At 41.9% G+C, this 63273-nt stretch overlaps 2 protein-coding genes across 2 annotated transcripts; both read right to left on the reverse strand.

Annotated features, from left to right (window-relative positions):
• Window positions 1–450: 450 nt before the first annotated feature.
• chia.1 (chitinase, acidic.1) lies at window positions 451–5310 on the reverse strand. The gene is made up of 11 exons (XM_066670818.1): window positions 5189–5310; window positions 5021–5050; window positions 4644–4848; window positions 4126–4182; window positions 3118–3283; window positions 2904–3028; window positions 2391–2514; window positions 2121–2303; window positions 1802–1918; window positions 1576–1702; window positions 451–988 (listed from the first exon to the last, which is right to left on the reverse strand). Exons 1-11 carry the CDS (start codon window positions 5211–5213, stop codon window positions 780–782), a joined length of 1368 nt encoding a protein of 455 aa, XP_066526915.1. The 5' UTR covers window positions 5214–5310; the 3' UTR covers window positions 451–779.
• Window positions 5311–6757: 1447 nt separating this feature from the next.
• Window positions 6758–55890, reverse strand: cntn2 (contactin 2). The gene is made up of 23 exons (XM_066671559.1): window positions 55759–55890; window positions 34092–34194; window positions 27735–27876; window positions 26781–26956; window positions 26161–26256; window positions 25860–26072; window positions 25600–25702; window positions 24016–24197; window positions 22899–23035; window positions 22397–22526; window positions 20779–20929; window positions 20246–20373; window positions 18582–18757; window positions 17834–17954; window positions 17209–17367; window positions 16050–16199; window positions 15599–15669; window positions 15199–15433; window positions 14726–14841; window positions 13237–13423; window positions 12952–13064; window positions 12355–12523; window positions 6758–10301 (listed from the first exon to the last, which is right to left on the reverse strand). The coding sequence occupies exons 2-23, from the start codon at window positions 34147–34149 to the stop codon at window positions 10189–10191; spliced, it is 3126 nt and encodes a 1041-aa protein (XP_066527656.1). The 5' UTR covers window positions 34150–34194; window positions 55759–55890; the 3' UTR covers window positions 6758–10188.
• Window positions 55891–63273: the final 7383 nt, after the last annotated feature.

Consider the following 63273-nt stretch of genomic DNA (forward strand, 5'->3'; position numbering starts at 1 on the left):
GTCTTGGTGCCCTTTTTATTGTTGGTCTGTTACACACCTTTTTTCTATGTATAGGTTGCTCAGGTTTACCCCTCCATTACTGGTCAGTTTTGGCCACAAGACCCTGTTAGCTAATGTTTTTGGGCACTGCCAGATTACTGTCACTGTTGTGCTAATGTTGCTATGTGTTAAGTATCATAAAATGGCCAGTGAATTCAATTAGACTGGGTGGTTTAAATAAATTATGTCTGTTTTATGAAATTACTCTTTTGCAGCCCCCATTCCAAAAAAAAAAAAGAAACATCTCTTTATTCCCAATATTTATAGAGAAAATATCAATCAGTTATAAGCACGAGGTCCCAGTGTCATGCGCTGTTTTGAAGTTTTTTACATTGAACTTGTGATAGCTTGCGAAAGCAATGCAGAAGTAGCAAATAAAACACAAAACAGAGTGTACAGAAATGAGTTTAAATGTCTTTTAACGGCAGTAGGTAAAACAAGCACTTATTTAACAGCATAGTGAGTCTGAGGATGGCATGGAGAGCACTGTCAAACAACTCTATTCATAGAGAACAGACAAAGATTAAGCCTAGTTCTGGATTACATCCTTGTCTTCCTCCATCTATAGCTTATGTACTGCATCAAATTTCCTTTATACACTTGCATTTTTCTCATTTTATTACCTTTCAGTGCTCTGGTATTATTTATTTATTTATGAATATTGGACCATGATCAGAAATCAAACTTTTATTGATTGACAGGCACAGTTGCCTTTTTGGCTACAAGAACAAGGTCATATCTCAAGGCCAGTTGCAACATTTACAGCTGTCAACATACACCAGGCCTGGCTGGCACCGATGCAGGTATGTGTTTCCCCGGAAGCACTGGAAGTAGGTGGTCTTGTCAGCGAGGTTAGGATACAGTCCGTCTGGTTTCCCTGTGCAGAAGGAGGTGATGGGGTCTGGGGTAGTGGTGGGGGGACGGGTGGTGGTGGGCTTTGGTGGGAAACCTGTGAGAAAATATTAACATTGTCAAAACGACCAAATAACCAGTCGTAACAAAAGACGTTATAATGCTTTTGGGCTTCGATGGTTTTGGAGCAGTTTGGATGGGAAACATCCACCAACCACTGATGGAAACTTGTGATATATTTGGGCAAAGGAGGCGCTTTTTCTCCAAACTTTTGGCCCAAAATCCAAACCACTCTAATTTGGTACATTTTGAAACTTTGCCCACAATATATATAATATTATAATAATAATAATAATGTCTCCAGTGTGTGTCCATACATTTTTTGCATATTTTTTAAAACAACTTTATACCCCTAGCTACAGTCCCCATGGCATCCTATAATAATGTAGGGAATTTAATGAGGGCCACAGTATGTTTCTGCTATAATTCCAATGCTTAATCAGTGCATTTAAAGTAAGTGGAAACTACCACTGATGCAATCACACTCACATTTTCTTCAGGAAATGCACTTTCTAGTTTGCATAAGTGGCCCTCTGTGATATTATAATCCAATTAGGATTACAGACAATATATTTTGCAGCACTAGACCTAAGCAGATGTGTTGTGCTGGCACTGTGTGTTTACCCAGTGTGTTGCGCAGGTGGTTGACAAGAGGATAGTCTCCTTGGGAGCAGAAATGTCCTCCAAAGTCGTCCATGTCAAGAGTCCAGACTGATGCTCCACCCAAGTTCATGGAGTTGAGCCACTGAACCTGAGACACAACAAAGCGAAAAACATACGTTTAGGGGAATATATCTATAGCATTTTATATCTTTAAGCACCTTGAACACTTTCAGACAGGTTTCTTCACCTTGGCAGCAAAGCTCTCCTTGTTGTCATAGCCCACCCAGGACTTTCCTTGAACAGCGTAGGGAACGCTCTGCTCGTTAATCCATTCCACTTTGCCCGCTGCTGCGAAAGTGCAGGTCTATGGAACATACATATTTAATTAGCACTAGTTTTTCAGCAAATAAATAGAAATTGTGAACTGAAATTTTCAGGAAAATTCCGATTCTAAGGTTCCTTTAGGATTTTTCTAACTTGGAAAAAGGTAATTTGTCGAAACATCTCCATGTAGCTGTATGAAACGTATTTGGAGTGGAGTAATTGAGACCTCTCAGGTCAGTGACCTCATAATAGGCCCAAAAGCCAGCTTCGCGGGTGTAGGGTCCAGCAGTAGCAGGCCCATCAGCCGGGGCACCAAGGGCTGTAGCAGAGGTGGTGAGGAGGAAGGTGCGTCCGTATGTAGGGAAACCCAGCAGCAGCTTCTCAGCGGGAGCTCCGTTACTGATCCAGTACGACACAGAAGCATTCTGAACAAAGTGAGGGAGAATTCAAACCGAGAATTAAATTGACGTAGTTTCCCTTACTGATTAATGTACGTTTCGGTTCATACTTACGATGTTGTGGTAGACATGGTTTCCACTGTCGTGAGAACTCTGGAAGAGGGGGCTGTTGTGTCCTGTAAATTTCTCCCATGAGCCATGGTAGTCGTAGGTCATTATGCTGAGGAAGTCTGCTTCGCTGCAAGGAGAAGATTCAGGAAGGTCGCTAAGCTGGTCGACTCACTCATAATTCACACTGCTTTTAGTTACTCCACTATGTAACATTTGGGGATTTAGGGACATCTCTGACGCAAATGTGTAATTGCATGCAACAATTGCTTAAGAACATTGTAACAATCAACCTTATTATTGAAGTGTGTTAGGATAGTGTTCTAAACTGTGTCTAATCTTTTTCATCATATCTCCTGCAGTGTAACCCCTGAAATATTCATGTACGCTGCTGTTTGAGCTTGGACTTCTTTTGGGAAAGGTGATGATCAGTAAAATACAGACATTGTGATGACATCACTAGACATTGCAATCAGTATTTGGTGAACACTGAAATGGTCTCAGATATCTCAGAGGTACCTTGCAATTTCAGCTACTTCATAAGCAGCATATATGGTGGATTGTATAGCTGCCACTTTGATTGACAGCAGCAGCGGAGTCCTCTTGGTATCTTTAGCCTCCTGTTCGATTGCTCTCCTCAGCTCCTGCAAATTGAATTGGAATTAATAATACAACTCACATGAAATCATAAAGCAGCGCTGCTCATATGGAGACACTGCACATTCCTGCTCACCTGCACCAAAACGGTGAACCTCTGCTGGTCGTCTGCAGGACTGCCGTTGTGTCCAGGGAAATCCCAGGCCAGGTCCAGGCCGTCGAAATGATGCGTCCGGAGGAAGAGCAGCGCAGAGCGGATGAAGGTCTGACGGTTCGCCGGAGTGGACACCATCTGAATAAAGCTGGGGGAGATTAAATGGCAGGTGAGTTCTTGGTCCTGTTTTTCAGAACTCCGTCAGCTGTGAGTACTGCGCTAACACATGCCATGTTTCTACTGATTACTTCTTGTGGAAATTTTGGCCTTATGATGTCTCCTGATAAATATATTCAAATTTAGACGATAAACACAGGTGTCTGCACATTGTTTACCAGCGTAAATACATTCTGTCTTGTTTCAGGTAATATCAGTAAATCTTCCATGTTTCCTGTTTATTTTATTACACTTTTGAGCTCAGGCTGTAAGCAGCAGGACACTGAGTGATTATTACTTTATGTTTTTGGTCGGAGAGAATGTCTGGTTCTGACAATAACGCTGTATTACAGAAATACTTTGAAACAAAGGGAGAAAAAGTGGTATAAATGATTTTTACTGCCAATATTATCAGTTAAAACGTGGATATAAAATCCTCTGGTTGTACACTTTTGGAATAAATGAGTAGAGCAGAGTGGACAATTTCACATTAGTCTTATGTTAGGCTTGAAACATCTGTGGCTTAGACTCTGGGAGAGCAAAGTGGTAACTGTCTACTTGCTTTTCTTTAAAAGAAACAGAATATTGATATAAACTATGAGTTCCTATAAACTTAATAGACAAAGTAGACCATACAGCTGACCTCAAAAATCACGTTTCAGCATTTAAGCTTGATTTGAGTTTGAAGACAAGAGGTTCTTGTACGTTTATTAGAGACATTCATTTATTCATTTCCCTGGAGACTATTACTGAATTGTTTAGGAATCATTACTGTGTGGGCGATTGTTGCTTTAAACTTGTCAGTATACTGTAGTTTTAGGACGTGTTACTCACGGGCTCACACCATTGTATAAGCCTCCAACGGACAGCAATGTGTTCAGGTCAGGGTTTCTGCGAAGGAGAGACAAGAAGATCTGTTCACTGATCAGTCAGATGCTAAATTAACAACATATTCACTAACACTGATCAAACGTGACTTAATATACCCAATAAAACATGCAACAGAACTCCGTATTGTTCATTAGTACTAAAGTACACTGTGCACCAGGCAGGAACATACTTCCTCACACATTCATGCAATCACTCACTGAGTGGGCAGCTTTGCACAGTTAATCCACGTATGTAAACCCACACAGACACAGGGAAAACACACCAAACTCTGACCCAGGCAAAGATCAAATCCTGGACATGAAGAGACCCTGGAGTAGTCGGCGACAGTGGTGGACTCGGACAGGGGTGATAAAATAAAAAGGGCACCTAGAGCACGTCACGGGGCCTTTTTTCCACCACTTCAGCAATGTTTGTCTGCCAGTGGTCAGCGTAGTGCCCATATTTGAAGTTTTCTCACTTACACAGTCTTCAGTTTGTTCAGGTTCTGGTACATGATCTCATCGTTCCACTCGATGGTTTTAATGTGGTTGTCTTGGCCAATCGTTGCCAGTGTGTAGACGGCATGTGTGCAGAGGAAGGGGTCAATATTCTCTGGAGTGAAGCGTCCATTGCCGGGTCTGTACTGTGACCAGTTGCTGAAGTAGCAAACCAGCTTAGTCGAGGCAGCTATGACAAGAACATTTATTTAATTATTTATTTATTTAGTAAAAGCTCAGATCATAAGCTTAGAGCACAGTCATGAGGGAATTACTCATTTATCACTGTGTATTATTCACTGTTAACAGACTTTAAACTGAACCAATGACAGGAATATATGAATAAACTATTAATTAATTACCTATCTGGAGGGAAAACAGGAGTCCCAGCCCTGAGAGGAGACAGGCAATGGTTAATGGAGGGAAACACACACAAACGGAGCGTGTTACTCTTTATTAATGCCCCTGAATGAGTGCCGAGTGACCAGGGGCAGATGTACAATATTATTAGTCGTAAATATTTTACCCACCTGCTATGAGAGTTAGTTTGGACATTGTGGTGTCGAATAGGTTTCGGTTTGTTATAAATCCTCCTAGAGAGAGAGAGAGAGAACAGAGAGAGAGAGAGAGAGAGAACACACAGAGGGAGTGAGAACACACACACAGAGAGAGAGAGAGAACACAGAGAGAGAGAACAGAGAGAGGGAGAGAACACAGAGAGAGAGAGAGAAAACACATACAGAGAGAGAGAGCACACACAGAGAGAGAGAACACACACAGAGAGAGAACACACACAGAAAGAGAGAGAGAACAGAGAGAGAGAGAGAGAGAGAGAGAGAGAGAGAGAGAGAGAGGGAGAGAGAACACACAGAGAGAGAGAGAGAGAACACAGAGAGAGAGAGAACACACAGAGAGAGAGAGAACACAGAGACATATCACAGTATCTAAGCAATGTGTTAAATAATTAAATAAGAATGGTTTAAATATTTCCTGCAGTTTCAATATGTGGAAATCAATTATGACTGTAATTATCACAGCTGATATTAAGTTACATATACTACAAATTAAAAGTCCTCAAACTTATATCAATTGTACGTTTTTACCTTTTCTTTGACTAAAACTATGAAGAAAAGTTTTTTTACCTGTCTCATTCCCAGAGAGTCCTCTGAGGTACCTCCAACATGTTCAGGCTCATTTATACTATGCTAATATTAATGGGTAACAAAGTACAGGTGATAAGTGATGTTTGAGGTCTAATCGGGAAGTGGCAAATACACTGATAACTGATGAATTCAAAAGAAAGATTTATGGTGCGTATTATTATTATTATACAATTTTACGGTAAGCTTGCATAAATCATCCCGAATAAAGAGTACATATGCAGGCATCTTTAGACTCTAATACACTTATCTTTCTCTTATCATTGAGTGCAATGTTTGAGGAGCTGTGTTCTTTTATTCTGTTGAGAAATAAAGTATGAAATAACTGGGTTAATATCATCTCACGTGTCGTATATGAACTCCTCACAAGCACAAGACCCCATTTTAGTTCGGCTTTTTTCCTGACTCTGAAATATTAATCATGATAAGTTAAATAGAATAGAGGTGGAGATAACTATAGTGACATATTTTGGTTAATCAGGAGCATTGTTACTTTGATCTCCTACTTTAGAGTAGTCAAAAAAAAAAAAAAAAAGTAAATGAATTAGATTTGTAATTCTGACTCTGTTTTCATAAACTTAACTTGACGTTAATAAAAACCTTATGTTTAGAGTTGGATTATGTATCATCAGCATGTTCCCGCCTTGTACCCAGTGATTTCGCAGAGGCTCCGGACTCACTGCCGCCCTGAACTGGATTTCCTCTTGACCGCTCCAAATACTTCCAAATTACCATAGTATCTAAACGTCAAAAGATGGGAAACAATAATCTTTTAAGTTCAGTTTTGATTTTCTCCTAACACTGAAAAAAAGGGAGGGTCTGAGTGTAGTGTTGCTTAATGCCTGGAAATCTACAGGAATATCAATAAATCAAGGATCTAACTAGTGGCATAACGGGGAAAAGCACAGACATTTTCCTTAAATACAATTAAAAGCAGTTTATTGAAGAATATTTACATGTTCCATTTGGCTCATTCAGTTCACATTGGACAGGCTCAAACCGGACATTGACAGTAGTTCAAAGAGACAACCCAACCTCAGCTCGAGAAGGTGACACCATCCATTGAAGGAAAGGAAAAAAAAGTTTGAGGAAGCTGCTACTTTATACTGATCTTTGACCAGACAGGTTGCATAATGGCAAATATTACAAGCAGAATGAAGTTGGTTCTCATCAGTAATCAATGTTCAGCTTCTGTTCATTTATGATGATGATGATACAGGTTACAGTGAGTCGTCTTGTTCATTTTGATTGTGAGAATACATTTGAAAACCACAATGAACCACACAGGGCATGAGAGAGTTTCTCAAATGGCATTGTTGTCTGACAGATGTCTTGACTGTGTGACAGTAGTTGGTGTGTAAGCATAACATTGGAAAAGACAAGTGCAGTACATAGTCATTCGTCAGATTAAAAATAAAAAAGTTGAGGATGTCTAGCGACAAATGCCCATGGAATATTAGAATAAATTAATCATCATCTGATTAACATTAACATAAACATGACTCGAAGCACTTTCCTCGCGATACAGAGAAGTGCCTTTAGTGTGTGTTTCTATTTTACGACTAGATGAATAAATGAATACGTTCATGTGCTAAGTGCGGTGGGATTCTCTAACACTGCCGGCCTGCTACGTTTCTCTTACGTTCAACTAAAGCTTTCCTAAATTCTTTGTATTTAGTGATTCACAACATTTTTGGTAACGGTTTGAATAAATACCACAGGAACAAACTAGAAACTACAAAACAATGCTGTGCGTTTGTGTTTAGGGTCAGGTGCCGATCAAGAGAATGAAAATGTCCTGTTCCTTCAAGTTTTAATAAAAAAAAAACCCAAAAAACCCTGTGTTACACAAAGAAAAGTGACCCAAAGTCTTCAAATGTGTACATTTCACTGGTCGTATCATACACTATATGTTCAAACATCTGTGGACACTTTCATTCATTCATCGCTGACTTCGGTGTCTAGTTGTGCGCACACAGGTTGTGTATTCTTCACAAAACTGGTCTGATGACAGGACATGAGGTCACCATTCTGTCGGTTAATTGAGTATAAAGCCCTCTTCTATGGCTTTGGAGCAGTGGAAGTGCATTTTCAGGACTAATGTAGCTCTGTCAACTGTCAACTATTTTATATTTAACATCAATACTTGTTTTCGCCAATGCTCCTGTGGCTGAACACATTCAAATCCTCATAGCAGTATTCCATAAACAGTAAAGACTGTTCAGTTCAGTTCCCAGTTAAAACCCCATACTTAAGTGTCTACAAACCTCTGGACGTATAGTGTATTAAGAAGAGAGAAAGAAACACCTTGGGGAAATAGCTTCTCTACATTTGACTTACGCATTGCAGTGAACACACACACATTCTAGTGAGCAATTGTTCACACACACACAACCAGAAAAGGGGCCAGTGACCACCTCGGCGCTCGGGGGAAGTTTGGGGGTTAGGGGCCTTGCTCAAGGGCACTTCAGCCATGAATGAATTTTCTTTCTCCTTGTGACCCTCTGGCCTCAAGCTCGCTTCTGTAACCCCAAGACCACGGCTGCCCCCACTGTGGCACACATCTGAAATAAAGTTATTTATCTAACACTGATACCGGCTAAAGAAGTGTTTAATGCATTTAGGTGTTAAGAAAACCCTGCTTTTAAAGAATACTGCATGTGAGCTGCTCAGTTTCATCTCATTATTAAGTGTAATATTAGAAGATCTGAGGAATATCAAAGCTGTGAGATGATTGTTGTGTTATGTAAAAGACATCTGGGCACTGATAATACTCTAGTGGGTGAAGAAAAGAGGTTTTAAAAATGAAGGAACTCTAAAATCAACTCCAATTCCAAGTTAAAATCCAAAATAAAATGATTTGATGAGTCAGTTCCACAGAGTACGTTTCTTATTTCCTAAACGTACAAACTCATTAAGTGTGAAATCTTTTTTCTCCCTGTGTACCCTGGACATTTCCCACACAGTTAATGTGTAAACGGACAGCGATGCATTATTGGAAATACAGTGATATCCTCATTACGTTGTGCAACACTTCAGAGTCTTTCAAAATCAGTTCCTTGAGCTTATTCCACATGTCACATGTTTTTTTTTTCCCTACAAATATACAAACATATCAACTGTAATTTTGTAACAAATTTTAGACTTTCTTTTCTTTTCCACCAATTAAAATCCTGACAGTTTATTACTTATATTTAATTACTTTATTGATGTGCATTAAGGTGTATTTTTCTTCTGATGACTCTGTGGAATCGAGTCCAAATCTTTCAGTTTAGAATTGGAGAATTAAACTTTAATTAAATTACATTTTTATAACCCTGCTAACGATGGAAATGGTTCTGACACAAACCTAATACACGTTTTGCTCTAGTCTCACTGTGGTAGTCCACATGCTGATAAACAAACAACAAAGACATAGCCTTTGGTTGTGATTATTTCACCAAACCATAAATAACACCACTGCGGGAGGTTAAACAGAGCGCACTGAACTGCATCTCCCTCTTTGACCCCCTACAGAAAAAGTGTAATATATGATCAATGATCTACGTGATGCTTTTACATAACATGACAAAAAATGGCGATAATGGAAGGATAGCACACAAAGATAATCACAAACACAGAACCCTGATAAAGGCAGTTAACTCTGTAAGCCATACTTCCTTTACAACCTTGGAGGTCTTTTGTTTCTCCAGTGACCATGGCAACTGCAACTCCAAACAGCTCAACATGTACGTACACACACACACACACACACGCTCGCGCATTTGAAGCTGAAGGGTTTGAGCTTTACAACATTTCAGAAGTTAACACAGACACAAAACACTGTAAACAAATAACTATTTTAGCAAAATAATGAAAACAGTAAACCTTCATCCGATCCTCGACAACTTATAAAAAAAGAGGACTCTTTCCTTACAATGTTATTATTGTGGAACATGAATACCATTATTAACATATCCCAGCACTTTATGTACATTTATAAAACAGAGTACAGTGAGATGTTGACCATAGTGGACCTGTCTGCGAAATTATGACTAAATCTGAGTGAAAATTACCGAATCCTGAAAATCAATGCCCATTTCCAATTAACCAAGAAATGGGCTGATTTTCCTAAGGCCAGGTTAATGACACAATCACATAGTCAGCCCTCCTTGCATCCCACAATGACCAGTAGTCCTTGTTTAAAAAACGTTTTTTTTCTATACAAAGTAATAAAACAACTGTCATTCACATTTTTTTTAACAAAATCCAAGCTACTCAACCACCCCCAACCTCCCCAGTTAAAGACCCCGAAGTCCTGCCACTCCTGGAGTAATCATCGACCAATATCTGTGGCGTAGTAGTGGGAAAAAGACATTTTCATTGGCTGATCACAGTAACAAGCAGCCAACGAGATTAAGGACCACTCCAGCTGCCAGGAGGACTGATGGGCTGGATGATTTGGAAATGCCTGCATTGTTGTTCTGAACCATCATTCCAGTGCCTGTGGGATAAAAAAAAAAATCATTAACTACAATTATCACTATATTCTTCTCATTTAAAAAGAACCATTTAGAATTGTCACTATGATTCACAGTAAAATGCTCCTTTTTTTGACATAAAGCTGTGTAAACATGAGGCCTGAATGGATTTTTGAATGAGGCACGGTACCTGGGGGTGAGGGAGAAGAACGTATTCACATACATCGTTTACGATTGTAATCAAGAAACCCTTTTTATAAAATTTAGAAGTACTTTCATCACCATTTGCTTGCTCTCAGGTCTCTTTGCTCAAAACAGTGTGTACAGTAATCCCTCGCTACTTCACGGTTCATCTTTCGCGGATTCGCTACTTCGCGGTTTTTTCAAGGGGGCTTTTTTATTATTTACATGTATTAGACTGGGCCTGTAGGTGACACAATATATCATTTACAAGTGTTTCTTACGTACAGTACATGTGTTGTTCACTTCCACATCCGAGTGAAATTTACTGACGCTAAATCACAGTTTAGGAATGACTCTATTAAAGAAACTGGTAGGATATCACATGTAGTTCCAGCTGAAAAACATTATAGAACGACTGTTTAATGCAAAGGGTGGGTTGTTAACAGTAACAGGGAGGGTTTTAAAAGTCCAAATTCTCGTTAAATACATAAAAATATCTTTTCTCTACTTCGCGGAAATTCTTTTGATAGTGAAAAGGCATCTGGAAGTTTATAGACAGTGGAGAGACTCCAAATCTTAAAAAGCAAAAACCGAGATGCGGATATTGCTCTATTCCTGCTCCACAGGGGGGTAACACTGACTTATTTTTGCTGTTTTGCTGTAAGCCTCAAATTCAGGAGACAGCCAACTGCACGAAAGCAAATGTACTACAAAATGAAATGACTCTTACAAACTTACAAACGAGTTTCTGTGGAAGTTCAGAGAGTGAGCAGAACTTCAGCCACATACAAACAAGAGACGTTTTTTCCATAAACACACCGTTATACCCAGAGAGAACAAAACCAAACCTTAAACAAACCGTAGAGAACTGCAGTTCCCCACAATTGTAGACATTCCCTTTAAAGACTAAGCACCAGCGATATGAAAGTGTCAAACAAATTAATACAGTGGAATTTGAGTTCCTAACTTGTGTTTATTAATAGTCAGAAAACATGTTATTTCTTACTAATTCAAGGAACGGTGTTCGGAAACTCTAATAGGCGTCTTGCCTGTGACGTAGATGGTGGACAACAACTCTAGAAGTTGCACTTAATTTAATGTAAAATGACAAAAAGGTGTGTTGTTTTTGGCTGCAATCATTCAATGTACAGTGGGACATCTATTCACAAATGGCCCAAAGATCCCAAAATATCCAGAAAATGGACTAAATTTGTCAACTTTAAATGGGCACTTTGGAAAGGACTTGCTAGTCCCTTGCAAGCAAAGCTTGACTTGCTAAACTCGGTGGCTCAGATTATACTCGGCTACGTAGCTGCATTACGGAGGTTTATAGTGTCGGATGAATTCGAGTTCGACTTCGATCACATTTACAAGAATAACGGTTCCTCTAAATTTGAGTTTAGCTTATTGCTAGGCTATTGTCATGAATAATGTTGGTTATTTAGCTAGCTAGATACTGTCATAACAGTCAGTCATAACGGTGTTATACCGCGACGTTGTTCAGCTGTTGTCCACCAGTGACGTCACGGTCGCGTTCAAGAATTTCCGTAGCGAGCTCGGGTTTTTCCGTCGGTTTAATAAAATTGTCAGTTTTAAAGCAAATTAAGCTGCTATTTTCATTTTAATTCATACTTATATATGTCAGTAACTAAAATAATGTGAAATATTCATGGAGGTCCATTAAGTGTTGCTTAGCCTTTAAGGGATAATAAATAAAACACACTTTTATTACATTTTATAATATATTTTCTTGCTCCAGTAATCAAATTTACTCAGTTATTAATGAAAACACTGAACAAATGTTGGTCACAAATACTGCATCATTATGAAGTTTCTCAGCTTCACAGGGACTACTGAGCACATCCATCCTTGCGATCCTAATTACTTACATACCTGAATCTCGAGATACAATGATCTCATGTGCTGCTCCATCACCTCCTTCTCCCCAGGAGCGGATCTCCAGAACCACATAGCCATTGTCTTTGGGCAGAGGCAGATTGACTGATGTTTTTCCTTTGTCCAGGACTTTTAAAGCCGACTGGCCCTCATACTTGTATAAGACCTAGAGGCATAGCATTGGAGCAAAACGCTAATTATTCTTCAAATTATAGCAAAAAATCTAGAACGTGCTAAGCTACTTCTGAGCAGATATCCCAGATATGTGATGCTGCTTTCTCATTACTAAGCCTTGTCTGATTAGACTGCTTAATGTCCAATTCAGTGTGCTTCTTAAATCATTCACTATTAGGATTTAACGTGTGCTGGCAGGTATTCGACAGAAGATTAAAGATGACACTGAGCATAAAATAAGAAAGATGAGTAGTCATGATCCATCACAACTAACTGTGATTGATTTTTTATTTTTTATTTTTTAAAGAAGGAAGACATGAGAAACCGAAATGCTCTACATTGTTAAAGGACGTGTGTGGGAACACCAACCACATGTTTAAAATGTTGTGTCAAACATGACTTGACGGAAGAGTCACTTACTTTGTAGCCCTGCACTGTCGACTCATTGTCCATAGATTTTACATTATCCCACCTCACTGTAACCCAAGAACCATCTGTCTTCCATGAAATGTTCCCTGGAGGGCGATTAGGGGCTAAAACGGAATGAACATTAGCACAATATGTAAACACCATATGCCAAAATTTGTAGCCACCAGTGAACAGTAACATTTTTATTTAATAAAAGACTACGTTTTACCAGAGGAAACAATCATAGAACATTTCTAGCCAGATCTTACTGACAGCCTGAGCATGCACTGCACATACGGGGTTTCTTGGTGATGACGGTGGTCCTTGGTGAAGGTGGGCCTGTGCCTGCACTGTTATAAGCCAGAACAGTGACGTGATACAGGGTGTTGGGCCTTAACCCGGAAACCCTAGCTGTGTTCTCCAGCCCTGCCGTCCTCACGCGGTCCGCCGCTGCTTCCCTCTCGTGTTGCCGCCAGTACCGGATCTAGAAGTAAAAAACATGGCACAACATCCGATGTTTATTACTTCTTTTACTTGATGTTCCACAGGTGTTAAGTAATAGTGAACTGAAAACCTATTTCAGTGTGTTATAAATGTGGAAACGTTCACATTTGAATTAAGTAGATTCCTTTTTATTACATATTGTAATAAAATGTATATAAGTATAAGTTAATGTATATAAGTATTACATTAAAACCCAACAAAAATATTGATCATATACATTTGTTTGTAGATGCTGATTAAAAAGTGGTTTAAGGGTTAAAGGATTCCCTAGTGATTCTATCCAGATTTTGAACTTCACAAATGAAATGCACCGAAGTGTAGAGTACCACTCATTAAGCAGGAATTAGAATACACAGGAGGTCCTCGGGTTACGTCAGTCCCGAGTTACGATGTTTCGTGGTTACGACACATCCCCTATTTACTGTATAAAGCCTTGTTTTGACGTAAGTGGTTTTGCGTCGTAAACGTCGTAATGTGAACTTCGTGTTTGGTGTGCTCGGCGAATACACGGTTACGCAGCTCGGGACCGAGGAGGATAAGTGCTTACAGTATGTTATTTACGTACAGTATGTACGTATGTTTCGACTTACACCGAAAATCGGTTTACGACGCGACGTAGGAACAGATCAACGTCGAAAGTCGAGGACCCCCTGTATTAAGAATGCATTTTTATTGCAGGATAACAGCAAAACTATTTTTGTCTTGTTTTTAAAGAACCACATCTCCCTAATTTTCCAACAGAACATTAAATGTATTTAAGTTTCAAGCTTTGCATCTTGTATTATTTTTTAAAGAAAGTAAGGTGTAATTATTTGGGGGATTCACTATAAATTCTAATATAAACAACAGAATATTTCAATATCATTTTCTATATATTTGGATTCAGATTAGGAGTACAAACGACAGTTAATAAGATGTCATGAATAATATAATATTAGTTATTACAACATTCACTTTAGATTGTGTAGCAGCCATTGCTTCAGTTCTTTATCTGCTCTGTACAGATAACTATTTGCTGACTCTAAAGAAAGCAGCCACAGTAAATGAATAAACCCCTGCTTGTCCTCTACCTCTGCTGCCAAGTGAACAGGCTAATACCTGGCACTCTGGACTGTTATTAACACTAGCAATCTTACAGTAATCTCTCATATGATGACCACTGCATAAACTGCGGTCCCTTTAATTTCTTCTTGCCTTGTACATTTATCAGTAGAAGGTGGCGAGACTGTGATGTATAAATGACTGAATGTGTAAGTGTAAATGAGGAGGCGTCGGTTCGGACCTCATAGCCTCGTAGTACTCCATTGGTGCTTAAATGCTGGACTGGTTCCCAATACACCTGGATCTCAAAGGCTGTTACTGCTGTGGCATTGATCTTGCGGGGTGATACTGTGGGCTCTGAAGGGATAAGAATGAAAGACACTGTAAAAAAAAAATGCACTAGAAAATGAAGTAATGTATTATTTAACCACTAGTGGTAATGCAGAGAGTCTTGAGCCAATTTGAACCAGAAGCAGGAAGCAAACATTAATACACTGTCATTGACTAAAATCTTCTATCTCAGAGTGAATTTAAAAAAGTATTTTAATGTAACGTTTTTAATTACAGCAGGTTTATATTTTTAAATTAATCTCAAAGACACAGGGATTTGTTAAGACGGTTATGATGTTAATGCTTTACTTCAGGATCACACCAAGTAAAATAAGGCCATCTCTGACAGTTTCTTAGTCAAGGTCCTGAAGGTCCTCGTCTTACCCTCCTCTGCAGAGTGCACCACAGCTATCTGACTGAAAGGGCCTTCGCCTTTCCTGTTGTAGGCTTTGATTTTGACCTCAAAGGGGCAGTATGGTGAAAGACTCTGGTTGCTATAGACGTATCGAGATGACTCCACTTTTGGCACACGCACGACAGTCCATGTTGAAGCCTCTAGCTTCCGGAATGCCAGGATGTAGCCAAAACCATCTCCGTTCTGATATTCCCGTGCCATGGGCTACATGTCATTAAAAAGAAAAAAGAAAAACAGCAACATTAGTAACACAACACAGGAACAACACACAAGAAAACTTCGCAAATTCTTTTGAAAAAGATAATAATTTAGTTTCCTTTAAACATTACTCTCTTGTTTTTTTGTAAGTTTCCCTTCATGTTTGCTTACTGTCCATGTTATGATGAGCTCACTGCTGTCTCCTCCACCTCCTCCAAGGCCACTGGGTGCCACTGTAGGAGCTGAAACACCAACAGACACAAAACAACTCATAACGCACAACCAAATCTCTGCAAGGGTTAGGGTCATCTTTTAAAATGACATTATTATTTAATCAATTAATAGACTACACAGGGTTTTTTAAAAAAGTGAACAATACATATCAGACATAGCCTTTAATATACTCCAACATCTTAAAACTGTAAGTTGAAAGAAAATGCACATAAATTGATCTGAAACTGTTAAGAAAAGTAATCATATTTTCAGGTTTAATAATGTAATCATAAGAAATCTGATAACGGCGTCTGGAACTCAAACCTTGGGCACAATGACAGTCTGTTAAAGCAAGTAAGATCCTGAAAACAGATTATAAGCCTTTATAATAATAGCGAATTTCTCTGACCTGCCTGTTTGGTGCGAATGGGCTGTGAGGGCATGCTGGGTTCTCCACTGCCCAGAATATTGCTGGCAATGACCTGGAACTCGTAGTCCATCCAGGGCCTCAAGTCAATCACACGGGAAGATTCAGCGTTGCCCTCAATGTTAACAGGATCTTCATAGACCAGTGCATTAAAAAAAAGATGATATGGTTAATATTACATTTAAAGGACATGTGGTTCCCCAAAGCAAAATGTTGAAAATAACAGCAGGCGCTAAACGCGGACTGAAATCAACACTTCAAAATCCAGAACTGTGTCTCTGTACTCTGTACATCCACCAAAGGCTTAGCAACTATTCTGAGCCAAGGTTTGTGAGATAATTGCCAAAAAAGTACATTCTCAGTGCAAAACTGTGAAGAATGTAGGTCTCGCCAGCTACCATTCATAAAGCTGTGAAAGAGTCTGGAGAAATATCGGTCTGTTTTGGGCAAAGCCAGATTCCACTGTTGAATATGCGTTTTTACTGTTGTCAGTAAAATAAAGGTTCAAAAAAAGTTCATAAATCACAGGTTCCTTTTATTTTTTTTTGCATTTAAAAAAACTAGTAATGTTTTGTTTTGATTAGGGCACATCAGTGAAAACAATTATGTTTTTAAGAATATTTAATAATATATGTGTATTTTAACTGTAGTGGCTTGTGTTATTGTTTCGCATTCTTAATAACATCCTAAACACCTTAAAAGTAAGACAGAGAATGTATTAAAAGTTTTAATAGCTGTTTTTAGAACATGTCGTTGGGTCCGTGGGACATGCATTGAGTGTTGACTAAACAATGAGTAGTGACAAGTTTTCTTAGGTATCAGTTAAATATTTCGTAAGTATTTTGATAAATTGAGCATCGGTCCCACAGACACAAACACCACAAATGGGATTATAGAGAGTACGTCTGTACTGTTCATAGTACAGTTCTCCATCTGTTCAGTTTTCCATCTCCCTCTGCTTATTTTCAGCTCTATATATCAGAAAAATAGGTGTACGAGCAAATATATGAATACATGCTTACATGCATATGTCTCTGTGTGTCCAGAGCCTACACAGAATCACTGGGCACAGTCCAGTATTCAGCAGAGTTAAAATGATTATTTTGCTGATTAAAGGCATCTGTAAACCAGGACGTCTCACCTGTCCTCATCCTCTTCCAGTCATGTGAATGTTCAGAGCGGCCCATGATCACATATTTTCCAATGGGACTGTGATTGTCATAGCCACGACTCCAGCTAAGCTCCACCGCTGTCTCGTTTACATTTTTCACCACCAAACCTCCAGGGGGCCCTGGAGGTCCTTGGAGGGACACGGGAAAAAAAAAGAGCAATGTTAGGGTTATTTTACCATTACTTGACATTGTCCAAAACATGTACAACAGCTTTACTCCCGTCAGAGCCACTCACCACAGTAGCACTTCACCACAATGATGAAAGATTTTGAGTGGCAAGGTTACTTTCATCAGAGGGTTTTTTTTTGTTTTATTTTACAGCTTGAACAATTAGCATTTGCTGAATATAAAGGCTAATAAGTGTCCCGACATTTGCCCCTTTCACACCTGCGCGGTGATCCAGAAATGTTCCGGAGTTTTCACAGAGAAGCTGTGTGTGAGAACGTGGTCATGCAACATTCGTTCCAGACTTTATCCTCCTCGCGCCCTGGTAAAGACTCTTTGCCTGGGGCCTGCTAAACTCAGTTGTGTCCCAGAGAGCTGTAATGAGGTCTCTGTCTGAATTCTGCCCATACACACAAAGACACCACTTACCTCTCACCACAAGCCGGGCAGATGCCACTGCGCTGTCCACCACTGTCTGAGCTGAGCACATGTAGTAGCCTGCTTGACTCAGCTGAGCGTTCACAATGACCAGGTCACCGATGGTCTCCTTCTGCAGAGAACAATGAGGATAGACCACTCAGGCTGGTGCTGGGCAATATTTATAGGATTTCATTTCTTGTGATGAATTTGCATTTTTTTGTATTAATAAAGGAAGGACTTTTATTCTTTGATACTTTATGCTAAATATACATTTTTTAACACAATTCAGAATTCTCTTATGACACCAAAGGGAATCTTACAAAGCCTTTTCACATTTTTATCAATTATTGCTATCTATTGTTGAATTATTTAAATGTAACTGTTGCTATGACCCCAGTGTGTTTTTAAAAATGCACATATTTTCCAATTCAGTGTTATTTTTAAAAATGATTTTGGAGTATATTCTATTAGAAGGCAGTTGAGAAGCTAATTCAGAAGGAAAAGCTAATCCTGCTCCCGTCCTAATGAGCATCAACATAATCTCGCAACAACATGCTTCTTTTTAAATTCACAACAGTTTATCTCAACTACAGAAGCCACAGCTGCCTCATTAATGAACTAAGCCTTTTATCAAAGAATTAGAGCCAAACAACAAACGCTGCACCGAAAGAACAGAAACCACACTGATGTAATTATGTTTTTTTTTTTTTTTTTTTTTTTTTACTTTTTTTTAAGCACATTGTTGTAAAACACCCACCCCCTCCACGCGATGGTAGGGTCCATTTGGCTCCTCCAGGTCCAGAAGAACCCCATTGAGGGACCAGGTGAAAGTGAGGTCCATGGTTGGATCATGTGAGGCATGACACTGCAGAGTAACATTTTCCCCCTGGTTGATGTCAGCATTGGAGGGTGCTAGTGTAATCTTGGTGGCGTCTGTGCATTTCACATATTTGGAAACCATAAGAAAAGTGAGGAAAAACAACAGAGGACTAAGCCTGACATTGTGGCATTGGTGCATTTATAAACATATATACTGTGTATTTATAAATATATAGTTCATAACAATATATTTTCCTCTAATGTTTCCATGTTTTTTTATAATTCTATAGAAAATATTTACATATTGCAGTGTTAATTATTTGGCAGTAGTTCATTAAGAAGAAAATGACTCATTCTAAACTTCAGTCTGTATCCATAGATGTTATTTTATTACCTTTTTGTTTTATTGTGTCCCACTTTTACAGCACCCTTCTCTCACCCAACATTACATAATAACAAATAGTTAATCTGAATGCTGTTATCTTGCCTTAGGCTGAATTAATTCTAGTTTAAGTAATCATCCGTTTCTAGTGTAAAAGAATGTGACTTAAGTTTCATTTCATTGGATTTGAAAAGGGCAATTATTTCTATAAAAATAGTGCTGTCAAAATGGACATGTTAATGCATGTGGGAATTTACTGTTTTGTTAATTGTGATTTGAGATTGAGATTATATAATAAAATAATAAAGAATGCCTGCTCTAGTCAGTTTGTCATTTATACCACACTACACAAGATGATGATGAGATACAGTGGAACCTCTACCTACGAACTTGATCTGTTCCGTGACCCGGTTCGTAAGTGGAAAATTTCGTTTCTCGAGTCAGTTTTCCCCATTTAAAATAATGGAAAAGCAATTAATGCGTTCCAGCCCCCACCCCGAAAGTCACCCTTTCTGCACTGATATATGTTTACAACACTCTCAAATTAGTAAAAAATACATGTAGCGTTACTAAAAATAAAAGAGAAATACAGTGGAAACAGTAATAAAAAAGAAATAATAAACTTGTAAGTGGTTACACATCGCTACCTTGAAGACGTGACGACTGGCTGGAGGAGTAACACAGGCACTGGCTGTATGACGGGGGGTGGGGGGGGTGGGTGGAATAACGGAGAGTAGGCGGTGAATGTGGGGAGACGAAGCGTAGATACGGCTTAACTTTGCACGAATTTCGATGTCTGCTATTTACACTAATGCTAAATTGCTAAAGCTACAATTTGCTAATCTTAAAAGCTCACTCAAGTCTGGGCGCTGGGAGACTCGCCTATTGGGGTCAGTGGCCATTTCCAGCCGCCGGCTTGGGGGAGGCTCGGGTTCGTTTCTAGAGTCATGGTTCGTTGGTGGAAGCAAAAAATATTCAAATGCCCGGTTCATATCTTGGAAAGTTCGTTAGTAGAGGTTCCACTGTATATATATTTTTTACAGTCTTTTAACATAAAACAAATGGAAAGCTTAGATTTTCAGATACAGAATGTAAAGGCGATTATAATTTATTTAAAAAAGTTCCATTTCTTTTGTAAATATACAATTCTCTAAAATGCATTAAGACGGAACAGCGAAATAACAATAACACTACACGAAGAGTTAATTACGTTGGTGTACCTCTGACTGAAAGATGACCAGTGCTGTTAGCTTTGCCCAGGTAGTTCTCGGCAAAGCAGGTATACTTCCCTTCGTCCGCCCGGCTGATGTTATAGATCCACAAAACCCCATCTGGAGTGACTGTGACCCTGTGGGCAGTTTCATCAGCTGTTATTATGCTCTCAGCCTGTTGCTGATCTATCAAAAGAATCGAGTTGCTCCAATCATCGTTTCTTTGTTTCATCATTTCATTACATTCCACTGAACACGTAAAGCAAGGTCAGCCTGTTTAGGCCTTTCTGCAAAAAAAATAAAATGAATAAAACCCCAAACACTGGATGATGCCAAACATGATGAAATCAGCTGCAATTCTTTGATGTGAGTCGTCGTGAAGTTATTTCTTGAAAAAGATTTCTTGTCTACCACCCCCTTTCCTCTTTTCTTTTCTCTTTCATCACACCATGTCCTTGAAAAGTCCATAACTAGCATCAGGGAAAGCCAACACATCGTCTATTTAGTCCGACAACTTCAGAGAAAACTGGATTATGTATTACCTGCTGCTGTTGGTCAGGAGCTCAGTGCCGCGACTCCAGAAGAGCGTCGGTTTAGGAGCGGCTCGAGGTTTACACTCCATTTTCACCTGACCGCCACGGGCCGCAGGAACCAGCTTCCGCACTGGATTCAGCCTAAAATCTGGAGCCTGGACTGGGAGAGCACAATCCGTACAGAACAGGAGGAAGAGGAAGAGGAAGAGGAAGGGAAGAGTGCAAAGGAGGAGGAATCACACGGTATGAGTAAAGGAAGGAGAGTGCCAAGGAAATCTAAACCTTTAAAACAACTACAGTGAGGGTTTTGGTTTGATTGTATGGGTGAAAAAAAGGATGTGGACATCCCGGTAGATACAGTTGGAGAAAAGAGTAGAAAGAAGCAGATTAATATGTAACACATTCATTTACATTGTGAAATATAATGCTCATTTAACTCATTTAACACTGCCAAATATCCCACTCAACCAAATGAGAAACTTCAGCTCACAGCCAGGGTTGGAATGTAACTGAGGCAGAGTGCTGAGGCAGAATATTCAGAAATAAAGCATCAGCATTTAGTCCAAGCCACATTCTAAAAATGCACTCATCTGAATACATTTCGACTCGATGAAAAATACAGTCTCGGGGAATTCTCATTTATTTATTTTTAAAAACATTACTGTGCAAAGCAAACGAGCTTAGACCAACTCTACAGAGAAAACACTTTAGTTAAACTGTCGGTATACGTTATCGCTCACTAATCAATCCGTCTACATGGATAAATCAGTCTCAGGTTAATTTCTAACATCGTAATATTGATGATTTGAGTTCTGGAGGTTTTCAAATATTGTCAATTTTTGTATAGATATTAGCACCTAATTAATATTCGAATTATAACAGAGGCAACATTTAAAAATGGCAGACAATAGCTGGAATATTCATTAACACAAACTAGTCTAAGACATTAGTAAAAAACATCACTGTACAGTAATTTAGTGGACATAAGCTAACTGGGGTTAGCGATAGTGTGTGTACGTCTGTGTGATTTTTAAACTGTGTGTAAATTAGATCAGCTAACACTTGTCATTTAAATCTCTGATTTAAAGCTGATTTTCATTAAAATACTTATTTTCTTAGCTTTATGAATATGAACTAACAACATTCATCCAGTCAGATCTTGTATATTAAGTCAGCTTTACGTTTTCCCAAATCTATTTTGTCCAACTCTACACACATCTTAGTTGTACTCAGAATACAGTATGTATTTTTTTAAAATTTAATTCCAATTAAATTCATGTTGTGAGTGTATGAACAATAACATATTCATGAGCAAGGTGACATCATTGGGGTCATCTACAGCAATATTCAATTAAAAAAAAAAAGTTTACACTGTAGTCTGCTATGAAGCTTTCAATAATAATATATACATTCAGAAAACTGAGTTTGTGGGTGAGGCATGAATAGGGCCCACTGGTTAGTTCAGTGATGAGCAGAACGCTACTTAATATCAATAAAATTTCTTGGGCAAGACTCCCAACATTACGTCATTCTACAACTGTAGTGTAATTAAAACCGAGAGTCACTCTTGCTAAGATGTCTGCCAAACCCCACACATTAGATATTCACTCGAGTGAGTCCTGCTCACCTTGAACCCTGAGTTCAGCGTTCGAGTAGATGGTGCCATGCTTGTTCTCAGCCACACACTGATACATGCCAGAATCCTCCAAGGCCAGGTTACTGATTTTCAGAAGGCTGTTTGTGACCTCAACGCGGTCCTGTAAACAGACGAGATAAAAAAAAAACACTCATTTTTGACAAAACACTCAACAGGATTGACACACTTGCAGTTCTACACCAGCAATGTGTGTCAAATCTGTAAACGATTACTTAAATATACTCCTCGAATGTTATCAGAAGAAACAGCTCTATTCTTTACTGCAGTGCCCCAATTGTGAGTCTAGTGTGTGTGTGTGTGTGTGTGTGGACTTCATCCATTATAGCATTGAAATTGCCTGGTGGTGAATGGTAAACACTAGACTTGTGTTGCAGATTCCAGGGCTCCTGCTGAGGAGATTGTTTAGAGTTATAAATGAATATGCATTCAGTTACTCTTTACCACTATAGGTGTGTGTGTGTGTGTGGCTGACCTGTGTGCTGAGTGGTAATCCATTGCGTAGCCAGCGGATTATGGGTCTTGGTTTCCCTGCAGCTACACAGCTCCAATGCAGCTCTGAACTGATCTCCACTTCAGAATCACTCATCACCTGGAGCCACTCAGGTTGGGCTGAATACACACGCACACACACATATCATTATTCATCCACAATGTCCTTATTTCAATGTAGGCTGTGCCAAGAAAGCACTCTGTAGAACCAGCACTTAAACAAGTGTACTTATTCTAGCACATTCTGAATAGTAAAACATTCAAACCATAATTACAGATCAAGTGATTTGACCTGCTAACTCAACACTACAGAGGTCTTATTAGAGTCTTTAAAATAGAGGTTATTCGTCAGCATTGAGTGGATTAGGCAAGTCGTAACATATACATGATTTGGAATTCAAAGGCATACATCATACACCAATAATTATAGAGTTTTAGTGCATTAAGTTGCTTTTATATATATATATATATATATGTGAATGAGTTTTCCTCGCTACTAAATATTCCAATTGGGAACCACAGCAACTCAGCCACAAAGTGGTATGCCACATAAAATGACAAAGCAGAGTCAGTGGATGCTGAGGCACATAGTGCGCTGATGTCACAAACATTCTGCAGACCTCCAAACTTTGTGGCCTTCAGATTAGCTCAAGAATAGTGCGTATAGAACTTCATGGAATGCGTCTGATGGTGATTGATGGACACGCTTTAAAATTAAAACTTGTTCTTGTTTTCTCAGAGAACTTCATTGTTAAAAACTGCCACTTGATCATGTCTTCCGTGTTGTTCAGAGAGCGCTCCCAGTTGACTTCAGAACAAAAGGCTTGATATGGAGATTTTGTGTAAAGCTGTCATTTTTAAATGTTATTTTTTATACAAATTGTTTTTTATAGGATTACAATGGGTCCAGAGACTAGCTGGAATCACTGGGCGTAAGGTAGGGACACACCTTGGTCAGGGAGCCAAAATCTAATTCCATACAAGACAGAAAAATAAATGAGCATTGTAGAATTATCAATGCTATCTTCTACACTGAGGAAAATCTATTTATTTCTACCCTTCAAGCTATTAGCACACCATAGTAAGGTGTGTAAGTGTACCTTGGACAGAGATGCGCCCCTGGTGTACATCCTTTCCCTCTGAGCTGTAGGCCTCACATTCGTACATGCCCTCATCATCAAAACTCAGGTCAGGGATGATCAGAACTGGGGCATCTGCACTCACCCCAACCTTAGAGGGTAAAAGTCCATCCACTTTCCTCCAGCGGTATTTCGGTGTAGGACTGAGAGAGAAAAGAAACCAGATTTTCAGTAGATTGATGGAAAACTTGATACCAGGTAACAGTTAAAGGGGACCTCTACGATTGTGGGGAAACACCGTTCTCTCTGGTTTGCTTACGTTAGTTACAAATTACGTTTGTACATGGCTGAAGCAGCTGTTTCTGCTCTTCTCTCTCTTCACATTTTCATCAGCTCCATCCTGTAAACAACCGAATGATTTTTGCTGTTTTTTTTCTCTCCTGTATTGATGTTAAGCGACCTTGAGTGTGTGTAAATTAAATGTATTATTATTAGGCAACAAAGGTTAATGTTTTTGCATTCATAAGTTGCTCTGAGTGCACAAGTCCCTCTTGTTTTTCAGCTACTGAAAAGCCACTTTTATCACTTAAAGGCAATGTTCATTATTGTAATCAAAAACCCTGTGTATAAAGCTCTGAGTGTGTGTCCTCTCCATGTGCTGCTCTGCAGTCGGTTTGCTCTGGAAACCTCTCTAATGTGTTTACGAAGCCCCTGTGTCTGTAAAAGTGTAATAAAAACAAAGTGTCTGGGTCCGGTGCTAGGCTTTCTCTCTCTCTGTGCTCACGGCAGAGAAACGCCATCTGGAGGTGTGAAGAAACCTCCAAAAAGCATGAACCGAGATGAAGATATTGCTTTATTAGGAATGAATGCTCACTGCGTGAAAGTAAAGACACAAAGTGCAACTCGAGTAACAAAGGAGTTTCTGTGGTGATTCAAACAATGAATATAAAGAATTTAAACTTCAGCCGCAAACAAACAACACTTTTTCTTCAGATGCTGAGTTTCTGAATGTAAACAAACCAGAGAGAGCATCAGAATCCAAGACTCTACTTTTAAAGCTTGAACACTGGTGAAAAAAATTAGTTTAATCAGCTCTGAGACCTGAAACAGTGTGCTACACTACGGCATAATTTACAATATGTATAGTCAGCTCCAACCACTGTTAAGACTGTCTGTTGTTTGGTATTTGTTTTCCTGGTGAGACTTTTGTAACTCTTGAACAATGAATGAGTGAGTTTTTTTCTTTTTTGTTCCTATTCTCAAAACATGTTGTCAGCTTCACTGTTCCCAGATATATATTATAAATACGAGATATTGTCTGGCTCTCTAAGACTATGTCCGACCCTGGCATGAACACATGTTTAAAAACACAGAAATACTTGTGTTAACTGAGCAGCAACAGGGCTTTCACGTACGTGTACCTGCTAAAAATCACAAAAGAGTGTCGGTACAGGGCTGATGTAAGAAAGAAACTGAACACTCAGCATATAATGAGGTTCTGGATTCTGACTTCATATAAGAATTGTGTTACAGTATGTTGCAGATGGAGAGGTGCACCACTCGGAGCTCCACTGGGGATAGCATCTCTGGGCCAAGGGCACGTACTTGCCGTAGGCGAAACACTCCAGCTGCGCAGTGTGGCCTGCAAGTGCATATGTCTCTGAGGGGAAGCGCACGCGGATGCTTGGACCAGACTTTCGTAGGTTAGCTGAAGATTAACAGAAAACAAGACTGCAGTGAAGAAAACATGTTCAAGCATGACAACAGTCTTTTAAAATCTATAGAGAAAAAAATAATTAAAGGCACTATTTCTCAAACTTCAAGGGCTGACGATAAGAGGCGAGACGTTAGCGGTTAGCACTGACCATCAGGCTGCACTGTGAGCTGGATGGCTTTGCTGAAGGTGCTCTTGGTGCTGATATCCATGTTAATGGTGGTGAGACAGAAGTATTTGCCTGTGTCGTTAGCTCTGGCATTGGCGATGTACAGGTTGCCCGTTACCTGGGAAACAAACAACCTGCCTTCTTCTGGGTGGACAAAGCTAGGAAACTCATTGAGGATCCATCGGTAGGAGAGAGCTATAAAACATGGAGACGATAAGTTGCCTTTGCTCAGCTTTGTAGGTGCATAAAAATCAAGGATTGTTTTTTTTGGCTTTACGGGCACCTGGGTAGTGAGCTGGTGGTTGGCAGGCAAGGAAAGTTCCGACCCCTTCATATGCTGTTTGAGGATTCCTACCTTCTGAAGGGAAATCATGAAGGTCTAACAGAAAATAGAAAAAAATAAAATAAAGCACAGAAATTAAAAGTACAGGGAAACAGATGGACACTGTAGGGTCCATTTGATGAGCCCCACTGACCACACCGGAGTACTTTGTAGTTCTGGATCAGAAGTGGATCAGACACAGCAGTGCTGCTGGAGTTTTAAAAGCCCTCAGTGTAACTGTTGGACTAAGAATATTCCACCTCACAGAGTGGACAGAGAGTGGACACAGGGTTTAAAAACTCCAGCAGCACTGCTGTGTCTGATCCACTCTACACCAGCACAACACACAGTAACACACCACCACCACGTCAGTGTCACTGCAGCGCTGAGAATGATCCACCACCACATCACACCTGCTCTGTGGGGGTCCTGAGCGCTGAAGAACAGGTGAAATGGGATCAGAAAGTATGCAGAGAAACAGGACTACAATCTGTAATATTCCTGTATGGTCAGTGGAGCTGATCAAATGAACACTGACTGTAGATACAACGTAGGTTCGTGGAGGTCTGTAGCTTACTCACAGCCAAATTTGAGGTTGGCGGCACGGCTAACGATGGCGCCACAGCGGTTGAAAGCGAGGCACTGGTAGGAGCCAGAATCTGTGCCGTGTTGTGGGTTATTGATGACCAGGTTACCAGCTACAAGTGTGTAGCGAGTCTTTTCTCCTATCACCACTTCGGACCCATTCACACGCCACCTGTGAAGAGCGTGACAGATTAGCAACGAGAGTGAATCAGCTTCCTGTTCAGAAGCTTGTTTATTTTTTATAAATTTAGTTGTGTTTTTTGTAGATGTTGTTTTAAACATATCACCAGCGCAGACACAGCACACACAGAACAGTGGAAAACACATTACTCTCTTCTCAAAACCTCATGAGGCTGAAGTCAGCTTTTAATTTGCTAGTGTCCTGTTCCGCCTTAAATGGTGCAGCAGATGCCATAGACCTGCCGCCCCATTTAAGGTGGAATTGAAAGCTAACCTAATTGTGCCGTCTATGTGGAGTGAGTATTTCATTTTGCTCAGTTCTGTGGGTATCCACTGGTGATGGATTTTAAACCTAATGTTGCCTTAAGTGCTAAAAACAAGTTCTATGTTTCAGTATTTTTGTGAGCTTTCATTTGTGTCCTTGAGTTAAAGGAGGTCTGGAGAAGAAGACTGTTCTACTGCCTCGATAGCAGCTAATCCTACAGTTCAGTTAAATATCAGAACTGTGATGTATTTGTTTTTACATTTCTCTCATAATATCTCCTAAATGAACAGAGAACAGGCTTCCACCATGTTTTATTCGTCCTGTCCTCCATCTGGTCTGATCCATGTGACAGAAAACAACCTGTTTAAAAAATCGGAAAAGCTGCACATTCCATAAACTTGGTATTCATTTGTTCTGAACAGCATGAGGAGTGTGTGTTTACATTTTGATGCAGACTGTTGTTGAGTGGATTAGTTGCTGCTAAATGCTAAATGAAATGCGTTACCTGTAGGACGCTGCAGGGCTGGCCCTGGCCTGGCAATTCAGGGTCACTTTACCCTCAGGGAGCCCCTCTGGGTAAATCAGACTGGATGGCTGCTCTTCAAACACCGGCCCGCTGTCATGACCCGACACACACACATCTCCAACTAATATCCACACAAACACACACACACACACACATCAGGGATGACCCATTTCACACCAAGAAGACTTCTTATGTCTTCATTTACTGAGTATTTTTCTCTGTATTTAGAGATCAGGTGTCCAAAACCTGGCCATTTTATCAGAACCAGGCCAAAACCATTGATTGCTTGGTACAGTAGCTACACTAGGATCGGACAATAATTCAGTATTAATCTTTATCACAATATAAACTGTTTGAATAACATTGTTTTGATTTAAAAAAAAAACACTTTCATTATTTCAATACACATTATTTACAGTCACAGTTCGGCACTCAATTTAAAAATGAGTTTAAAAACATTAATATTTACAAAGCCAAGAAGTTTCCTGTGGCTTTTATGTTGTTAATATCGATACAGAGATGATATTATATCAACTGAAATTAAGAAATATATCGTGATATAAATTTTGGCCGTATTGTCCAGCCCAATCTCAAATAAACACCACAAGCATCAATGAATGCTGATAATTTAGCTTTGTTATAGGAGCAGGACTAATGCATCACAACTGGACATTAACAAGAGAAACCGGTCCGGCTACGTGCAACGACGCGGTTATTCAGAAACATATTTACAAATGAAATAATCTCCGTGCCTCCGTGCCACTGACTGGTCTGATGGAATCTAATTACTCTATTAAAGCATGTGGATGCCAAAAGGGACCCAAACAGAAGGGTCTGTCCTAAACGAAGACGCAGTGAATCTGCAGAAAGGATCCGGAGGATGGGAGAGTATTCCTCCTGGGCAAACTCAGCAGGGGATACATGCTGTCAGATATAATTGCATTCACTCAAGCACTGTGACAAGCAGAGGAGAACCAGAGGGATGTACACACACAGAGTAGATTCTCTAGGTAGCTGCAGATACTTCCGTAGCTTTGTGAATTGGGTCAGAGACTGGGATTATAGTGTAAAAGAGAATGAATGCGAGGGCAAAATGTGTTGTGCATTTTCAGTTTTAGCCACAGGGTATATACAGTGTTGTCAGTGTTCGTGTTCATGCTTTTTATATCTATATTTTTTATACAGTTTTCAACATGTACGACTGCACTCTATGAACCCATTTAATGAGATTATGCTGCAACTGTGATATGTTCCGCATTGTAACAAACATTCATGGACAAAATAATTCACATTTGTTCAGTTCCATTAGTTCAAATGCTATTGGTGTATGAATAATCAATTAACCAATGGCCAGAGATTACAGGAATGTTGTGGCTGCAGGTCGAAAGAGAGTGGGATGAGGCCTATGTGAAACTCTGCTGGATTTTACATCTGTGTCTGATTATTATTACTGTACCTCTTCTACAGTTTTACTAATTGCAACTAACAAGTCTATGTTCATTTAAATGTTTATTTAGTGTTAATCAAACACCAGACGTTCCCTTCCTGCAGAGATCTTAACACCATGAATCTTTGAAGCTTGTAGCAGACATCTAAGTGATCAATTCTTAAAGGGGGTGAAAAATATTGTAAAATACATGAGACTTAAATATACATAACATTAGGGTTGTGGATCAAAAAAAAAAACATAACTAATTAATTGCACAACTTGCTGGGATTAATCGTCTCAGTACTGAAGCTTTTAATTATAGTTGAAATATGTACACAGGGGTGGCAATGTGGTGCAGCAGGTAGTGTCTCTGTCACAGCTCCAGGGTCCTGGAGGTTGTGGGTTCGAGTCCCGCTCCGGGTGACTGTCTGTAAGGAGTGTGGTGTGTTCTCTCTGTGTCGACGTGGGTTTCCTCTGGGTGACTGTCTGTGAAGAGTGTGGTGTGTTCTCCCTGTGTCTGAGTGGGTTTCCTCCGGGTGACTGTCTGTGAGGAGTGTGGTGTGTTCTCCCTGTGTCTGCGTGGGTTTCCTCCGGGTGACTGTCTGTGAGGAGTGTGGTGTGTTCTCCCTGTGTCTGCGTGGGTTTCCTCTCCTTGTGTCTGCCTGGATTTCCTCCGGGTGACTGTCTGTGAGGAGTGTGGGGTGTTCTCTCTGTGTCTGCGTGGGTTTCCTCCGGGTGACTGTGAGAAGTGTGGTGTGTTCTTCCTGTGTCTGTGTGGGGTTCCTCCGGGTGACTGTCTGTGAGGAGTGTGGTGTGTTCTCCCTGTGTCTGTGTGGGTTTCCTCCGGGTGACTGTCTGTGAGGGGTGTGGTGTGTTCTCCCTGTGTCTGCGTGGGTTTCCTCCGGGTGACTGTCTGTGAGGAGTGTGGTGTGTTCTCCCTGTGTCTGCGTAGGTTTCCTCCGGGTGACTGTCTGTGAGGAGTGTGGTGTGTTCTCCCTGTGTCTGTGTGGGTTTCCTCTCCCTGTGTCTGCCTGGATTTCCTCCGGGTGACTGTCTGTGAGGAGTGTGGGGTGTTCTCTCTGTGTCTGCGTGGGTTTCCTCCGGGTGACTGTGAGAAGTGTGGTGTGTTCTTCCTGTGTCTGTGTGGGGTTCCTCCGGGTGACTGTCTGTGAGGGGTGTGGTGTGTTCTCCCTGTGTCTGCGTGGGTTTCCTCCGGGTGACTGACTGTGAGGAGTGTGGTGTGTTCTCCCTGTGTCTGCGTAGGTTTCCTCCGGGTGACTGTCTGTGAGGAGTGTGGTGTGTTCTCTCTGTGTCTGCGTGGGTTTCCTCCGGGTGACTGTGAGAAGTGTGGTGTGTTCTTCCTGTGTCTGTGTGGGGTTCCTCCGGGTGACTGTCTGTGAGGAATGTGGTGTGTTCTCCCTGTGTCTGTGGGTTTCCTCCAGGTGACTGTCTGTGAGGGGTGTGGTGTGTTCTCCCTGTGTCTGCGTAGGTTTCCTCCGGGTGACTGTCTGTGAGGAGTGTGGTGTGTTCTCCCTGTGTCTGTGTGGGTTTCCTCTCCCTGTGTCTGCCTGGATTTCCTCCGGGTGACTGTCTGTGAGGAGTGTTGTGTGTTCTCTCTGTGTCTGCGTGGGTTTCCTCCGGGTGACTGTGAGAAGTGTGGTGTGTTCTTCCTGTGTCTGTGTGGGGTTCCTCCGGGTGACTGTCTGTGAGGGGTGTGGTGTGTTCTCCCTGTGTCTGCGTGGGTTTCCTCCGGGTGACTGACTGTGAGGAGTGTGGTGTGTTCTCTCTGTGTCTGTGTGGGTTTCCTCCGGGTGACTGACTGTGAGGAGTGTGGTGTGTTCTCTCTGTGTCTGCGTGGGTTTCCTCCAGGTGACTGACTGTGAGGAGTGTGGTGTGTTCTCTCTGTGTCTGTGTGGGTTTCTTCCGGGTGACTGTCTGTGAGGGGTGTGGTGTGTTCTCCCTGTGTCTGCGTGAGTTTCCTTCACATCAATAAGTGGGATAATTTTCATGTCAATAACAGACATAGTAAAACACTGGGATTAGTTACAGGGCATATCTGCATGCAGTAAATATTAAAAAAATCTAATATACACTTATACTAATATATTGTGAAGCCCTGGTGCATGTGTATGGTGCAGTACATCTCCCCAGATTAGGAGAAGCATGATAGTTTTGTTTTATGAATTTGCAATTCAGAGTAAAGTGTGCCTTCATGCCTGAGCTAGTGACCATGTAAACGTACGTGTTTCAGTATGTGGTATGTGTTCAAGGGTGTTCAGTCTGCAGCTACTTACAAAGGGCCCTCTGGAATCTGGGACAGTGTGAGACATGGACTAGAAGCTAAGGGTGGAGTGAAGAGGAGGAGAAGGCAAGGGAGGGGAGTATTCCTAATCAGCCTGTTCCGTGCTGAGCTTTCTGCTCGGGGATAACACTTCGGCTCAGCACTGTGTTTACTGCTTCCTGTAATGGAATTCCAGCATGAAATCTTTTCACACACCTTCCACAGGAGATTCAGCCCCACTCCGTCTGCTCCCGACTGAGGAGGCATTAACTGTGCTCTGCGCTTAGACTCCACTAATGGGCCTTTCAGATAAAGTAGGGTGAGCGAGAGTGACTCATCATCAGTATTATTAGCTTTGATGCAGACATTTGTAACGTGTGTACGGCTACGTCTGATAATATCTAATATAAGCTTTAAAGCTTGGGATTATTGTTCTTCTTTTTCTCAGTATTATTATTATTAAAAATGACTATCAACAACTCCAAGACGTCTCCTAATAATCACTCTCTTCCACTGCCGCTGAAACTCTGATCCATGCCTTCATCCATCCACCCGGAATTGACTACAGTAACAGCATTCTCTATGGCACTCGGAATAAACTCCAGTACATTCAGAACTCGGCTGCACGCTCACTCGTTTCCTTGATCACATTATGTCTGTCCTCCAGAAACCTCACTGGCTTCCTGTTTCTCAACAGATTCAACACACAGGTTTCCTCTTCACTCACAAAGCCTCCCATAACTAGGCCCTCTCCATTTTCAATGACCTGCTTCACCATCGTTCTCCTTCCCAAGCTCCTCTGAAGCCAAACTCCTGTCTATAGCCCTCAAGTCCTAGGGAGACGTATAGTTTTCTGTGGCTGGAACTCTCTCACCAAATACATATGAGACTGCACTAACCTGTCCATATTCAGATCACATCTCAAAATGATACTCGCCTTGTTTACGAAGCCCCAGTGTCAGTAAATGTGTAAAAACACCAAACGCACACACTCTCTCTCTCTCTCTCTCTCTCTCTCTCAGCCAAGTACAAACAGCAGTTGTTTTTCCCCTCAAACGAGAGAGAGAGAAGGAATAGCACACACTCACAAACACTGAGGCTTCGTAAACACATTAGACTGGTTTCCAGCTCAAACCGACTGCACATGGCGAGGAAACATTTCATAGTGTTTTTCTGATTACAATCGTGAACTACACTTTTAAATGTATTTCTCATAGTTTCATGTAACTACACTGACCTTTAATGTGAAACATTGGAAATAAAAGGGTTATGTGTTGCCTACTTCACAATTAAACAAACCCCATTTCCAGAAAAAAGTCGGAACACTGAGCAAAATGTAAATAAAAACACAACAATTATGTGCACATCATTTGAAACACTTTCTCTAATTGAACATATTACGAAGTCATCCCTGAGAGATTGTATTTATTTATTTGAAAAATAAATGCCCATTCTGAATATGAAACCAGTAATAGGTTCCAAAAAGGTTGGAACAGGAAACAGAGGAGTGTTAATGCTGTGTAACCTTGGAAATAAAATTAATTGGCAACAATTCAGTGCCATGATTGGGTTTAAAAGAGTTTTTCAGAGCTAAAGACGGGGAGGGGTTTGCCACCTCATCATCTGCAGCACACAATTTACACATCATTTTAAAGATCTAGAGAATCTGGAGAAATCTCTTAATGCAAGGGAGAACTCCCCCCAAAACCAACATGAACTGGCTGTGATCTTTGGGCCCTCAGGTGGCACTGAGTTAAAACCAGACATGTTTCTGTAGTGGAAATCACTGTATGAGCTTATAACACTCACCAAAGCCGCTGTCTGTGATCCAGAAATGCCACTGCTCTCTTGGGCCTGAGCTCATTTAAAATGGACTGAGGTGTCATCATTGCATACTTTTTATTTAAATTATGCACGCATCCCGCATTTTTTGGAAATGGCGTTTGTACTTCAGCCTCCTGGTGGCTGTTGATATGACAACGAGTTATCATCATTATGATAAATCATAGCACAATACGTTTTTCTGAGTGCACATTTATTTCCACATGGGCCACTTTTAAATAGTCGGTGCTTGTCTGTGTTACTAAGTGTGGTTTTATTAAGGTTGCCATTGCATTTTCAACAGCTTTTAATGGCGTCTACATCATTCTGACCCAGAGTAAAGAACTCCCCTCAAGAAAATCAAATAACTTCAGCTCACTGACCTAAAATAGTATGATCAATAATTAATCTCTGTTGAGAAGCCCACTCCTAACATTGTGTATTCCAGACACATTCCATGTCTTCAATTTGATATCCTACATTTCGGAAATGTTTCCACTAGAGATGAGCACGACTTTAAGATGAATCAATTATTCAAAGAAGTTCTGAAACTCAATTTGTGAAATGGACCAATCAATTAATGTTATTCATTGATTCATTCTGTGACTATTATTCTGTGAAGATTAACTTCGGCCAAAATGCCCATCACTAGTTTCTACAAGGTGCTTAGAGAGGTGAACAAAATGAAAGTGTGTATTGGAAGGAAGAGGGAAAGATGGTGTGAAGGAATACACAGAGAACTCTAATGGGACGTCTGTGATGCTGAGCTGATAGAAGAGGAGAGGACAGGTCAGAATCTACTTACCCACTGTGTATCTTGAAGTCAGTGAGCTGACAGCTAGCAGCAACAATAGAATCCTCATCCTCCTTCCGTAACCACACCCAGTGAGATAAAGACACGTCAGCTCCTGAAGAGAGTAACAAGAAATAGAGGGTGATTATTTTACTAGGCTACAGGCAGCAGACGTAATGCAATCCACCATTAAGATCATCCAAAAAATTTAATTTACACAGTGTTCCCATTACTCCATATGTAACTGATCAGTCAAGACATGTTTGATGTCTGAAGTGGGGTTCCTTTGACTTTGATCCTGCTGATTTAGCAGGTGGCTAAATATCTCAAGATATTCATAGTGCTTTTCCACCAACGAGAAAATGGATCTGTTCATAAACCAAATTTAGAACCATTCAGTGAAATTCCACCAAGATAAATTGGTTCGCGAACCAGAAAAGTCCATTCCCAGCTGGAACCAAAGAAGCGACTGTGACATTGTCCATGGTTGTGGCGAGCTAAAGAAACTCCAGAAAGATCTCAGAGCCTTAAACAAAGTGTTAAGGTTCAGTGGAGCTGGACAGGAGTATTAACAGCGTGTCTTATAAATAACAAATTAAAACAGGAAAGTGCTCCGTCTGTGTGTGTTTCTGGGGTTGTATTTGGCGAGACATGGGGTGTGTTGGCTGCTATTCTCTGCTGTTCACAAGCTCCTCAGGACGGCTCTGACATTTGCACGTGTGTATAATATATATATATATATATATATATACCCGATGTAAACAAAGAATAAACAATGGCCCTGTCATGACTTTGTCGATTTATTTACAGCTTTGATGTTCGCACTGTATTCAGCCACAACGCTGGAACTGAGCAACTATGGAATCAGAAATCAGAATCAGAAACGGAACCGGTTCAAGAACCAAAGTTCCTTTCGAGGGAAAGTGCTATCAGTCGACATAAAGTAGGCAGTTTGCAAACCACAGCATCGCAAAGTTTGGACAGTGAATATGTCTTTGCTTATCCAAATATTTGGGGTAAAAAAAATCACGTGTATGTTTGTGTTTATTAAATATATATAATTTATTTTTAATTTTTTTGACAAACCATCACACTTAAAGAATATATACATGTCCTTAATTATAAGAGCCCTGCTTAAAACCTCCCAGAACCAATCAAAGAAGATACTAAATAAACTCGAAACTTGAAGCTTGGAGAATGAGCAAGTCCAGAAAATTTCATCCTCTCGTCTACTTTTTTGAAAAACGTGTCTGTGCATCACTAGCACACTGTCTCATTCTCAACGTTCACATCTTGACATATCCATTAAGACTGACACAACTGCGACGTCTCCTAACAGGCCTCTCCAGCAGTTTAAGCCTCAAGCCCGAATGAGCTCGGCTTGTGAAAAGAGCCTAACAGCACTGACACTGTATTCTTAAAATCAAGCCCATGGCATACTCTACCCTGACAGCTTCCCTGGTCCCTCGACCAAATCTGTCGCCCGCTGATGCTGATGTGTGCTTGCTAGTGGCATTTATTAAGAGTCCACGTCTGAGAGAAGATCCTTCAAAATAACATGAAGTGTAACTGGCCAAGCAGTGGCTGGTGTAAGAGTTATTACTGGTCTCAATGATGTCCTCCTATCTGTAGTGTCTGTGGAGTTTCTTCCCTCTTACAGTGCTGCATAACAGCCTCCTGGACCTATAAATTGGTACTTGCATGTCTTTGCAGGCCTGAAAATTGTGCCAGATACTGCTCCACCGTGGAGTCTGGTAAGTCAACTGAGACAGTGTAAATACATAACTCCGGCAGCAGATGAACTATTTGTGCTGTGCTCTTCACACGAGTGGTGCTCCAAGAGGCTCCCAGTAGTCATTTGCTGAGGCTCAAGTATAAAAGACTGAGGGTATTACCACACACATTCCTAAATTACGCCCAGACCAGGCACTCTGAGGGCTGATTGCCACCTCGCTGTGTCAAACCCCTCTCTAGAAACTTGTTCTCTTAGCAACCGGCCACAGAGACTGGCGTGTTTTCAGTCACCCCTCACTTAGCCATACAATGACAACAGGTTTTCACAGAACAAGTGTTGAGATGTTGCCCTCTGATGAAAGTGGATCAAGACGTTGGTAAAGTGGGGATATGTTGTAAGCCCTAGACTCAGGAAAGTGCAACATGAAGAGAGGTTTCCATGCCTTTATATCTTCTACTATTATCCATCGATTATCTGTAACTGCTTATCCAGTTCAGGGTCGCGGTGGGTCCAGAGCCTACCTGGAATCACTGGGCGCAATATGGGAATACACCGTGGAGGGGGCGCCAGTCCTTCACAGGGCAACACACACACACACATTCACTCACACCTACGGTCAGTTTTGAGTCTCCAATCCACCTACCAACGTGTGATTTTGGACTGTGGGAGAAAACCGGAGCACCCGGAGGAAACCCACGCAGACACAGGGAGAACACACCACACTCCTCACAGACAGTCACCCGGAGCGGGAATTGAACCCACAACCTACAGGTCCCTGGAGCTGTGTGACTGCGACACCTACCTGCTGCACCACCGTGCCGCCTTCTTCTACTATCACTTCTTGTGAATACGTGACATATTCACACTTTGTAGACAAACAAATATGAAGTTATTTTAGAACTAAATCACAGTTTTGACTCTGCAATGTGATTGGCTGAGAGATGTTCCAGGAGTGCCTATAGTGCACGATAATGGCACTCTGACCGAAGCTCTTCTGGTATTACTCTGCAATATACACGTAACCAGTTCTAATTTACCTTGTGGAATGTTGATAAACAAATCTTGTTTTTTTATGTTAAAACGTAACAATAAACTGCGATAACCGAACTGTGGTATAATCTCAATAATACACTCGAGGTTTGTGCTGTAATGTGAGATATTGGCACTGGTTTACTGATCTATGACTGCAGCACACCAAGACCATCTCTCACATTATAGCGCCCCCTCTCGTGTATTATTCCTTACATTTCTTTCACTTTCTCAACCTCCACATCACACCACTTCTCCATCACTCCCTTTCTCTATGAAACTGACTTGAGCGGCTCAAAAATGGCCCGAGGCGGTGAGGCTTTCAGTGCTGCCCCGACATCTGCTGATGGTACCCAGCGTCCCAAATGGAGCCCACACAGCAGGTGGCATGTTTGGGGCAGGATTCTGGGAGAGGAGGGGGGGAAGCATATAAAAACATCTTCATATAAGGAATTCTTCATCAAGCCACACGTCTCCCGGCACAGACGTGCAGATGACCCCCAGCCGTGCCCCTGTCTAAAGCCCCCAGGGGCACTGTGGGTGCCAAAATACGAAGTGACTAAATGAGGTAAGTCATAGAAAAGCCCCAGTCTCAAGAGCAATAAACAGACAGCAGATCTTTTGCTGAGGAGGAAAAACAAGGCCCTTCACAGGCTCAAACATCCTTAGCGAACATCAAACAGCTTTTCAGAAATCCATTCTCCATGTGATCTAAAAACTGTAGCCTGCCAGTCTTGGCTGTACTCTACTCCTTGTATAAATATGCAGCCCCTGTTGCAGATAAAGCTCAATTTTAGGAGAGAGAGAGTTTAAAAGAGCAGCTGTGAGAGGAATTATAATGATGGTGTGTGTAGGCAAAAGATATCTCCACCGCTTTGCGAAGTAAATATTAAAAATTTGGAGCACACGTTTCTGACAAGACTTGACGAGAGTGTTATTATGCATGATATTACAAACATAAACAGCATCATAATTCTTATATATTACACCTCATCTGTAGTTTTTCTTATTCATTCTCTACCCATGCTTTTTGAGTCGTCATTTTACACACCACTTCTGTGTGCGCCGGTGTCTCCAGGTAATATAACCTCATAGCAAGCCACTGTCAGTAGACAGTGCAGGAGCTATGGAAACATGGATATTGCTTTATAAGTATTCACACCATGCTTCAGTATTTGTTGTGCCTGTTGTTGCTCTCTGTGTTTGTGCACATCCATGAGCTGCTTTGCCTGGCTATTTGTGCAAAGATTTAAAATGCAAATTTGCCATTTTGGAACATCAATCAAGAATGTGCTACATCACGTCTGCGAAGCTCATTCTCATTCTGACTGATTTAGTCAGGCTAAATCTGTGGCATTCCATGTTTGACATTAAGCTGAAGCGGGATGGGGAAGCATGACTGAAATTTAAAAGACCCGACTGAACAGTCACAGGGAAGTCTGCTCCCTATTTGCGTAAAGATCATTATTGTCCTAATCTTCAGGCGGAGCAAGAATACTGCGAGTTTACCTTTTGTGAGTTTACAAACAAGACGTTACTTTAATGGTAACATTTTTTATATAATTCAGATGTTTCCTCACCCTTTGTGTCCTCGAAACCGGTCAAATGTTTTCACGAAGAACCAGTGTCAGTAAATGGCCCAGAAAAAAAAAAAGTGTCTCTGTCCGGTATGCTAGGCATTCTCTCTCTGCTAATAAGGCATCTGGAGCTTTTTAAACAAAGGAGAGGCCCCAAACATTAAAGAACACAAACTAAAATGAGAATATTGCTCTATTCCTGTTTCATACAGGGGGTGGACAATGAAACTGAAACCCCTGTCATTGTAGTGTGGGAGGTTTCATGGCTAAATTGGAGCAGCCTGGTGGCCAACCTTCATTAACTGCACACTGCACCAGTAAGACCATGTGCATCCAATGGTTCAAACACTGTGTCCTGAAGGCGGTGCCATGTATCAGGACGACAATGCACCAATACACACAGCAAGACTGGTGAAGGATTGGCTTGATGAACATGAAAGTGAAGTTGAACATCTCCCATGGCCTGCACAGTCACCAGATCTAAATATTATTGAGCCACTTTGGGGTGTTTTGGAGGAGCGAGTCAGGAAACGTTTTCCTCCACCAGCATCATGTAGTGACCTGGCCACTATCCTGCAAGAAGAATGGCTTACAATCCCTCTGACCACTGTGCAGGACTTGTGTATGTCATTCCCAAGACGAACTGACGCTGTGTTGGCCGCAAAAGGAGGACCTACACCATACTAATAAATTACTGTGGTCACTTTCATTGTCCAACTCCTGTAGGTGGGTAATGTTTACTTATTTTTGCTGTTTCAAATCACTTAAAATGGAAATGTCTCCAGTTTCAGGAGTTGGTTAACTGCATGGCAGTAAACACAGACAAAATAAAAAAAAGCCAAGTTACTAATGAGTTTCAAGAGTCGTTTTTTTAACCAAACACACCATTCCATCTTAAAAGACGCAGAGCTTCTGAACGTAAACAAATCAAAAACATGGCATCATATTTAAATTCGTTTTCACCCTTAAAACTGACAATAAAATGGAAATTCATCCATTCACCATCCCAGAGACTGTTCTCTGCAGAAACTCTGAAAAACGTCCACACGGCAGACGTAATTGTGTATTTACAGGCGTCAATGCATAAAAAGGTGCCAAATTATGTGTGTGATATCGACTAAAATTCCAATATCGGACCGATAACAAGATCCACGCATCGGCAAATAACATATCGACTGCCGATATATTGTACATCACTAAAAAATCATATTCATTCATTCATTCATTATCTGTAACCCTTATCCAGTTCAGGGTCACGGTGGGTCCAGAGCCTACCTGGAATCATTGGGCGCAAGGCGGGAATACACCATGGAGGGGGCGCCGTGCCCTTCACAGGGCAACACAGACACACACCTACGGACACTTTTGAGTCACCAATCCACCTACCAACGTGTGTTTTTGGACTGTGGGAGGAAACCGGAGCACCCGGAGGAAACCCACGCAGACACAGGGAGAACACACCACACTCCTCACAGACAGTCACCCGGAGCAGGAATCGAACCCGCTACCTCCAGGTCCCTGGAGCTGTGTGACTGTGACACCTACCTGCTGCGCCACTGTGCCGCCCACAAAAATCATATTGTCTATTCTAAATTTTAAAAGATTTATAGTTGATTTTAAAGAGAAGTATTACCTGATAGCCCTGCCTCTCACAAACTGTCTCTCATGCTCATGGACCAGAGGTTAGACAACTAGACTAGTACTAGGTCATGGATTTTCAGTTACTATAATGAAACGACATTCATCCTTCCCCTGCTATTTTCTCTGTAAAAGACAAGGGCACATCTCGCACCATTAGGCCAGTACTCAAAAGCCAACTTGACATTGCTAACACAAAGGCAAATAAATAGCTGTCGACTATGTGATGCATTATTTAACAAAGACTTCTTCAATATTTCACTGTGCTGTCTAATGTCACAGCCAATATAAAAAGATTAAATCTTTACAGAAGCTTAGCCAGCCCCTCAAATGCTACACAACAAGGAAAATTTGGGTATGAAGTCATGGCTGTCCAATAGCTTTAATGCAGTGATGGCTAACTAATGGGTGGTCTCAGAAGGAAGAAAAGAATAAGGCAGTGTGTTAAAAAGTGCTGTGAGTAACAGGCGCACAAGCTCAAATAGCACAGTGAGGAAAAACAAAAAAGAAATAGCCTGAGCTGAGCACATCCTTTTTGCCCTGACTTCTGCGGAAAGCTGAAACCAATCAAGCACTATGGTTCAAACAGTTTGGATTTCACACGCCCTCAGTATAAATGCCCTTTCCTACAGTTCTGCTCTGCCTAACTATCCAGTGGAGAATAGAATCTTGCTGTTGAACCCTTTATGACGAGGAAAAAAAGGGTCAAATCTCCATTTTAATTGACTCTTCTTTCTACTGAACAGGATCTCTGTAATCTTTCATCATGATGGTTTTTCAATGAGGAGAAAATAGGAAAATGTGTCACAAACTACCATTTTCAACAAGCTCTTAATTGATCTCTCAAAATCCAACTAATAATGGCAGAAACTAAGGCAGCGAGGAGGTTTATTACCTGTATTAACACAGCTTCCTTCAGAAATTTTACATATTCAAATGGTTGTAGACAACAACGTTGTAATTTACACTATTTTAAAAACCTTATCCACACGTTAGGGGCAGCACGGTGGAGCAGCAGGTAGTGTCACAGTCACACAGCTCCAGGGACCTGTCTGTGAGGAGTGTGGTGTGTTCTCTCTGTGTCTGCGTGGGTTTCCTCCGGGTGACTGTCTGTGAGGAGTGTGGTGTGTTCTCTCTGTGTCTGCGTGGGTTTCCTCCAGGTGACTGTCTGTGAGGAGTGTGGTGTGTTATCCCTGTGTCTGCGTGGGTTTCCTCTGGGTGACTGTCTGTGAGGAGTGTGGTGTGTTATCCCTGTGTCTGCGTGGGTTTCCTCCGGGTGACTGTCTGTGAGGAGTGTGGTGTGTTCTCCCTGTGTCTGCGTGGGTTTCCTCCAGGTGACTGTCTGTGAGGAGTGTGGTGTGTTCTCTCTGTGTCCGCGTGGGTTTCCTCCGGGTGACTGTCTGTGAGGAGTTGGTGTGTTCTCCCTGTGTCCGCATGGGTTTCCTCCGGGTGACTGTCTGTGAGGAGTGTGGTGTGTTCTCCCTGTGTCTGCGTGGGTTTCCTCCGGGTGACTGTCTGTGAGGAGTGTGGTGTGTTCTCCCCGTGTCTGCGTGGGTTTCCTCCAGGTGCTCTGGTTTCCTCCCACAGTCCAAAAACACACGTTGGTAGGTGGATTGGCGACTCAAAAAAAGTGTCCGTAGGTGTGAGTGTGTGAGTGAATGTGTGTGTGTGTGTTGCCTTGTGAAGGACTGGTGCACCCTCCAGGGTGTATTCCCGCCTTGCGCCCAATTATTCCAGGTAGGCTCTGGACCCACCGTGACCCTGAATTGGATAAGCGGTTACAGATAATGGATGGATGGATATCCACACGTTATCATCACATTCCTCTAACATTTATCTACATTTTTCTAAGAGGTGACACGGGACGAATGAGAGAGATTTCATTTATCTTTTGGATTGTAGTTTGCTGCCACTTTTTGTGGCATACCTTACATTTTACCAAGTTTTTTTGTACATATTGTACCCAAAGCCCCTCCACAAAATTACTCACTTCTGAACTTATACCTAACTGCAAAAAGTCATTCTATTTCTCTATTTTCATGGTGTGGATACTTTTTTATTGTTTTAAAATGTATTTAACGATATTATTTCTAACGATACAGCACAGCTATATACATTAATATAAATGGATTTATAATTTGACCTACGAAGCACTACTGGAGTGTGAAGCGATTATTTTATCACTGTGCACTACGTAGGGTGGAGAGAGACGTTTGAGATTCAGATGATGTTTTGGAGCCGCAGTAAAAGCTGTCATTTTTTCCACCTTCTCGTCGTAATGACATACACTTCAACAAGCTGTTTGATTTATAGAAATATTTGAGGCTTGTAAATGTGAACACAGCCTTAAAGTTTGTGTTTGTAATCAGTTCTAGCCATTTCACAATGTAATCTCCATCTTTCCAAAGGGCAAATTGCAAAAGTAGATGGCGGCATAACACTAGGCGACCAATGTTCACAAATATTTCCATCACCTAATGGCTAGATTTACTGTCACGTGTGGTGCATGATTTCTGGACTTTATTAAAACAGCAAGGCTGCTGCGACCAGCTTAAACCAGCAGCGTGCCACCTGCTCTAATCGTCAGGACTTGCAGCCGTGCACATCACAGTGTACCCTTCCCTCCCCCACTGCCGTGCAGATGGTCTGCAAGATGGTTTGTCGGGCCACTGGAGTCAACAGCCATGCCTGAAAATGGTGAGAGAGAATGTGTGAGAGCGAGAGACCTGAGAGAGTCAAAGAGCCTCACTGGGGCTTGCCAGCCAGCCTGTAACTGAAATATCAACATGACAGTGTACAAGCGCTGTCGGCCCGCCACGGCGAAGCGTGCCGGATGAAGGGTGATGGTATGCCGTGTCCATTTGAGGAAAGGACTAGGCTTGCTCTTGTGTGACCTTCCACTAACTAAATCTTTCTTTCTCCTTTTTGCTAGTTTTTGGGTTTTTCTTTTTGTATTCAGGAGATTTTCATGGGGTTCAAACTACATCCATCAAGTCATTGTCAGGGAGAAATCTATCTGACTCCTTAGATGAGGAAGGAATATGAAATTCAAGGTCACCCAGCTACCATTCAAGTTTTAACCCTTTAAACTGCTGGATTATTATTTAGTTATGAATCTTTCTGCTCATTATTTAGTATTCTCCAAAGTGATGGCGGAGCCTCTCCCTGAACTCTACACTGCCCACTAGTGCTGGGAGATAAAAGGATCTTGATGTTATTGCTCAATAACAATGATAAGCTTTGGCAATGTCTGCTTCTATTCGAAGATGTTTTCCCTGTTTGTGATTTTGGATTCAGCTCTGAAGCCACACATCAGGCTACTTCTTTTAGCAACAAGCATTCTTTCCCCATTGTTACAAGCTTTCTCTTTGGTAAAATGAAATACGTTCATAGTTCAGAACTGTGCATTGTGAATGTTCATTATTTTGTTCTTGATTTATCTTAATAGTTACTGTTTTTATTTCTTTAAATGCTTGAGGTGGTAAAGCCCTTGTAAGAAAGTTTTCATGACACAAGACACAGATAACATTCATTTATTCATTCATTGTCTGTGACCCTTATCCAGTTCAGGGCGGCCGTGGGTCCGGAGCACACCTGGAATCACTGGGTGCAAGATGGGAACACAGAGTAATTTTTGTGTTATGTTCTGATGGTTACAGTTTGAATATTATTTAGTAATGAACATGTATTCTGTCTGCATTTTTAGAAACTGTAACATACTGTAGTTACAAAATGCTGCTGTACTGGTTAGTTAAGAAATATAAACTTTTATATTTTATAAAATTTGTGGTTTTCAGGGGGCCCAAAACAGTAATTAGGGGGTCCTGGACCCCCCCCCCCCCCAATACCCCCTTTATTTCACATCATATTTAGTTTGGACTTTGACTATCATTCTCTTATACTGCACAACAAAATGAGTTTGAATTAAATGACTGCAATATTTTCCCCCATTTATTAATATTTATAGCCATTATTTTTCTTTGTTTATGGCTTTTTTTATATGCTATTTGTCTATACTTCCTTCTGTGAATTAAACCCTGACTAAAGCCTTAGAAGAGTGTGAAGTCCAGACAGTTTGGACCTTCATTTGCAAACCAAATATTCTAATTTACTATTTGATTACTTAAGCTTTCATGACTATTTCAGTCATCACCCAGCGTGAGGGAACCTGAGTGATGGGCCTCATACAGGCTCGGCCAGCTTAAGGACTTTAAAATGGATAATGAAATTTCAGATGAGAATGCTTGTTCTATATCTTCTGTACCCATCAGTCTATTGAGATTTTTCCATCAGTCTGAGTGACAGGACGGAGCACTCTCTCTCCTCTCCATTATACATCCACTGTGACGAGTCCCATCGAGCGCCAAACGATGCCGGAGCCATGGACGGCTATGCCCAGGGAGGCAGTAGTGACCATGCTCAGTCACTTCACAGGGAACGAGGCATCTGTGTCAGACCACAAGACAATGGAACTCTATGTCCTTTGGGTTCCTGCGAGAAGTAAACAAAGCCTCGTCTGTGCTAAAGAACTTCACAGTGGAGATGAAAGTGTGCTCCAGTTCTCCATGATCTCCATTTATTCTTTCACACACAAAACAGCCATTCTGACTGGTGGTTAGGTCCCTCTCACAGCAGATGTAGAGATCCTTGACCCTTCGGCCCTGAACGTAGACCTTTAGCCCTCTAAACACCATAACCGCCAGGCTGTCTATGTACGGTCAGGCAACTTATTAGTGCTCTTGCAGAAAAGGGCAAGAGAACGTGTAGTGAATCCAACAATGCCCTAAGGCACTGGTGACCTGGATGTGTTTTGGTCAGGGTTAAATAAGTCCGGGCTCTCCAGACGAAGAAGCTGTTAAAATCTGTGGGACGGTCTGGGATGAATAATTCAGTGCTGTAAATGCATGATACTTACTGTCTCGGTTTTATAGGCTCAGGGCTCTGGACAGAGTCATTTTTCAGCGGCTAGACTAAATGTGCTCCCAGCAAACCCTAATCTAATTCCATCCCACATCATCACAGCTTTCACAGCTCTTTAAAGGAGCAGCTCATTCGCACACCATCCATTATACAAACTAAGAAGATTAAAAGGTCATCTCCTCCAGTCGCATTATAGAGAGAGCGCATAAACAAAATGGTGTAGGTGAACAAATTTAGAAAAAGGGAACAATTAACAGCCATTGTGAGGTGGATATATTCAAATATAGAAAGATCGTTTCGCAGAAGGGTCGCTGGGACTACGGGGGTGAGTGGACATTTGACCCACCACTTTTAAAAGTACTGTTTTTGTTTCCATTTTAGTGGGACATTGGGAAAAGAATAACTCGCTTGAACAGCTCCAGAGCGCTGACGAATGGGCACAAACCTGCAGAGACACAGCCAATAAAATCCGGATTTCAGTTTGGGGGCGGGACAATGGAGGCAGGTTTCTAAAACCGTGCGGCTGCAGCTTCAATGTGAAGACGGCCTGTAAATCACTAACAAATGCTACGTTCACACCGCATGTGAAAGTGGACAAATCATAGGCATTTCATTACTGTAGCTGTGTGAACAGCAAAAATCGCATTGAATCCCAACTGTTTTAGATTACATTTAGGCCACGTTCGTTATGGGGTACCGAGATCCGATCCATATCCGATCTGTGGCGACTTGGTGAACGACCGGATAGGAATTCATGTGATTTTACATCACCGCAGTCTTTGAGAATGAGCCATGGACTCGGGTCTCAAACATTTTCATTTCAGTTGGAGCTGCTCAGGACGTGGTCAAAGCTTTTAGTTTTTGTAAAAATATTGAGAAACGAGCAACTTGTGAAACTTCTTCATCCAGATTCCTGTTTCTCATTTATGAAAAAATAAAACTTGTAGAAACTGGTATTAAGTGTTTTTATAAAAAAACACAAGAAGAACTTTTTTCGGAGTAGTTTTTATCAATTTTATATTGTTACTGTCGGTAGGAAAGCTGCTTAAATGGAACATCGATGCAACATCGATTATATTCTCTTAAGTCTTTCATTCGTACCCTGTTTTTTACGCTCATTTGGAATAAAGAAAAGCGTCATGTGACACAGCGCTGCTCAGTAATACCCCAGTCCAGTTCCATTCCATTTAAAAACTATAGCGCTTTGGTGGAACCAGACTGGCATTTCCTTCTGGTCAGAGCCTGAAACATCGTACTTTGTTGTGGGTCGGTTTAGGAGCGTGATCTGTTCAGACTAATGTCAGATATAGGTCACATTCCATAGACAGTGTGAACAGTAGAACAACATCAGATTTGATCCACTTTTCCACTGCTGTGTGAACATAGCCCAATAGTCACGATTTATATGAAGACATCTGTCCAAAACCAACAGTGTCTTTTGAGTTTTTCCTGTCAAATCAGCATCTAAAATGCCACAGGGGCACGATTCCAGATTTCAGCAGCATACATTCAGCCCCTCCACTTTCGCCACCTCTGATTCGCAGCACTCTAACCTTTGCTCTCGCTTTCACAAACCCCCGAGGACACATTTCCTCTTAATATCGCTGATCTGTCTCTCTCTCTCTCTCTCTCTCACACACACACACACACACCTGTTGGTCAAAGCAAAGAAAGGAACACCATGGGACTAAGGAGAGGAATCAATAAAGTTGTTTATGGAGCACAACAGATGATGATAATCTCAAAATTAAAGACTTTGGCAATTTTATTTAAGCAGTGCTTCAGTGACAGATATTTGTCAGTAATAAATTGTTCAACCTGATTGTTACAGTTTTTAAACTGCTCCACCGCTGCCATTATCCAGTGTTTTTCAAGAGCACATCAGGCAGAAATTAGCGCTGTATTCAGCTTTAAATTCATTACAGGAAGGGTGTAGAAACACAGTCATTTTTAGTGAACACAGGTGCAATATACAGACATTTTAGCTCAAATATTGCAGTCATTTAATTAAAACCCTATTCATTTAAATTCCCAGCATCACAAACAGGGCTGGGCAGTGCGCTGAAAGATGTGTAACATGGTATTTTTTTTTTGTTTAAGTCATGTCTGGGATCTCATACTGGTTTGCTGCTTAATCTTGTATTAGGAGTGTGCATAAAAATATAAAAACATTGTTATTTCATCATGTGAATAATGAAGGCTTTGGGTACTGTAGTCATTCAGTGTTTTTTAAATGCTGCCACAATGAGTATTCAGAACAGAAATGATCTCACACAGATCTACTGCTCTAATAAACAGTGATACGCTCAACGCTGACGTACCATGAAGCTGAATCCTAATAGACAGCTGTTACACTGAAGGCTGGAGCTGTAAAAGCTTAGAATCAACAAGCTCTTTTTATATCTTTTAAAAAAAGCAGACAGGGCTGGCAAGGCCACTTTTCTTTCTGTTGTAGATATGGGTACATCGATTCAAAACATCCTCTGTGTCTTCAACCTCACCTTACAATGACAACACAGACATGCAATAAAACTGTCATAAAGGCAATAGACCTGATCCTCAAGACACTGACCACAAGGGACCAGCAGCGGAAAGAGTGAAATTAAAAGTAAAAAACCTCTTCAAACTGTTATTTCTCTAGCCGTTCATAACCAGCTTTAAATACGTCATCGGTTTATTAATAATAACAATAATAATTAGGCTTGACAGCTATATTATGACGTTAAATGCAGTTGCATTGTTTGAACATCGCAATCGTTTTAACTCAAACTACGTCCCACGCCACACTCTCATTCCATTCTGCAGTGGAAACTGAGGGAGGGGTAACCGAGAATGCCCCATCGTGTTTTAAATCTGAGGTGTGGCGACGTGTTGTTTCCCCCTGACTTAAACGTGCCTCGTTACTTATGTTTCCCTCACAACAGCTTCATTCGGTTTCAACCTGTGTCTGAAACGTAGGCCATTTAAGGTTTTGGGATGTGTTAATTATGTTTCTACGACATAATCTCAGAGTTATTTAAGAATTTTGATAAAATCCCACCCTGAGGAGTGTCACTGTAGGGAGTGAAGCGTTTAACACTAGAAGCGCCTTACACTGGTGCTGAGAGCCACTGATGTGAGCGCTCACTTCTCACACCAAAACCTAGAGGGCGCTGGGGGTAGAGTCACAGCAATCAAATGACCTTATCCTGACGCTTGTTTGTTTACTTTGATTTAAACCTAAGGCTGGTTATTGAAAGTATGTCTAAGCTGTTACTGTGGCACCACGGTTGTTCTTATTTTTATTTAACGGCAGGGGACTTCACACAAGAAATGTAGACAATATTTTGCATTGTTTACGCTTCAGAAAAGAAAAGAAATGTTTATATTTGGTAGTTTAATACGGTGACGTTACAATAGTAAAATATCTTTTATTACAGGAGACTAATTTTTTTTAACACAGTTAAACACTTAAGAAATAAAAAGAAAATGTCTAATTTTTGCTATCCATATTTGTGTTTCAATTATCGTGAGAAAATCGAATCGTGAATCCAGAAAATTAAATCAGAGTGCATGGTTACACCCTTAATAATACTTTTATAGTGCCTTTACAGGCAATGTACAGAACTGAATAGACAGCAGTGGCGGATGCTGGTCTTTCAATGAGGGGAAGATCAATTTCGGCCTACATTTTTGATTTTCGGTCAATCAAAAATGGATTCGGCCTCAGACAGATCATCCAATCATCATGCAGATGCTGAGCGTCCGCATAGACCCCCAGAGACGCTGAGCGTCCGATGGGCGGGATAAAGCCCAGCATTTATCCAATGACTCGTCTCGTTTCGCTGTACTTCGCTGCTTCGCTATTGAACTCAGTGGACGCTCAGCGTCCTCACTGTTTAAATCACTGTGAAGCTGCGGGTATGATTGAGAGGAAAGCCGCGTCTTTACCAGTGACAAGAAGCTGATTCTGAACAAAAGTTGAACGCGTTGTAGTGCATATTTATTCAATGACATGTACACACAACAGTATATATTTGATCACTTATTTTTTGACATTTTAGGGGAAGCTGAGCTTCCCTTGCAGTCTTAGAGCAATCACCGCTGATAGACAGCAGTGGTAAGGGTAGGTAGCCAGACCAGGGAGCAGCACCGATACACAGGGTAAACGCCACTGTAAACACCAGCAGAATTAGTGGCCGCTTCCTGGAGGCTTCCTTGTGTCAGCTTTAGCTGAAACAATATTCTGGGGATTTTTACCCACTGTAAATATTGCCCTCTGTGGGGGTCTGTGGCCACTGCATGTTTAATACTTACAAAAGAGATGTAAATAAGCAGAGATGGCTCTGACTTTACTGTAGCAACTACTCAATAGATCTGAGGAAGAGATAGTGAGTGAACTAATAAAGCTAAACCCACAGAATGCCCTTGAGATCTCCTCAACCATCAGCCACTCTCCAAAAAAGCTCTCCGAGGTTAGTGAGCGCTCCATTCTCAATCTCATTAGGAAAACAAGGGAATCTACTGAATGTTTCATGAGCCAGGGCAGATATAGCACATGCCCTCATTCCCATGGAGTGTGGGGCTATATTTACATGGATTACATTATAAATACTTGCAGGTCGTAGGCAAGTCCCTGAGTGAACCACAGCTTGACTGAATTATAATCAACACAGCATCATCTGCAATGTTAGGCTCATAAATATTGGTGCACTCATCCTTGAAGGGGCTTGTTCCTGGAATTTTGGTGCGAGATATTTACCCTACGCATTATTTAATTCTGTTGTTATCTCTCCTAGTCTGACACTCTTTCTCCCTCCCATTCATTTTCAGTTCTGGATGAACACCTGAGCACACAGCTCATTGCTGTTTGCGACTGCAGGCCACAGGCAGCTCAGCATTAGCAGTCAACTGTGCGCCTTCCAACGCTGCTTCACTGAGCTTTAATTTACTTGACTGTTGCCATCGACACACTGCTGTTGCTGCGGCGTCTGTCAGCCAAGGCTTTCACTGTCCCAGCTCCCCAAACAACTTCAGGTCCTATTCTGTCCCAGTACTTACTCACACTCTCAGCAGGTCAACAACTGTTCCCTTCACTACAGTCATTTATACAGGGCTTCTCTTCATGCTGAGAATTAGTCTGAAGTAATGGCACAGATGAAGCAGGTTTGGGTCCCTAAAGAACCCTTTCTAAGCAACAGTTTTTATAAATGAGGTGTTTAGGTGTGACGAAAGTTTTTATTTTAAAGTTTAAATAAACCTACAAATTATCCTCTTTATAACATTCTATACAGCGGCTGCAGGTAGTCTCTGTCACAGCTCCAGGGACCTAGAGGCTGTGAGCTCGAGTCGCACTCCGGGTGACTGTCTGTTCTCTGTCTGACTGACATTCTCTCTGGGTCAGCGTGGGTTTCCTCCAGGTGATTGTCTGTGAGGAGTGTTGTGTGTTCTCCCTGTGTCTGCGTGGGTTTCCTCCGGGTGACTGTCTGTGAGGAGTGTGGTGTGTTCTCCCTGTGTCTGTGTGGGTTTCCTCCCACGCTCCAAAAACACAGGTTGGTAGGTGGATTGGAGACTCAAAATTGTCCGTAGGTGTGAGTGTGTATCGCCCTGTGAAGGACTGGCGCCCTCTCCAGGGTGTGTTCCCGCCTTGCACCCAATGATTCCGGGTTGGCTCCGGACCCACCGCCGGGCTACAGACAATGAATGAATGAATGAATTATCAGTATTATAAGCTGCTACAAAAACAAACAAACAAACAAAAACAGCAATGACCAAGCAGATGAATTTATCTCATAAACAAAACATGAGATTTATAAAAACAACAACATCGATTTTAGCCAAAACACACGCAATTATCCGTTCAACGATAAACATAAACATTCCATTAAACAGCCAAGAGAAAGCTATTAAGTATTAACTTGTCAAAATGCTGCAAATATTCGGGCTAATCCCACTGTCAGTGTTGTGTGTAAAATGTGTAAATAATAGTTACAACAACAACAAATTTGTATCGCCATAACATTTTATGTTGTAAACGATAAATATATATCTATATAAACATTTTTAATTTCAATTAATTCTTGCATCCAGCTTACATAGGAAAACTGTGTAAGAACTCTGTTAGACATATAGCTATATACACTATAAAACTGACAAAACTAAATGTCTGCAATGCAAAACTGCTCCATAGACTTGTAATGTTTTTGTCTCTGGTCCTGGACTAACAGCCAATCAAACTGGATCTGAGCAGGCATTGATTGACAGCTTGCGTTGCAACGCTGCATCCAAAAGTCCAACTTCTTTTCACAATTATTCACCTACTGGCTCTAAATACTGCATCCAATTCCAAGTCCAATTTTGAGGTGATTGGATCAAAACCCAGAGACTGCCTCCAACACACAGTTCCTTTTTCAAACAACTGGAAAATAAACAAAAACTTTGCATATTCTGACAACACTTGTAATTTCAAACTTCTTAGAAACTGGCTGTGGATTTAGAATTAATGTCTGGTTTGTAATTTCATGTTCTGAACAAAGGCTATGCTGTTTAATGCTGAACAAGGCACCATTACCATAAGAGTGAAAGAAGCACATTCTCCACGTCTAAATCTGAGTGTTATCAGTAAATCTCTCAGAAGAGCAGCCGTCATGAGACCATTAGCTGTCAGTCTAGAAGATCTGAACAAAGCATTTAACGCTGCAACTTTGACCCATTATCTTTCATCACAAATCTGCATGCAGCCACAGAAAGGTTCTATTGAAGTCATGGAGGAGCTACAGTGGGTATGTGTTCTTTTTAATACAGCATCTATAGAAGGCAAGCGCACGTTCCACTTATAGAATGATTTCTTACCAAAGCAAAAGTTAGGGATCGTTTTGTACACATATATGCGTGAGTTAAAAAAGAATAAGGTGCATAACAAAATGCTCAGAATACCTTAATTGTTTAGTTTAATAGTTAGCATAATGCTGCTTTACTTTTCAGATGTAGAATGTAGCTGTGTGAAAGAGCAAGTGCACATGAGAGTGTATAAGTAGGTGTGAGTTTGTGTGTGTTCACCTGGTGCAGCACCCAGCAGGGCTGAACACTGAATAGTTTCCAGATGGTTTAAAGTTTTAAGGTGTATAGTTTGACCTAATAATGCAGAGCTCACAAACTGGAAGGATGTACTGAATTCTGTGCTCAAGTTCCAAGCCTGAAAAAAAAAAACAATCAAAAAACCTAGAAGTGCTGTCACTCTCTTTGGAAAAAGGCCTACAGCATAGTTCATAAAAAAATAACCAATCATAAATCACAGTCACAATACTGGCCATAAAGACGACTGGAGTGGACTGGAGTGAATGGTGCCATTTCCAATGAAAATCAATGTTTTTAGCTTATTAACATGCCTGTGTTTTGTTGTTATATGCCAGGAAATGCAGCATGTCTAAAATAAGCACCCTACTCCATGGCTGAGCATTTCTACTTTCAAACTGCAGTGTTCCTCAAACAGGCAAATTCAGACACTCAGGGTTTCATTTTTTTCATTCATTCATTGTCTGTAACTCTCAGTTCAGGGCAGCGGTGGGTCTGGAGCCTACCCAGAATCACTGGGCGCAAGGGGGGCACACACCCTGGAGGAGGCGCCAGTCCTTCACAGGGCAACACACACTCACACCTACGGACACTTTTGAGTCTCAAATCCACCTACCAACGTGTTTTTTGGCGCGTGGGAGGAAACTGGAGCACCCGGAGGAAACCCACACAGACACAGAGAGAACACACCACACTCCTCACAGACAGTCACCCGGAGGAAACCCACACAGACACAGAGAGAACACACCATACTCCTCACAGACAGTCACCCGGAGGAAACCCACGCAGACACAGAGAGAACACACCACACTCCTCACAGACAGTCACCCAGAGGAAACCCACACAGACACAGAGAGAACACACCATACTCCTCACAGACAGTCACCCGGAGGAAACCCACGCAGACACAGAGAGAACACACCATACTCCTCACAGACAGTCACCCAGAGGAAACCCACACAGACACAGGTAGAACACACCACACTCCTCACAGACAGTCACCCGGAGGAAACCCACGTAGACACAGAGAGAACACACCACACTCCTCACAGACAGTCACCCGGAGGAAACCCACACAGACACAGAGAGAACACACCACACTCCTCACAGACAGTCACCCGGAGGAAACCCACGCAGACACAGAGAGAACACACCACACTCCTCACAGACAGTCACCCGGAGGAAACCCACACAGACACAGAGAGAACACACCATACTCCTCACAGACAGTCACCCGGAGGAAACCCACGCAGACACAGAGAGAACACACCACACTCCTCACAGACAGTCACCCGGAGGAAACCCACACAGACACAGAGAGAACACACCATACTCCTCACAGACAGTCACCCGGAGGAAACCCACGCAGACACAGAGAGAACACACCATACTCCTCACAGACAGTCACCCGGAGGAAACCCACGCAGACACAGAGAGAACACACCACACTCCTCACAGACAGTCACCCGGAGGAAACCCACGTAGACACAGAGAGAACACACCACACTCCTCACAGACAGTCACCCGGAGGAAACCCACGCAGACACAGAGAGAACACACCATACTCCTCACAGACAGTCACCCGGAGGAAACCCACGCAGACACAGAGAGAACACACCACACTCCTCACAGACAGTCACCCGGAGGAAACCCACGCAGACACAGAGAGAACACACCACACTCCTCACAGACAGTCACCCGGAGGAAACCCACGCAGACACAGAGAGAACACACCATACTCCTCACAGACAGTCACCCGGAGGAAACCCACGCAGACACAGAGAGAACACACCATACTCCTCACAGACAGTCACCCGGAGGAAACCCACGCAGACACAGGGAAAACACACTACACTCCTCACAGTCACCCGGAGGAAACCCACGCAGACACAGAGAGAACACACCATACTCCTCACAGACAGTCACCCGGAGGAAACCCACGCAGACACAGAGAGAACACACCACACTCCTCACAGACAGTCACCCGGAGGAAACCCACGTAGACACAGAGAGAACACACCACACTCCTCACAGACAGTCACCCGGAGGAAACCCACGCAGACACAGAGAGAACACACCATACTCCTCACAGACAGTCACCCGGAGGAAACCCACGCAGACACAGAGAGAACACACCACACTCCTCACAGACAGTCACCCGGAGGAAACCCACGCAGACACAGAGAGAACACACCACACTCCTCACAGACAGTCACCCGGAGGAAACCCACGCAGACACAGAGAGAACACACCATACTCCTCACAGACAGTCACCCGGAGGAAACCCACGCAGACACAGAGAGAACACACCATACTCCTCACAGACAGTCACCCGGAGGAAACCCACGCAGACACAGGGAAAACACACTACACTCCTCACAGTCACCCGGAGGAAACCCACGCAGACACAGAGAGAACACACCATACTCCTCACAGACAGTCACCCGGAGGAAACCCACGCAGACACAGAGAGAACACACCACACTCCTCACAGACAGTCACCCGGAGGAAACCCACGTAGACACAGAGAGAACACACCACACTCCTCACAGACAGTCACCCGGAGGAAACCCACGCAGACACAGAGAGAACACACCATACTCCTCACAGACAGTCACCCGGAGGAAACCCACGCAGACACAGAGAGAACACACCACACTCCTCACAGACAGTCACCCGGAGGAAACCCACGCAGACACAGAGAGAACACACCACACTCCTCACAGACAGTCACCCGGAGGAAACCCACGCAGACACAGAGAGAACACACCATACTCCTCACAGACAGTCACCCGGAGGAAACCCACGCAGACACAGAGAGAACACACCATACTCCTCACAGACAGTCACCCGGAGGAAACCCACGCAGACACAGAGAGAACACACCACACTCCTCACAGACAGTCACCCGGAGGAAACCCACGCAGACACAGGGAAAACACACTACACTCCTCACAGTCACCCGGAGGAAACCCACGCAGACACAGGGACACTTACATCACAAATATTAAGAACCGATCTGAAAAAGCTAGAGGGGCTTTCCGGCTGTAGGCAAGTTGTGGAGGGGAGAGCTGAGAAACAAGCTGAGGATGAAAGTGAAGATTATATCTAAGCTGCTTTTAAGGAACTGACATTTTCTTCTTGGAAAAACCTTCTAAATATGTGTAGAGCATTTATAGGTTAGAGAAGCACTGCAAAATTTAAATTTACATAGTATATTAAATATTTCATTTCAAACAAGTTGTAAATATTGTGGCTTCTAATAATAGGGTCATTTCAAACAACATAAAGCTAAGTGTCACGAAATTTGCTCCTTCTACAAACGGGAAATGTTAAATGTAGCAGAATACCGTTACGCCAAAGAACTCACAGAATATTCCCTCATACAAACTGTCCGAGGTCGTGACATGAACTAGAATAACGTTAATTCTCATGGTGTGTTACATTAACGAGCCGTATGTTTCCTCCGTGAAAGTGGAAAGGAGCCGAAGCTACACGAACATCTCCCCCACGGCTCCCTCCTCGAGCGCGGGCTCGGCGGCCAGTCCTTTCCCGTGTAAACACACGGGGGCTAAGCTAACAAAACCTACAAGGTGCGTCAGGACGCGGACGCTGAAGCGGATCCCGTCTGCTACTGCTACCTTCGTATTTTTCCCTCTGCGCTTGTCGCCAGTCTGTAAGAAGCAGCAGCAGCAGAGGGAGAACGTGTGTGGAAAGCTCCCCTTACCTTCACTGTGAAGATGAGCTGGCAGTTTTTTTTTTTGTTTTTTATCGCGGAGGCTCCAATGAACGCCCTGCTACACCGCCGTGTGTTTTCAGTCAGAGCTGCAGGGATGGAGCTAAATTCTCTGCCTCCTCCTCCTCCTCTTCTCCTCAAACAGCTTTGTTAGTCAGGCAGCCTGTCGCAGTAGGATGGGTCCCTCTCTCTCTTTCTCTCTCTCTCTCTCTCTCTCTCTCTGTATCCCTTTCTCTCTCCTCAAAAGCGCAGCTTTTTTTCCACCAATCTACTTTCTCCTCTCACAGCTTCAGTCCCTCCCTCCTCTCTCTCTCTCTCTCTCTCTCTCTCTCTCTCTCTACCACCCTTCGTAACATATAACGTACACACACACGATCAACCATATCATTATCCCCATCAATTGTTTTCTGCACTCATTATTCATTCTCTCATCTTCACTGATCATACAGGAGAACTTTGTGGCTCTGCATACTTTGTTTGCCCTCTTTCAGCATGTTCTTCAACGTTGAGGACCCCCACAGGAGCACTACAATATGACTGGAGTGATGGCTGCAGTGACACTGACGTGGTGGTGGTGTGTTAGTGTGTGTTGTGCTGGTGGAGAGTGGATCAGACACAGCAGTGCTGCTGGAGTTTTTAAACTCTGTGTCCACTCTCTGTCCACTCTGTGAGACACTCCTCCCTCGTTGGTCCACCTTGTAGATGCAAAGTCAGAGACAGTAGCTCATCTGTCGCTGCACAGTGTGTGTCGCTCGTCCTCTAGTCCTTCAGTGGTTGTTTGACTATGCTCAATCCAGCAGTGATACTGAGGTCTTTAAAACCCCCAGCAGCACTGCTGTGTCTGATCCACTCACACTGGTGTTTTGTTTGTTAGGGCGATCAGGACGCAAGATCAAAAAGCAAAGTGATGATATCTCATCCTGCCACAGTGTTATAGAAGCTGCACATCTTCTAGACGGGTTTGTTCTTTATCAGAATGTCAGTCTATTCAAGTCCATCACTGACTCTTTTGGGTGATTTTTAGTGACTGAAAATGGCCCGCATCGATGTGAAAGACTGTCATATTTAGATATTTTTTAAATTATAGATGCTACAGTGCACTTTCTATGGGCTCCAGCAGGGTTAGCCTTAACATGCTTGTTGAAAATGGCACCCTACTCACTATTCCCTAAATTACTAACAATATAGTGCACAATTATAGGGAACTAATAACAGGAGGGCAGTAAATGCCATCTAGTGATTACTGGTGGTATAACTACATGAGGTGACCAGAAAAAAAAAAAAACATTATGTGATTAATTTGTACTCTGCCATTTGCCAGTTGTCTAGACCGCTAGCTTTTAATTTACCCATTGATCAAGTCTCCTTCCATGTCATCACAATCCTTAATCACGATAATTGCGCTCCCTGAAAGATTTGGCTGGATCTGCCCCTATCCACTCACACCAGCACAACACACACCAACACAACCCACACAAACATACACACACACACTACATATATATCTATTTATTATTATTATTATTTTTAAATCATACTCTGTGTGTTGTCTCAGAACAGTAGCAGGTTTTAGTGGTGTTTGTGTGTGTGTGTGTGTGTGTGCACCCTTCCCCCACAGTTTCTCACCTTCACACCTCGGTAATGAAAACCTCACGGCACAATTTGCACACACCCATTTGATTGGTAGGACATTGCTTAGGCCTACAATCACCACAAAGATTGTTGTAATGTGACTTTAACATATGTGACCATCATTCAGAATGAATATGGAATGTGTGTGTGTGTGTGTGTTCGTTCTCATACAGCACATGTACTTGATGTGTTAAGAGCTGCGCAATGTGTTGATACTGCAGTGTTGATACAGTTTTATTATAATAGGCCATAAAAGTCTAGTGAATGTGGCTTTATGGAGGCTGGCACACACTCCCACGTCCACGGCAGGTGGCGAATGTTATTACTGAATTGCTTGGAGCTCTCCAATAAGCTCAGTTATGTGTCTGAGGAAGACATATGCAGCAGACAGGCAGAAGAGGGTAATAGATCTTATCGTGGAAAATGGACGTGAGGATGTGGGCCTACAGCACAGCCAGACTTTCACAGCACAGCATCCGTGAAGACGCATAGCGAATAAAACGCCAAGCATTAGTTCTGATAAGAAGCTCAAAGGAAGTGTGTGGTAGGTTTAGCTAAAAGTCGGACATCATAAAGTAGGATGAGTAAATGACTTGCTGTATTGCTCTTTAAGGTACAGGAAGCATTCGAATGCAGCTCTTTTGGAGAATCAGAAAATGTTGTCATTCATTATTCGTTGCGTATGATTGGCTGGGCTTCATTGTGGTGTCAGTCTGATTCTTCCGTACACATAGTTAGCTCATCTGAACACGTCTGAATTAAAGAGTACTTAAAGGCAGCTTGTGGTGATCATTATTGACCCATTACTTTGTTTTTTTTTTAACCTTAATTAACTAATTTTACAATGTAGCAAGTTCAAGTTCAAGTTCAAGTTCAAGAAGTTTATTGTCATTTCAGCAGTATATAGTGTTTACAGTACACAGTGAAACGAAATAGCGTTCCTCCAGGACCAAGGTGCTACATAAGACAATACACAACATTAAAGTGCGACTAGTGTAAAGCTAGTGCAACATGAAACAGTGCACACGCATTAAAGTGCAAAGGACATAGAACACAAAACAATACACAACATTAAAGTGCAACTAGTACAAATCTAGTGCAACATAAACCAGTGCATACACATTAAAGTGCAGAAGATATGGCTAAGAAAAATACAAAACAATGTCCCTACAGTACAATACAATACAATGTAATACAAGACAAGGCAAAAACCATAAGTACGGAGGGGATGAGGGAGAGAGACACTGCAATTTAAAGTGTATTTGTGCTGTAAACGGTAACTGGATGTAAACATGATGTAAACCGGATATGTGAAAACATTTACAGTCCAACAGACCAGTGTTTGTGTGTGTGTGTGTGTGTGTGTGTGTGTGTGTGTGCTTCTTTCAGTCCAGTCTTAGTCTCTAGGTGTTCAGGAGTCTGATAGCATGTGGGAAGAAGCTGTTACGGAGTCTGGATGTGAGGGCTCGAATGCTTCGATACCTTTTTCCAGACGGCAGTAGGTTGAAGAGTGTGTGTGAAGGGTGTGTGTGATCTCCCACAATGCTGAGTGCTTTGCGAGTGCAGCGAGTGGTGTAGATGTCTGTAATGGAGGGAAGAGACACACCGATAATCTTCTCAGCTGTCCTCACGATCCGCTGGAGGGACTTGCGATCTGCCACAGTGCAGTTTCCAAACCAGACAGTGATGCAGCTGGTCATGATGCTCTCGATGACTCCTCTGTAGAAAGTGGTGAGAATTGGAGGGGGGAGATGAACCTTCTTCAGCCTTCGCAGGAAGTAGAGGCGTTGCTGGGCTTTCTTTTTGATGTTACTGGTGTTAGTGGACCAGGTGAGATCATCCGCTAGGTGAACACCAAGGAATTTGGTATTCCTGACAATCTCCACAGCAGAGTTGTCGATGTTCAGTGGCGAGTGCTCACCCCTTGTTTTTCTGAAGTCTACAACCATCTCTTTGGTTTTGTCCACGTTCAGAGACAGGTTGTTCACTTCACACCAGTCAGTTAGCCGCTGCACCTCCTCTCTGTATGCTGACTCGTCGTTCTTACTGATGAGACCCACCACAGTTGTGTCATCAGCGAACTTGATGATATGATTTGAGCTGTGCATCGCTGCACAGTCATGGGTCAGCAGTGTGAACAGCAGTGGACTGAGCACGCAGCCCTGGGGGGCTCCAGTGTTCAGTGTGATGGTGCTGGAGGTGTTCCTACCGATCCGGACTGACTGAGGTCTCCCAGTCAGGAAGTCCAGGATCCAGTTGCAGAGAGAAGTGTTGAGGCCCAGTATATTCAGCTTCCCGATCAGATGCTGAGGAATGATGGTGTTGAATGCTGAGATGTGTCTATGAACAGCATTCGGGCATATGTGTCTTTCTTGTCCAAGTGGGTGAGTGCCAGGTGCAGCGTGGTGGATATGGCATCGTCCGTTGAACGGTTAGGACGATACGCGAACTGTAGAGGGTCCAGTGTGGGGGGAAGTAGGGTTTTGATGTGCCTCATGACGAGCCTCTCGAAGCACTTTGTGATGACCGGTGTGAGTGCAACGGGACGATAGTCATTGAGGCAGGACACAGAAGAATTCTTAGGCACCGGGATGATGGTGGTGTTCTTGAAGCATGTTGGAACAACGGCGCTGCTAAGAGAGATATTGAAGATATCAGTGAAGACATCAGCAAGCTGGGCTGCACATTCTCTGAGCACTCTGCCAGGAATGTTGTCTGGTCCAGCAGCTTTCCGCGGGTCGACTCTGCATAGAGTTTTCCTCACGTCGGCTACAGTAAAAGACAGCACCTGGTCGCTGGGAGAAGGGGTGGACTTTCTCGCCGTTACATTGTTCTGTGCCTCAAACCGTGCGTAGAAATGGTTCAGCACGTCTGGTAGGGAAGCATCTCCGTCACAAACAGGTGGTGTAGTCTTGTAGCTGGTGATGCTCTGGATGCCCTGCCACATGCGCCGAGTGAGCCGAGCCGAGCCGAGCAATGTAGCGATTAGCATTAGCGATGTCACATTAGCGGTTTTATGTAGCAACGTAAACACAGCTTTGCTACTGTGAAGTTCAGAAGGTAGATTATATTTAATTTATTCTGAAATACGTATTAAATTATCTAATATCTAATTATCTAATTAAATATCTAATTATAATCATAACTAACTTTCTCTCTCTGACACTCCTCTCTCTCTCTCTCTCTCTCTCTCTCTCTCTCTCTCTCTCTCCCTACCTCTCTCTCTCTCTCTCTCTCTCTCTCTCTCTCTCTCACACACACACACACACACACACACACACACACAGCTCCTGTTTCATTTCTAAACCACACTGCATTGTAGTATTTATTTATTGTATTCACATTTGTGTGTTCGGTGGTAAAGTGAAAATTAGGAGAAAATGTATGTATGTCACACTGTACATTTATATTCCTCTCAAAAATACAAGGAAGTGCTAGCAATTATGTTTTTTAACACTTTTTAAAGACGTTACGGTACATAATAAACATTTAAGGGGCAGCCGCTGAGTCTCACTCTCAAAATGGACACGGCAGGAAATGAATAACTCTAATCTGAGAAATATGTTGCAAAGCATACGACATTTTCTAAAGAAGAAGAGAATAAAAGCCATCACCTCTGGCCGAGCACGACACCTGAATCCTTAAGAATAACTTTGAGGAATCATAAAGCAGACAGTAGAGGAACACAACCCCCAGTAAAGAACAGATGAAAAGAACCAGCTGTGAGAAATGATAGAATCTCCCCACAGGTTTGTGCCGCATGTCAAAGAGTCTTGCTGCTGTCATAAACAACATGGAGACATGCAAAATACTGCAATCAATAAAATCTCAGTAGTGAAGGGTTACTGACATTTGTTGCACTTTTTTTTAACGTATGAACGCTTCATTTCCGTTTGATCAGTCACTCAGAAATATTGATTTGCCTTTTTAATGAAAACAAAGACAATGTGACAATGATGTGAAAACTGAGGCATGTGTAAGGGTTTAGTCTGTCACGTTTTTCCCTGTTTTGTAGCCACAGCCTGCACCTGTGAGCCCTGAGTGGGTCACGTGACCGGGTTCACAGGTGGTCCTAATGTGTTCTCCTTTATAAGCTCCCTTCGTATCCTCAGTGTTTGTCGTTCGTTGCTTGTTGGAGTGTTGTGTTCGTGTATCTCTGTTATTAAATGTCCACTTCAGCCTATGTCCCCGTCTCTTGTGTCTCCTTCACTCAACGATCGTGACGGTATGTAGGCAGGAAGCACTTGACGAGTAGTTTTATTAGGGATAAGCTTGAAATTGTACATAGACAGAGGTCAAAACATGGGCAGTCAAAAAAACACAGCCGGCAAATGCGTAATCACAAGTCCAAACAAATACAAGGGTTTAAAAAATAACAGCTCAGAACTCTGGCAGTGAACACAGGAGTTTTACCCAGAGACTTTGCAACTGAGGAATGTTGGAGGGTGTGGGGGGTGTTTAACGGAGACCCGGTGGGCTTTTGAGTAGCTGAAAGTGTGTGTAATTGCCTAATGGTGGAGCCAGAAGGGAGCTGCATGGTACCGCCCAGGTTCCCAGGATGGAGGACTCCTGATAAGTGAGTTCCAGATCAAAGATGTCGTGAGCCTGGAAAAGAACAGGAAAATTAAAGTAAATACATAAAAAGACTGTATTAATACAGTACTTTCACAAATATCGAAATCACCATTTTTAAATTGTCAAAACCAAAGCTCACAACAAAAAGTGTCCTTAGGTGTGTGTTTGCGTGAACACATACACATCGTACGAGAACAAAGAACAGAACAAATCAAAGCACAGCGACAAATCAGTTCTTCTCATTTGCCGTTTTCAAGCTACTTTATTTTTAGGTTATTTTGTATTGAATTAAATGACAATTTAAAATAATTTAAAATACTATGTAACAGTTGGAGTAAATAAGTAAAAGAACAGGAAAATTTTTGAATTCTGATTTTATTTTTCACCAAACAGCTTTAAAGCCAATTTGTACGTGATTTATGCGTATTTTACATAAACTGTTTTGTTGCTACAAAACCAATCCTTGTATCTCAATGTGTGCTATTTTTTTCTTTTTCTTTTTTATATAGATGTATAATTTGAAATGTCAAGTTGTCCATTAACGTGTTGTAACTTTACAGGAGAAAGGAAAACCCTTCCTAACTGTCAGTGGAAGTCAGTGTAATACATATATATTCCCATTAAAATAGCACCATTTCTATTGGTTGATTAATTCCTGAATATTTTTACACAAGGTAAAAGGAACATTTCTTTGTTCAAATAATGTATTAAACTAAAAATCAACTAAAATATAGATACATGCTTTTCTTTGGGCAGCGATGATATATTTACTCTCTCTCTCTCTGTCTGTCACACACACACACACACACACACACACACACTAACACATTCACTTAAAGGTTGTTAGGACTGGTGAAGAGAAAGAAGGCCGCTAATTGATCCTGCTGTCTTAGGATGAAGTCATGCAGGGGGAAATTAATTAAATGCACCCTTGTTGTGGCTTCCATACTCTGAGTACAGGGGGGGTTTAAATTCATTTATCCGACAAGATTCTGGGAAGTGCCACTCCCTACCTTCCCCCCTCCACACACCTCCATACACTTTCTTTATTCTGGGATTGGGATGGGCTCGTTTTTCAGGTCCAAATTCCCAGGAGATGTGCAGAGTCACTCACTCGATCCCTGCTGTCGTATTCATTTTCATTTTGACCGCTCCAGCCTCAACAATTCTCATCAGCGCTGTCAGGAGCTGGGGCGACATGTCTGCATGTCAGATGCTCATTATGCGTGTGTTCTTTCATGTTTTTGTTCGTGTGTGTGTGAGTGAGTGCATGTTTGCTTTCATTTACAAGTCAGATAT

Source organism: Hoplias malabaricus, chromosome 5, assembly GCF_029633855.1.
Source record: "Hoplias malabaricus isolate fHopMal1 chromosome 5, fHopMal1.hap1, whole genome shotgun sequence".
NCBI classification, from domain to species: domain Eukaryota; kingdom Metazoa; phylum Chordata; class Actinopteri; order Characiformes; family Erythrinidae; genus Hoplias; species Hoplias malabaricus.

Excerpts from the sequence above, each read along its gene's own strand:
- chia.1 (XM_066670818.1), bottom strand. The coding sequence starts at position 5,213 with ATGTCCAAACTAACTCTCATAGCAG. Across the intron at positions 5,051-5,188 it reads CAAACTAACTCTCATAGCAG|GGCTGGGACTCCTGTTTTCC; the intron begins GTGGGTAAAATA and ends GTCTCCTCTCAG. Across the intron at positions 2,304-2,390 it reads ACCATGTCTACCACAACATC|AATGCTTCTGTGTCGTACTG; the intron begins GTAAGTATGAAC and ends CACTTTGTTCAG.
- cntn2 (XM_066671559.1), bottom strand. The coding sequence starts at position 34,149 with ATGAGGATTCTATTGTTGCTGCTAGCTGTCAGCTCACTGACTTCAAGA. Across the intron at positions 23,036-24,015 it reads GGGGCGCATCTCTGTCCAAG|CCCAACCTGAGTGGCTCCAG; the intron begins GTACACTTACAC and ends GTGTGTATTCAG. Across the intron at positions 20,930-22,396 it reads CGCTGAACTCAGGGTTCAAG|TCCAGGCTCCAGATTTTAGG; the intron begins GTGAGCAGGACT and ends GTGCTCTCCCAG.